General features: G+C 39.2%; 5 protein-coding genes across 5 annotated transcripts; 4 read left to right on the top strand and 1 right to left on the bottom strand.

Moving 5' to 3' along the window:
- Nucleotides 1-12136: 12136 nt before the first annotated feature.
- Nucleotides 12137-18443, top strand: LOC141459911 (uncharacterized). The gene is made up of 2 exons (XM_074139473.1): nt 12137-12212; nt 17929-18443. The coding sequence occupies exons 1-2, from the start codon at nt 12137-12139 to the stop codon at nt 18441-18443; spliced, it is 591 nt and encodes a 196-aa protein (XP_073995574.1).
- A 13-nt stretch (nt 18444-18456) lies between these two features.
- LOC141459910 (uncharacterized) lies at nt 18457-19536 on the top strand. Its single transcript, XM_074139472.1, has one exon. It carries the CDS (start codon nt 18457-18459, stop codon nt 19534-19536), a length of 1080 nt encoding a protein of 359 aa, XP_073995573.1.
- Nucleotides 19537-27569: 8033 nt separating this feature from the next.
- Nucleotides 27570-28004, top strand: LOC141459909 (uncharacterized). The gene has a single exon (XM_074139471.1). It carries the CDS (start codon nt 27570-27572, stop codon nt 28002-28004), a length of 435 nt encoding a protein of 144 aa, XP_073995572.1.
- Nucleotides 28005-28175: 171 nt separating this feature from the next.
- On the top strand, nt 28176-28532 carry LOC141459908 (uncharacterized). The gene has a single exon (XM_074139470.1). It carries the CDS (start codon nt 28176-28178, stop codon nt 28530-28532), a length of 357 nt encoding a protein of 118 aa, XP_073995571.1.
- An 8323-nt stretch (nt 28533-36855) lies between these two features.
- On the bottom strand, nt 36856-38079 carry LOC141459907 (uncharacterized). Its single transcript, XM_074139469.1, has one exon. It carries the CDS (start codon nt 38077-38079, stop codon nt 36856-36858), a length of 1224 nt encoding a protein of 407 aa, XP_073995570.1.
- Nucleotides 38080-51325: the final 13246 nt, after the last annotated feature.

Genomic DNA, 51325 nt, shown 5'->3' with positions numbered 1-51325 from the left:
AAGTGACTGGATGGCCCTGAAAAGGACCGTTCACAAAAAAATGTGTCGGCGCTTGACTCGCCTATGGCGCTCCCCAGCGGGGTAGCCGTACAGTTGGGTGGCCCTGAAAAGGGCCGTTCACACTGTTGGTTGAAGTGACTGCGCCGCTCCGAGAATGGCTTGCTCCCAGCGCGAGGCCACAGCAAAAGTGATGTGAGAGGCCCTGAAAAGGGCCGTTCGCTAATACCAGTCAACCGGCTTTGGGAGCCCCGGCAGTGTGGCCAGCACCCCGATAAACCCCGGTACCAATTGGCCTGGTCCTCGCTCGTATCTCACACTGTGGCAGCGCTGGTGATTTGGCTTGCCTCCGTAGCTGGCGAACTGCAGCGGCTCGTGTGCTGGGCTTGGTCCTCGCTCTTGTCTCGCACTGCGGCAGCGCTGGCGTTCGGCTCGCCTTCGTAGCTGGTAAACCAAGGCGTCTCGTGTGCTGCACTTCCTTCTTTCTTCTTTCTTCACAATACAGGGGTTAAGTGATCGATTTTTTGTTCTGGTCCGGACAGTGAGGTCCTTTGGCCGGTACAGAGATCCAGGTTGAGAGTAAGGCCCAGTCAGCAATCTTCCAGCTAAGGTAGCTATTGTGGATGTTTTCCCGTTGAAAAATTATCTTGGACTGATGCAGACACGGCCGATTCTGCCCTTTTTATAGCGAAGTCGACCGTGCTGCGCCCTGGCGTCGCGACTGCGTCGCTATCTCTGTACCGTCCAAAGAACCACATTGCCATTCCAGAGTCTTGAGAAAGACTTTTTAAAATGGGCTATTTGCCTCTTTCCTTTTTTTATTTTTCTTTGATAAGCAATCATATGTACATATAAAAATTATTTTTTTTCTATTTACAAAAATTATGTAGCTGTTCAATTATGCAGCAAAGTGAAGTTGGGGTTCCAACATGCCTCCGCCCTAATTGAAGAGCTACGTTGCAAATCGCACTGGCCGCCTGATGGTCCTCGATGGTCTAGTTGACCGATGCTCGCTTCCTTCATCGTTGGCGGTGGAAGGCTCCGGAGGTTTTGGTGCATCCTGTTGGCTCTCCTCCAGTAGGTAGGCTGGCTTGAGGCGGTCCAACGAAACTCGGTCTTCCCTGCCGGGTAGTTGCACTGTAGCCGTTTTGTCATCCCGTTTCCGCACTAGGTACGGTCCTGAATAAGGTGGCGTCAGTGACCGCTTGTGAACCTCTTCTCGTACGAATACGTGCGTGCACTTTTCCAGGTCCGGGCTGACAAAACATTTCGTTTGCGTTGGACTGATGGTTCGTGCCCATTCCTGCCGTAACAGTTGTAAACTGGCGTCTGTGGGTTCTTGAGCTCGAGGAGGCATGAATATTTCTCCGGGCAAACGTAGTGGCTGTCCCAACACTGCCTCTGCTGCGCTTAGCCCGGTGGTTCTCCTTAGAGCCGACCTTAGTCCTAGCAGGACCGTAGGCAAGGTCTTTGTCCATTTGCTGGCCTCTTCTAGCCTCGTCCGAAGTGCGCTCTTCAGGGAACGGTGCCATCGTTCTACCATTCCGTTGCTTTGTGGATGGTAAGCCGTTGTTCTGAGATGCGTGATCCCTAGAAGTTGCGCTAGCTGGTTGAACAGCGTCGACTCGAATTGCCTTCCTCTATCAGTTGTTAGGCGGACTGGTACTCCATATCGAGCTATCCAGTGGCGATAGAAGGCCTCTGCCACAGCGGTAGCGGTGATGCTAGTCAGAGGTATCGCTTCCGGCCACCCGGTCGCTCGGTCGACCATTGTCAGGAGATATTCTTTCCCGTCTGATGGTGGGAGTGGTCCAACTAAGTCCAGGTGCACGTGTTCAAATTTCTTGGACGGCATGAAGGACCCAAGCGATGTCGAGGTGTGTCGGTTGACCTTGGCCCGTTGACAGGGTATGCAGTGTTTTGCCCAATATGCTACGTCCTTTTCCATGTTTGGCCAGAAGAATCTAGCGGTCACCAGCTTCCTTGATGCTCTGATCCCTGGATGGCTAAGGTTGTGCAGATGCTCGTAGATTGGCTTCCTTAATTCCCCTGGTACGTATGGCCTGGGTGTTCCCTTTGTGGTCTCGCAGAAAAGACTGTACTCTGCACCAGGTACCGGAACTAGCTGGAGGCGAAGAGTCTCCCTTTTCTCTTGGGTATCGATTTCTTCGTCCCGTTTCTGAGCTTCAGCTAGGTTCTGAAAGTTGTTCAGTACAGTTACCTCCGCAATCCTCGATAAAGCATCAGCCACGGTGTTGTCCTCTCCCCGCTGGTAGCGTATATCCGTGGAGAATTGAGAGATGTAGTTCAAGTGCCGTAATCTCCTGGGACACAAGGTCTTATTGCTCTGTAGCATTGCGTAGGTTAGTGGCTTGTGGTCGGTGTATATTAGGATATGCCTGCCCTCAATCATGGGTCTGAAGTAGCGTATTGCCTCATACACTGCCAGAAGCTCTCGGTCGTAGGTGCTGTAGTTTTGTTGCGCCTTGTTGAACGCTTTAGAGAAGAAACCTAGCGGCTGTAGTGTGCCCTCTTCCTGTTGCTGTAGCACTGCTCCCATGCCGATGTTGCTGGCGTCACAAGCTACTGATAGCTGAGAGTCCGGTGAAGGATGTGCTATGCATGTTGCATTCGCAAGGTCCTCCTTGGTCTTCTCGTAAGCCGCTTCTGCTTCCCTCGACCACACTATAGGCGTCTTATCTCTGCGTTTAGCGTGGTGGAGATATTTGTTGAGCTCTCTCTGGGTGGTGGCTGCGTTGGGAAGGCACTTCCTGTAGAAGTTTACCATCCCAAGAAATCTCCTTAGATCATAGATGGTGGCTGGTTTTGGTAGTTCCCGAATAGCTTTCACCTTCTCCTGGAGTGGGCAGATCCCGTCTGGTGACACGGTGTACCCCAAGAAGCTGACTGTCGGTTGTCCCAGCACACATTTATCAGTCCTTAGCGTCAGCCCTCGCTCACTCAGCCGCTGGAACACTACTTTTAGGTGGGCTTCGTGTTCTCGCTCATCCTTGGACGCAATGAGTATATCGTCTACGTAGACGAACACGAATGGTAGATCCCTAAAAAGGTGGTCCATGTATCGCTGAAAGGTCTGGGCTGCGTTTCTTAGACCGAACGTCATCTTGACGAACTCGAATAGGCCAAACGGTGTGATTATAGCCGTCTTCGGAATGTCTTCTTCCGCCACTGGTATATGATGGTACGCCTTGTTTATATCCAGAGCCGAGTAAATCTTAGTGCCGTATAACTGAATCGTGAAGTCGTGCAAGTTAGGCACATTGTATCGGTCTGGCACGGTCTTGCTATTCAGCAGGCGGTAGTCACCGCAAGGCCGCAATGTTCCATCCTTCTTCTCAACCACATGCAGTGGGCTGGCCCATGGGCTCTTGGATGGCCGACAGATACCGTCGTTCATCATTTGCTGGAACTCCTCCTTGACAGCTTGATACTTGCCTGGCGGCAATCTGCGCGCCCTGCTGCATACGGGAGGCCCTGTAGTTTCAATGTGATGAAATATCCCGTTGTTTTGTCGTACCTTACGTGAGCCAACCTTCGTTAAGGTAGGGAACTGTAGCAGCAACTCCCTAAATGGTACGTGCGGTGGTACAGTAGATAGCTCTAGTAACTCCACGACTTCAATGGACCCTATAGTTGCGAGTCCTGTGGTCCGGTCTATTAGACAGCGCTGGGCCAAATCAACCACCAGATTGCTTCCGGCGAGAAAGTCTGCCCCAAGTATGTGCTGCGTGACGTTGGCCACGATGAAATCCCACACGAACAGTCGGCGTAAGCCAAGATCCAAGCTCTTCCTTTGCTCTCCATAAGTTGGGATTGGAGTGCCGTTAGCCGCATACAGGCTGAATCCTGAGTCTCGTTCCCTGGCCTTGTTACAGTTGGGGATGATGGATATCGCCGCGCCAGTGTCCACCAGGTATCTTGTCCCTGTTTTTATGTCAGTGACGAAGAGACGGCGGAATTTATTAGCGGTAGCGGCTTCCGCCTTCCCGTCTACCGCGTCCCATTTGTTGACGGCTGGCTGGTGGTCTCCCATTTGCAAGGTTTCTTGCACTTTGTGGCCTTCTCCCCGAACTTGTGGTGGTAGTAGCAATACCCATCCTTGGGAGCTCCTTGGTCACGGTTCCGGGACCTACTTCTTCCACGGTTGCTGCGCTCAATGGTAGTGGCCAATGCAGAAAATTGCTCATGCAAATCTTGCAGTTGCTTCTCCAGTCGAGCAAGTCTGTCGCCGTCAGTATCCCTCACAGCGTGAACAGAGGTATTGGAGTCTACCTCCATTACCTTGTCTGCCACAGTGGCCAACTTGTCTAGGTCGTCCTGTTCAATAGCGGCTAGAATCCCTCTCACTCTCTGCGGTAGTGCTCGCAGCCAAACGGTACGTAAGACGCCGTCCGACATCGCTGTACCCGCTTGGTTTTGCATTTGTCGCAACAGCTGTGAAGGAGTCATGTCGCCAAGCTGTGTTTGTTCCAGAAGCCTTAGTATCCTTCTCTCCTGGCTTTGACTGTAGATAGCGATCAGTTTTTCCTTCGTTGACGTGTAAGGCACTGGACCAGGTGACTGCACTGAGCCGGCTATTTGTGTAAGCACCTGATATGGTAGCTGACCAACCAGGGCTTGAAATCGTCCAGCCTCGCTCTTGATCTTGTAGGCCCCAAATAGAGCTTCGATTTGTAGAAACCATAATGCTGGATTTTCCTCCCAGAACTGGGGTAACTTCACGAGGCTTACAGCCTCTGTGTCCGGTGCAGGCTCGAGCGGTGCGTCCCTCGCTTCAGTCATCACGTCGGGGTCACCAATTGTTGTATACTAATGCGGCCGAGGGATGAAGTCCAGTATACAAGCTCTTCTTCTCACCGCTCGCAGGTACAAGTGACTGGATGGCCCTGAAAAGGACCGTTCACAAAAAAATGTGTCGGCGCTTGACTCGCCTATGGCGCTCCCCAGCGGGGTAGCCGTACAGTTGGGTGGCCCTGAAAAGGGCCGTTCACACTGTTGGTTGAAGTGACTGCGCCGCTCCGAGAATGGCTTGCTCCCAGCGCGAGGCCACAGCAAAAGTGATGTGAGAGGCCCTGAAAAGGGCCGTTCGCTAATACCAGTCAACCGGCTTTGGGAGCCCCGGCAGTGTGGCCAGCACCCCGATAAACCCCGGTACCAATTGGCCTGGTCCTCGCTCGTATCTCACACTGTGGCAGCGCTGGTGATTTGGCTTGCCTCCGTAGCTGGCGAACTGCAGCGGCTCGTGTGCTGGGCTTGGTCCTCGCTCTTGTCTCGCACTGCGGCAGCGCTGGCGTTCGGCTCGCCTTCGTAGCTGGTAAACCAAGGCGTCTCGTGTGCTGCACTTCCTTCTTTCTTCTTTCTTCACAATACAGGGGTTAAGTGATCGATTTTTTGTTCTGGTCCGGACAGTGAGGTCCTTTGGCCGGTACAGAGATCCAGGTTGAGAGTAAGGCCCAGTCAGCAATCTTCCAGCTAAGGTAGCTATTGTGGATGTTTTCCCGTTGAAAAATTATCTTGGACTGATGCAGACACGGCCGATTCTGCCCTTTTTATAGCGAAGTCGACCGTGCTGCGCCCTGGCGTCGCGACTGCGTCGCTATCTCTGTACCGTCCAAAGAACCACATTGCCATTCCAGAGTCTTGAGAAAGACTTTTTAAAATGGGCTATTTGCCTCTTTCCTTTTTTTTATTTTTCTTTGATAAGCAATCATATGTACATATAAAAATTATTTTTTTTCTATTTACAAAAATTATGTAGCTGTTCAATTATGCAGCAAAGTGAAGTTGGGGTTCCAACAGAGCAATAAGACCTTGTGTCCCAGGAGATTACGGCACTTGAACTACATCTCTCAATTCTCCACGGATATACGCTACCAGCGGGGAGAGGACAACACCGTGGCTGATGCTTTATCGAGGATTGCGGAGGTAACTGTACTGAACAACTTTCAGAACCTAGCTGAAGCTCAGAAACGGGACGAAGAAATCGATACCCAAGAGAAAAGGGAGACTCTTCGCCTCCAGCTAGTTCCGGTACCTGGTGCAGAGTACAGTCTTTTCTGCGAGACCACAAAGGGAACACCCAGGCCATACGTACCAGGGGAATTAAGGAAGCCAATCTACGAGCATCTGCACAACCTTAGCCATCCAGGGATCAGAGCATCAAGGAAGCTGGTGACCGCTAGATTCTTCTGGCCAAACATGGAAAAGGACGTAGCATATTGGGCAAAACACTGCATACCCTGTCAACGGGCCAAGGTCAACCGACACACCTCGACATCGCTTGGGTCCTTCATGCCGTCCAAGAAATTTGAACACGTTCACCTAGACTTAGTCGGACCACTCCCACCATCAGACGGGAAAGAATATCTCCTGACAATGGTCGACCGAGCGACCGGGTGGCCGGAAGCGATACCTCTGACTAGCATCACCGCTACCGCTGTGGCAGAGGCCTTCTATCGCCACTGGATAGCTCGATATGGAGTACCAGTCCGCCTAACAACTGATAGAGGAAGGCAATTCGAGTCGACGCTGTTCAACCAGCTAGCGCAACTTCTAGGGATCACGCATCTCAGGACAACGGCTTACCATCCACAAAGCAACGGAATGGTAGAACGATGGCACCGTTCCCTGAAGAGCGCACTTCGGACGAGGCTAGAAGAGGCCAGCAAATGGACAAAGACCTTGCCTACGGTCCTGCTAGGACTAAGGTCGGCTTTAAGGAGAACCACCGGGGTAAGCGCAGCAGAGGCAGTGTTGGGACAGCCACTACGTTTGCCCGGAGAAATATTCATGCCTCCTCGAACTCAAGAACCCACAGACGCCAGTTTACAACTGTTACGGCAGGAATGGGCACGAACCATCAGTCCAACGCAAACGAAATGTTTTGTCAGCCCGGACCTGGAAAAGTGCACACACGTATTCTTACGAGAAGAGGTTCACAAGCGGTCACTGACGCCACCTTATTCAGGACCGTACCTAGTGCGGAAACGGGATGACAAAACGGCTACAGTGCAACTACCCGGCAGGGAAGACCGAGTTTCGTTGGACCGCCTCAAGCCAGCCTACCTACTGGAGGAGAGCCAACAGGATGCACCAAAACCTCCGGAGCCTTCCACCGCCAACGATGAAGGAAGCGAGCATCGGTCAACTAGACCATCGAGGACCATCAGGCGGCCAGTGCGATTTGCAACGTAGCTCTTCAATTAGGGCGGAGGCATGTTGGAACCCCAACTTCACTTTGCTGCATAATTGAACAGCTACATAATTTTTGTAAATAGAAAAAAAATAATTTTTATATGTACATATGATTGCTTATCAAAGAAAAATAAAAAAGGAAAAGAGGCAAATAGCCCATTTTAAAAAGTCTTTCTCAAGACTCTGGAATGGCAATGTGGTTCTTTGGACGGTACAGAGATAGCGACGCAGTCGCGACGCCAGGGCGCAGCACGGTCGACTTCGCTATAAAAAGGGCAGAATCGGCCGTGTCTGCATCAGTCCAAGATAATTTTTCAACGGGAAAACATCCACAATAGCTACCTTAGCTGGAAGATTGCTGACTGGGCCTTACTCTCAACCTGGATCTCTGTACCGGCCAAAGGACCTCACTGTCCGGACCAGAACAAAAAATCGATCACTTAACCCCTGTATTGTGAAGAAAGAAGAAAGAAGGAAGTGCAGCACACGAGACGCCTTGGTTTACCAGCTACGAAGGCGAGCCGAACGCCAGCGCTGCCGCAGTGCGAGACAAGAGCGAGGACCAAGCCCAGCACACGAGCCGCTGCAGTTCGCCAGCTACGGAGGCAAGCCAAATCACCAGCGCTGCCACAGTGTGAGATACGAGCGAGGACCAGTCCAATTGGTACCGGGGTTTATCGGGGTGCTGGCCACACTGCCGGGGCTCCCAAAGCCGGTTGACTGGTATTAGCGAACGGCCCTTTTCAGGGCCTCTCACATCACTTTTGCTGTGGCCTCGCGCTGGGAGCAAGCCATTCTCGGAGCGGCGCAGTCACTTCAACCAACAGTGTGAACGGCCCTTTTCAGGGCCACCCAACTGTACGGCTACCCCGCTGGGGAGCGCCATAGGCGAGTCAAGCGCCGACACATTTTTTTGTGAACGGTCCTTTTCAGGGCCATCCAGTCACTTGTACCTGCGAGCGGTGAGAAGAAGAGCTTGTATACTGGACTTCATCCCTCGGCCGCATTAGTATACAACAACGTGTATAAAACATTATTTCTGGGAAGAACACTTACATTAATATTGAAGAAAACTATCTTATTTAATATTAACCCAGATTAATTATTACATATTTTTAATGATGGTCTACTACCTAATAAAATAAAGTAAAAAAAAAAATTTCGTCGGAGAATGAACTTCAACCGATAATTTTTATTTACAAAATAAATAAAATAAATAATACAAAAACAAAGATTTTTTTCTTTCTCCCGAATGTTGACGAATGGAAGACAATTTTTATTAAGTAACATCATTTTATACATATTCTTCCTAATGTTTTACAAACATTTTGAAAACCAAAAACAATAACAATATCAACTTTTTTAAGAATCTGAGGAAAGAAATAATATTTGTGTGATAAGGTCTTTAAAATAGAAGTGCGACATGTTTTCACATAGGGATTACCAGTTTCTTTAATAATTATGACCTTTATTTAATAACAACATCTCACCAATGTTACCCATCTCCTCTATTGGCCTAATTCTCAAAATTATACATAAGATGGAAGGAAGAAATCCACTATTTATCACAAAATAATAACAAAAGAAAACAGTAAGTAAGATGTTAATTTTTTCTTACAATACAAGGTATTAATATTAATAATTTTTAGAAGATAAAATTAAGCTATACATTCTGCATTCAACATAAAACGCTTTATACAACAACAGTTGATTAAACAAAAACGAACAGCTTATGTACAGTTTCATATCAACAAAAAACTGTCATGCTGTCTAAGAAATATTTATTAAAAGTACACCTATTTTCGCCACCTTGTTGTTATCACATACAAAATTATCAATAATTGACGGTTACACATTAGGGTGAAGGGACTAGTAATTGACTACTTAAGAAAAAATTCGAATTTAAGATAGAATATCTTCCGTTATTTTGGCTCCAAGTGTAGGTTGTAAAATTGTACCGCTCCAGTAGGATGTATTCTATTTTATTAATATTTTAAAAGCAGTAAATTCGATCTTTATGTCAACCAAAAATGACTTTATTTGTAAGTATGTCAATAACCTTGTAATTGACATACCGAATTTTCGGTGGTATCAGTGTTTGACATGGGGTGGGACCAGTAATTGACATACAAGTAAATTCATGAAACGATATAAGGTATGTATTCAAAATCACATTTAGATCTAAATAAATCACCTAAATCACTTTTTCAATTGGATTTACAACAAAAATCGGTCTTATTCATAATTAAGTACAATCAGTTTTGAATAGGCATATTATTTATTTATTTATTATTTATTTTTATCCATCTAAAGATACAAAATCTTGTTGGACAGAGCTCACAGTACATAATTAACAAACAAACTTACACAATTATGAACAAACTTAATAAGTTAATAACTAGTAAACAAAAGAGAAGAAAAAAATAAAATAAAATAATTTCCTTCAAGTGAAAACATAAATTTAGCCTTTGTACATTAACAGACTGAATACTATTTCTCATTTACTGAAAATTTTCAGTAGTTGAACTATTTATTACATATTTTGTTAAGCCCTTCAGTGCGCATGTCTCTTAAGAAAATGATAGTTACTAACCACTCACCCACTCTATCCTTCCCCAAAAGAAAAGAAAAAAATGGAAAGAAGGGTCAGTTCTATCTGAACTTTGCTGTCTTGCATAGCTTAATTTCTTGCTAACAAGTTAAAAATTCTTTCATTACAAGTTTAAAATATTATATATTTATTTGTTAGTAAAATTCTCATCTCTAGAAGTGAGTTACAATACGTTTTTACGCAGTAAGTTACATTACTTTTTATTATTTCCATAAAATTTGTAAGTGTAGTATTTAGTGCTGTTTCTCTGTAAGTTTCTGATTTCTATTTCGCACACTGTTCCAGTAACTGTAATACACTTTTATATTTAATCTAGCACCTTACTTTACTAGTCCTTGCTTCTAAGTATTTCTATTTTACTCATAACATTTTTTATTTAATTATTAAATTAGTTTCATTTTACTGTTGTAATTGTTATTGTATTTTAATTCATTGATTAAATTTAATTCTTCCACAAATTTATCTATAATTGTGTCATACATAAGTGTAAATGAGAAATAGTATTCAGTCTGTTAATGTACAAAGGCTAAATTTATGTTTTCACTTGAAGGAAATTATTTTATTTTATTTTTTTCTTCTCTTTTGTTTACTAGTTATTAACTTATTAAGTTTGTTCATAATTGTGTAAGTTTGTTTGTTAATTATGTACTGTGAGCTCTGTCCAACAAGATTTTGTATCTTTAGATGGATAAAAATAAATAATAAATAAATAAATAATATGCCTATTCAAAACTGATTGTACTTAATTATGAATAAGACCGATTTTTGTTGTAAATCCAATTGAAAAAGTGATTTAGGTGATTTATTTAGATCTAAATGTGATTTTGAATACATACCTTATATCGTTTCATGAATTTACTTGTATGTCAATTACTGGTCCCACCCCATGTCAAACACTGATACCACCGAAAATTCGGTATGTCAATTACAAGGTTATTGACATACTTACAAATAAAGTCATTTTTGGTTGACATAAAGATCGAATTTACTGCTTTTAAAATATTAATAAAATAGAATACATCCTACTGGAGCGGTACAATTTTACAACCTACACTTGGAGCCAAAATAACGGAAGATATTCTATCTTAAATTCGAATTTTTTCTTAAGTAGTCAATTACTAGTCCCTTCACCCTAATGTGTAACCGTCAATTATTGATAATTTTGTATGTGATAACAACAAGGTGGCGAAAATAGGTGTACTTTTAATAAATATTTCTTAGACAGCATGACAGTTTTTTGTTGATATGAAACTGTACATAAGCTGTTCGTTTTTGTTTAATCAACTGTTGTTGTATAAAGCGTTTTATGTTGAATGCAGAATGTATAGCTTAATTTTATCTTCTAAAAATTATTAATATTAATACCTTGTATTGTAAGAAAAAATTAACATCTTACTTACTGTTTTCTTTTGTTATTATTTTGTGATAAATAGTGGATTTCTTCCTTCCATCTTATGTATAATTTTGAGAATTAGGCCAATAGAGGAGATGGGTAACATTGGTGAGATGTTGTTATTAAATAAAGGTCATAATTATTAAAGAAACTGGTAATCCCTATGTGAAAACATGTCGCACTTCTATTTTAAAGACCTTATCACACAAATATTATTTCTTTCCTCAGATTCTTAAAAAAGTTGATATTGTTATTGTTTTTGGTTTTCAAAATGTTTGTAAAACATTAGGAAGAATATGTATAAAATGATGTTACTTAATAAAAATTGTCTTCCATTCGTCAACATTCGGGAGAAAGAAAAAAATCTTTGTTTTTGTATTATTTATTTTATTTATTTTGTAAATAAAAATTATCGGTTGAAGTTCATTCTCCGACGAAATTTTTTTTTTTACTTTATTTTATTAGGTAGTAGACCATCATTAAAAATATGTAATAATTAATCTGGGTTAATATTAAATAAGATAGTTTTCTTCAATATTAATGTAAGTGTTCTTCCCAGAAATAATGTTTTATACACGTAATATAAAATAGGTAAAGATACGCATATTTTTAGTAAATTATATTAGTACAAGTAATTAAAGGGAGTGCATTCAATTTTAATTTAAGAATGAATAATAATTGCTTACTAATTTATTTGATAATTTATTGTAATTTGTGCTCTCGAATACTTCTGTAAGACCAACACAATATTCAAATTTGGTTTTAACTTCTTAATTCAAAATTCAACTGTAACCTGCAGTAACTAAGTAAGTATTCCACCATTTTCATTGCATCTGTATGTGATTACTCAGAATAAAGAGCATAAGAAAAACTTTCTCTTACGGAAACCAAGAATGCATTCTAAAGATAAAAAAGTAACAATGAATGAATATAAAGACCACATCATGTTAGGAAAACAGCTACTTTCATCTGGCAATGGAAACATAGAAATTGATGGTAAAAGAAATTATTTTTTAAAGTACATATTTTAAATTAACTTTTCAACAGCAAAGCGTAAATTTGGCAAATAGCCGACAAAAACAAATAATAAAAAGCAAAAAAAATCAAAAAATAAAAAGTCGCAAGACCAACGTGGCACGCGAATATTTCACTTAGTATAGCGGCACAAAACGAAAAAACTTTTGAAAAATAAAAAATAGTTATTTCCAAAGTTGTAGGGAGGAAAAAATAAAAATATTTGCAGTATTGGAGGCTAAATATAAAACAATCGTCTTCTCATATACGATAGCACTTAGTTTACTTGCCGTAGCAGTGCGCGCAAGTCGACGGTTTTAAATTCTTACATGGGCAAAACTTTTATTTAATAGCTTCTTTAATATTGCGGCACAAACGCTGAAACTTGGTGAATCGCCGGCACAAACGAAGCCTAAAAGAATGGTAAATAGAAATTTTGAAAAAACTCAAAAATAAAAAATGGCCATACCAACTTGATATGCGAATATCTCGCGTAATAATGCGGCACAAACGATGAAATTTAGCGAATCGCTAGCAGAAACGAGGACAAAGAGATTGGCAAAAAGAAATTTTGAAAAAGTTCAAAAAATAAAAAGTTATATCAATTTTTGTCATAATTAATTGACATGCGAATATCTCGCCTAAAAATGCGGCACAAACGATGAAACTTGGTGAATCGCCGGCACAAACGAAGCCTAAAAGAATGGTAAATAGAAATTTTGAAAAAACTCAAAAATAAAAAATGGCCATACCAACTTGATATGCGAATATCTCGCGTAATAATGCGGCACAAACGATGAAATTTAGCGAATCGCTAGCAGAAACGAGGACAAAGAGATTGGCAAAAAGAAATTTTGAAAAAGTTCAAAAAATAAAAAGTTATATCAATTTTTGTCATAATTAATTGACATGCGAATATCTCGCCAAAAAATGCGGCACAAACGATGAAACTTGGTGAATCGCCGGCGCAAACGAAGCCTAAAAGAATGGTAAAAAGAAATTTTGAAAAAACTCAAAAATAAAAAGTGGCTATACCAACTTGACATGCGAATATCGCGCGTAATAATGCGGCACAAACGATGAAATTTGGCGAATCGCTAGCAGAAACGAGGCCAAAGAGATTGGCAAAAAGAAATTTTGAAAAAATTCAAAATATGAAAAGTTATATCAATTTTTCTCATATTTACTTGACACGCTAATATCTCGCTTGGTATGGCGGTAAAAACGAAAAAAACTTTTTATATTACTAAAATAGTTATTTGTAAAGTTGTAGGTAAAAGAAAAATACTATTATTTGCTGTAATAGATATGTATTTATAGATAAATTATCAACCCATCAACCGCTGGTGTATACGGCAGTTAGTTACTTTAGTTGACGTAGAGATGCGCTGCTGGCGTCAGTATGTCAGTAACAGTTTTTCTTTAATAACTTCATTAATATTGCGGCACAAACGATGAAACTTGGTGAATCGCCGGCACAAACGAAGCCTAAAAGAATGGTGAAAAGAAATTTTGAAAAAACTCAAAAATAAAAAGTGGCCATACCAACTTCACATGCGAATATCTCGCGTAATAATGCGGCACAAACGATGAAATTTGGCGAATCAGCGGCATAAACGAGGCCAAAGAGATTGGCAAAAAGAAATTTTGAAAAAGTTCAAAAAATAAAAAGTTATATCAATTTTTGTCATATTAAATTGACATGCGAATATCTCGCCTAAAAATGCGGCACAAACGATGAAATTTGGCGAATCGCTAGCAGAAACGAGGCCAAAGAGATTGGCAAAAAGAAATTTTGAAAAAATTCAAAATATGAAAAGTTATATCAATTTTTCTCATATTTACTTGACACGCTAATATCTCGCTTGGTATGGCGGTAAAAACGAAAAAAACTTTTTATATTTCTAAAATAGTTATTTGCAAAGTTGTAGGTAAAAGAAAAATACTATTATTTGCTGTAATAGATATGTATTTATAGATAAATTATCAACCCATCAACCGCTGGTTTATGCTGGCAGTTAGTTACTTTAGTTGACGTAGAGATGCGCTGCTGGCGTCAGTATGTCAGTAACAGTTTTTCTTTAATAACTTTTTTAATATTGCGGCACAAACGATGAAACTTGGTGAATCGCCGGCACAAACGAGGCCAAAGGGAATGGCAAAAAAAAATTTTGAAAAATCTCAAAGACAAGCGAAATCGCATGTCCAACTTCCGTCAAGTTGGTATGGCCACTTTAAATCCTTAATAACTTTTTCAGTTTTTGAGCTAAATGGCTGAAATTTTGGGAAAGGACGGCACAAACGAATGGTAAAAAGAAATTTTGAAAAAACTCAAAAAATAAAAAGTGGCCATTCCAACTTGACATGCGAAAATCTCGCCTAAAAATGCGGCACAAACGATGAAATTTGGCGAATCAGCGGCACAAACGAGGCCAAAGAGATTGGCAAAATGAAATTTTGAAAAAGTTCAAAAAATAAAAAGTTATATCAATTTTTGTCATAATTAATTGACATGCGAATATCTCGCCTAAAAATGCGGCACAAACGATGAAACTTGGTGAATCGCCGGCACAAACGAAGCCTAAAAGAATGGTAAAAAGAAATTTTGAAAAAACTCAAAAATAAAAAGTGGCTATACCAACTTGACATGCGAATATCGCGCGTAATAATGCGTCACAAACGATGAAATTTGGCGAATCGGTATTAGAAACGTGGCCAAAGAGATTGGCAAAAAGAAATTTCGAAAAAATTCAAAATATGAAAAGTTATATCAATTTTTCTCATATTTACTTGACACGCTAATATCTCGCTTGGTATGGCGGTAAAAACGAAAAAAACTTTTTATATTACTAAAATAGTTATTTGTTAAGTTGTAGGTAAAAGAAAAATACTATTATTTGCTGTAATAGATATGTATTTATAGATAAATTATCAACCCATCAACCGCTGGTGTATACGGCAGTTAGTTACTTTAGTTGACGTAGAGATGCGCTGCTGGCGTCAGTATGTCAGTAACAGTTTTTCTTTAATAACTTCTTTAATATTGCGGCACAAACGATGAAACTTGGTGAATCGCCGGCACAAACGAGGCCAAAAGGGATGGCAAAAAAAAATTTTGAAAAATCTCAAAGACAAGCGAAATCGCATGTCCAACTTCCGTCAAGTTGGTATGGCCACTTTAAATCCTTAATAACTTTTTCAATTTTTGAGCTAAATGGCTGAAATTTTGGGAAAGGACGGCACAAATGCGGCACAAACGAATGGTAAAAAGAAATTTTGATAAAACTCAAAAAATAAAAAGTGGCCATTCCAACTTGACATGCGAATATCTCGCCTAAAAATGCGGCACAAACGATGAAACTTGGTGAATCGCCGGCACAAACGAAGCCCTAAAGAATGGTAAAAAGAAATTTTGAAAAAACTCAAAAATAAAAAGTGGCCATACCAACTTGACATGCGAATATCTCGCGTAATAATGCGGCACAAACGATGAAATTTGGCGAATCAGCGGCACAAACGAGGCCAAAGAGATTGGCAAAAAGAAATTTTGAAAAAGTTCAAAAAATAAAAAGTTATATCAATTTTTGTCATATTAAATTGACATGCGAATATCTCGCCTAAAAATGTTGCACAAACGATGAAACTTGGTGAATCGCCGGCACAAACGAAGCCTAAAAGAATGGTAAAAAGAAATTTTGAAAAAACTCAAAAATAAAAAGTGGCCATACCAACTTGACATGCGAATATCGCGCGTAATAATGCGGCACAAACGATGAAATTTGGCGAATCGCTAGCAGAAACGAGGCCAAAGAGATTGGCAAAAAGAAATTTTGAAAAAATTCAAAATATGAAAAGTTATATAAATTTTTCTCATATTTACTTGACACGCTGATATCTCGCTTGGTATGGCGGTAAAAACGAAAAAAACTTTTTATATTACTAAATTAGTTATTTGTAAAGTTGTAGGTAAAAGAAAAATACTATTATTTGCTGTAATAGATATGTATTTATAGATAAATTATCAACCCATCAACCGCTGGTGTATGCTGGCAGTTAGTTACTTTAGTTGACGTAGAGATGCGCTGCTGGCGTCAGTATGTCAGTAACAGTTTTTCTTTAATAACTTCTTTAATATTGCGGCACAAACGATGAAACTTGGTGAATCGCCGGCACAAACGAAGCCTAAAAGAATGGTAAAAAGAAATTTTGAAAAAACTCAAAAATAAAAAGTGGCCATACCAACTTGACATGCGAATATCTCGCGTAATAATGCGGCACAAACGATGAAATTTGGCGAATCAGCGGCACAAACGAGGCCAAAGAGATTGGCAAAAAGAAATTTTGAAAAAGTTCAAAAAATAAAAAGTTATATCAATTTTTGTCATATTAAATTGACATGCGAATATCTCGCCTAAAAATGCGGCACAAACGATGAAACTTGGTGAATCGCCGGCACAAACGAAGCCTAAAAGAATGGTAAAAAGAAATTTTGAAAAAACTCAAAAATAAAAAGTGGCCATACCAACTTGACATGCGAATATCTCTCGTAATAATGCGGCACAAACGATGAAACTCGGCGAATCGCTAGCAGAAACGAGGCCAAAGAGATTGGGAAAAAGAAATTTTGAAAAAAATCAAAAATTAAATAGTTATATCAATTTTTCTCATATTAAGTTGACACGCGAATATCTCGCCTTAATAATGCGGCACAAACGAAAAAATCTTTTGATTTTAATAAATTAGTTATTTCTAATGTTGTAGGTAAAAGAAAAGTACTAATATTTGCTGTGTTTGATATGTTTTTTTTGATGAAATTCGTAAATAAGTGTTAGTAAGGTAAGTTGCCGCTGTGGTGCGCTCAGTGCGAGGAAAATTTTTCTTTAATATCTTTTTTAATTTTTAAGCTATAATGCTGAAATTTGGTAAATCGCCGGCACAAACGCGGCACAAACGCGGCACAAACGAATGGAAAAAAGAAATTTTAAAAAAACTCAAAAAATAAAAAGTGGCCATACCAACTTGACGTCAAGTTGGTACGGCCACTTTGTTTTGCTAATAACTTCCGTAATTTTGCGGCACAAACGACAAAATTTGGTGAATCGCCGGCACAAACGAATGGTAAGAAGAAATTTTCGAAAAACTCAAAAATAAAAAGTGGCCATACCAACTTGACGTCAAGTTGGTACGGCCACTTTGGTTTGCTAATAACTTCCGTAATTTAGCGGCACAAACGACAAAATTTGGTGAATCGCCGGCACAAACGCGGCACAAACGATTGGTGCAGAGAAAATTTTAAAAAGTTGAAAATAAAGCGGTGGCCATACTAACTTGACGTCAAGTTGGTATGGCCACTTTGTTTTGCTAATAACTTCCGTTATTTAGCGGCACAAACGATGAAACTTGGTGAATCGCCGGCACAAACGCGGCACAAACGATGTGCGAAATTTGGTTAAAAAACTCGGTGGTGGCCATACCAACTTGACGGACGTGTTAAGTTTTATAACAAAAAACTTGTGTAATAAATTGAAATTAGTAAAACATAAAACTTGCATCTCAATTAAAGGGCTTAACGGAAATAATTCGCATACAGCGTATTATATAAACACGAACATATATTCCGCAAAATCTAAATTTTCCACAACATTGAATTTACACGTATTACCTAACATTACTAATTTTATTCCAACACAAAATATAGATATTAAACAGTCTAGCAATCCGTATCACATACAAGATGATTTGGCAGATCCTACATTTTCTGAAAGCGCTAACGTAGACATATTGCTGGGAGCGGAAATATTCTTTCAATTATTGAAATCAGAGCAAATCGTTTGCAAGGATACTTCTTACTCATTAATATTTCAAAACACTGTTTTGGGTTGGATTGCTTCTGGAACAGTTGCTTCAAGGAGTTCTGCACCTGTTAATAGTTTCTTTACTACTGTTTCAGATTCAATGGAAATAGATGCAAACGAATTCAAAGTTCATGAATTAACACCAGAAGAAAAATTGTGCAATAGTTTATACGAACAAACTTTTGAAAGAGGTAGTGATGGTAGATTCATAGTAGAATTACCATTCAAAAGGGATCCTGAATGTTTAAGTGACAACTTAAATAATGCAGTTAAAAGATTTCACAATTTAGAGCAAAGGTTCCACTCTCAACCTCAAATACATAAACAATACGTATGTCGACTTCATGAGGGAATATGAGCAATTAGAGCACATGGAAGAAATCAAACCTAACGAATCTATTAATAACTGCAAATATTATGTGCCTCATCATCCTGTTTTTAAGGAAAGTACAACTACACACATAAGAGTAGTGTTTGATGCTACTACTAGCCCTCCTGATGGTATTTCATTGAATTCCATTTTTTTAAAGGGACCAGTCATTCAAAGTGATCTGTTCTCAATTATGCTAAGATTCAGGATGCACAAATATGTCTTGACGGCTGATATAGCCAAAATGTATCGTCAAATTTTAATTAAAAGACATCATGTTGAGTTTCAAAAAATTGTATGGAGAGAATCGCCTAATCAAGAGCTCAAACATTATCGTTTATTGACCTTAACTTATGGCACTACACCAGCCAGTTTCATTGCCACGAGATGTCTGGTACAATTAGCAGAAGAAAATAAAGCTGAATTTCCTACAGCATCAATGGTGATTGAAAGAGATTTTTACATGGATGATTTGATGACAGGTGCAGATGATTTCGAATCTTTAAAAAATATACAATTGCAAGTAACTAGTATTCTTAGTTCTGGTTGCTTTACCTTAAGGAAGTGGTGCTCGAATTCAAAGGATATCTTAAAGAAAATTTCATCCAAAGTAGAAGATCCTTATCACATTGTAGATATTGGAGCAAATGAGAGCATCAAAACTTTGGGATTAGCATGGAAACCCTTTTCAGACACTTTTGAATATAAAATACAACCTTTTCAACACTCCTTTGTAATTTCAAGACGAACCATATTATCAGAGTTGTTCAAGATATTCGATCCATTAGGCTTTTTAACGCCTGTTGTCATAAAAGGAAAAATATTTATTCAGCAGCTTTGGATGAATAATTTAAAATGGGACGATCAGCTTCCGTATCAATTAGCAGTCAAATGGTGTAAGTTTTTTAATCAGCTCAGTGCAATTGAAGAATTTCAAATTCCACGTCGTGCAAAATATTCTGAAAAATGGAATTACACGGATTTTGCGATGCAAGTGAAAATGCTTATGCGGCAAGTGTTTATTTGCGTTCATTTGCAGAGACAAGTATTACTGTTCATCTGTTATGTTGTTACGATGTAACAGCTTTTCCAAACGAAACCATTTTGAGGGTATGATTGTAATTATTCCTAGATTTTGTTCAGGTCAGTTAGTTAGAATTAGGTAAAATCGGGGATTAAGAAAATAAATCTAGGAAATTTAATTAAGAGAAATGAAGAAAGTGGATAAAATTATACTTGAAGAGCACATGGCTGTGTGAAGAGGGCAGCGGGGGGGGGGGGAAACGACGCGAGCAACATATGGGAGATAGAGACTGATGGGATTTTTTGAGAAAGAATTAATTACGAGTGGAAAATTGGTTGTTGTACCGAGCTGGTTGGAGCCAAAACAAATTGGAGTGAAAAGAAATCACCTTGGCGGGATTTGCCTCTGGGAGAGGATTCATTGAGCGGAGGACCTCTACTTCCCAAAGGGCGGCAGGAAGGAATAGTACCTGACTGGTGGCGAGGTTCCCATAAGAAGACCAGGAAAGAAGGGTAGATTGGAGCAAAACCAGGCCTGGGATTGACTGTAAGTGTAGGCAATGTAATAAGAGTGACTAGTTTTCTGATTCTATTGAGGACAATTATTTCATTACCTAGTAATCAAGTTTTGTATTTTTCAGTATTAAGCAGGGTTTATGATACTGTATTTTGCTGTAAAAAGACCTTTTTTTGTTGTGATCAATAATAATATTTTCATAACCCTGAATCTTTATTTAAACCCCTAGCAACATCTCACATGGACAATAAATAAATAAATTTAATTATTTAATGAAGTAGTGATCTGGTTAGAGTAACGGCCAGCAGGGGCGCACTACACAGATTTGCTAACGGTGAAGCTGTTACTAGGTAACTAGTTTCTATTATAAATTTATTTTTATTTTATTTTTTTCCCCTTATTATCCGAGTATTGTTTTAACTTTAATTCTAATCACTAGTATTGTTATTTGTTTATTATTATTCAGCATATTGCCTCTTCCTTGTTTTCTCATTTCTCCTTACCCCCCCGTCTCCACTGAGCTTACCTTCTCCAGCGGTGTTTGTGTTTGTAGAGGGTGGCGTAACTATTTGGCGCCCAACGTGGGGCTCGAGAAAATCAAATAATAAAACAAATTAAGGGATCATTTTGACATTTTTATCTCGGACCGGAAGGAGAATTTTATGATGGATGTGTATAGGCTGTTGAAGGAAGAGTTGCAGTACGAATTGGAAATAAGGAAAATAACCTCCGAAGGTAATTGCCAGGAACTGCGGAGAAGGCTGCATGAAGCCTTATCCATAGATGTCCCTCCTGATTCCAGCTGTGTTGCAAACTTGGACCCCAACTCGGAATTCACAATTTGTGAGAAGAAATATCTTGTGTTGAAGGGAGCGGTGGAAGAATGTGATGAAGATGCCGAATCAAGTGAACTGAAGCGCCTTAAAACGCGACTGCTGCACACTTACCAGCGATGCAACCGTATAGTACCGGAGAAGGGGCTGGAAGATCAAATTGCGGAGTTAGTGGAATCTATACAAGAGTTGAGAATTCAGCTGGAGAAGTCAACTGTGGGTACATCATCAACGGAGCGGTTAGCAGGGTCAGCTTATCCAGAGATAAGGCAAAGGAAGCACGCTAGTATCGTAGCCGATCTGGATCAACTAGCATTAGAAAAGGATTTCCAACCGACTCGAACAGAGGTCAGATGGAGTGTACCACAGAGGGCGTTAACACCAAATACCCTCCCCGAGATGCAAGCTACCGCCTACACCTCTACTAAGAATGACGTACTTCATGTTTCGAGACGGGACCCGAAATTATACAAGTGGGGCCTGACTTTCTCAGGTGAAGAGACAGGATGCACTTTGGCCAACTTCCTGGAAGATGTCGAAGTACGGATGGTCTCAAGAAACGTATCGCAGGAAGAAGTTTTCCGAGGATTCGACGATTTGTTAGCTGGTACGGCAAAAATATGGTTTAGAGCTAAGAGACAAGAATTCTCTTCGTGGCAAGAATTGGTGCGAGGATTGAAAAAAACCTTCCAGGATCCTGACTATGACGACCGGCTCATGGATGAAATACGCAGACGAACTCAGGGGTCTGACGAGATGCCATCATTGTTCATAGCCAAGATGATAAGCCTATTTAACCGGCTGAGCATTCCACTGACAGAAGAGCAAAAGCTAAGAATACTAGAGAAGAATATTAAGAGCGACCATCTACCTCACCTCGCACAGGCTACCTATTCATCAGTGGAGGAATTGGAATCAGTTCTTTGCAACCTTGAGATATGGACCCAAAGAGCGGCAAGATATAGAGAGCCGCCAGCTAGAGGTCTACTTGAACCCGCACTGGGTCATCGAACCAGGAAACTGCTACCACCGGTGTCAGCCATTCGCGAATCCGGAACTCAGCTGGAACCGGAAAGAAGAGCAACGACGTATAGGGGTCCGGTCTGTTGGAACTGCGGGCAGACAGGACACTTGGCCAGAGCGTGCCGCTGTCCGAAGACACAATTTTGTGGGAGGTGTGGGCTTCTAAAAGTTAGCACACAGGCATGTACTCGCTGAGGGCCAAACCGGAAGAAAGCGGGAAACGGACCAGAGGGGTCGGCGCAGACCACCGCACCGGCTCCTCAGAACACCGCCCAAGATTAACCAGAGAAGATCCAGAATGGTTGGAGTGGGTGGAGGTGGTCAAGGATATGTTCTGTTACGGGATGTCACATAGATTAAGCCAGCCAAGCCTTGAAGATCGAAGACCTTTTCTTCAAGTGAGATTGTGGGGTATCTCAGTTAGTGGATTACTTGACTCGGGCTCAACGAGGACAGTAATCAACGACAGGTTGTGGAAAAGGTTATCCTCCTTAGGAATCCACCTTCAGCCATCGATAGCCAACAGATAACCCTGGCAAATGGAAGGACTTGCGCTGTAGAAGGCTTTGCAGTGGTGCCTTTCGAACTGAATGGGGCGGTTAAGATTTTGAATGTTTTAGTTGTACCATCTCTAAGTGTGGAATTGATACTTGGAATTGACTTCTGGAGGGAAATGTCACTTGTGGTGGACATAGCTAAGGCTACCTATAAGTCAGGGGATCCGGCCCTAGCCTGTGTATCTGCAGATACTGGAGTCATCAGCCACGAGAGACTGACGAACAAGCAGAGAGAATAACTGCGAGCAGTCACCAAGAAGTTCCGAGAAGCGTCACCACCTCATCTGGGCTTTACGGATGGAGTGGAACACATCATCGACACGGGAGATCAACCCCCACTGAACAGCGATACTACCCAGTGTCTCCCTTTATACAAGAGGCCATAAATAAGGAACTTGACGCGATGCTGAAGGATGGGATAGTGGAACCATCAAGTAGCGGTTGGTCATCGCCAGTTGTCATGGTAAAGAAGAAGGATGGGAAGTACCGCTTTTGTGTGGATTATCGGGCAGTGAACAAAGTCACCAAACGAGACGCGTACCCTTTACCGTATGTGTCGGCCATATTGGATCGTTTACGAAACGGTAGGTATCTCTCCTCCTTGGACATCAAGAGCGCATATTGGCAGATCCTAGTGGAGAAGAACAGTAGAGAGCGCACGGCCTTCACCGTACCGCATAGAGGGTTGTTCCAATTTCGCCGCATGCCGTTTGGTCTACATAATGCCCCTGCCACATGGCAAAGACTTATAGATAACGTACTGGGACCCACGCTATAACCGTACGTCTTCGCCTACTTGGATGACATCATTATCGTCACACCTACTTTTCAGAAGCATCGAGAAGTATTAGCAGATGTTCTCGAGCGTTTAAGAGCGGCTGGCCTGACATTATCATGGGAAAAGTGTCAGTTTTGTAGGAGCGAACTTCGCTACCTAGGATATATTGTAAACGAGGATGGCCTTGGGGTTGACCCAGAGAAGGTGTCCGCTATTTTGAACTTCCCTAGACCTACAACCGCAAAACAGGTAAGGCGGTTTATAGGGTTAGCAAGTTGGTACAGAAGATTTGTGCCTAACTTTTCAACTTTAGTCTCTCCGTTGACGGATTTGCTGAAGAAAAACAAGAAGTTTGTGCGGGAAGACCGACAGGAAAGAGCTCTACAGGAACTCCAAAATCGACTGGTTTCAGCACCGATACTCACCTGCCCCGACTTCGAACGCCCATTTGTCCTTCACACAGACGCTTCCACTACAGGTCTTGGTGCCATCCTGAGTCAAAATTTCGAAGATAGGGAGAAGGCCATTGCTTATGCCAGCCGAACACTCACAAATGCAGAGAAGAAGTTTTCAGCAACGGAGCTGGAGTGTTTAAGCGTGTTGTGGGCAATTAAGAAATCTAGGCCGTATCTGGAGGGCATGAAGTTCACGGTCATCACCGATCACAGTTCCCTGAAGTGGTTAATGACGCTGAAAGATCCCAGTGGCAGGCTAGGAAGGTGGGCCCTGCAATTACAAGAACACGAATTTGAAATCGTTCATCGTGCCGGGAAGCTAAATAAGGCGGCTGATGCACTCTCTAGAGTGAACGAGGGGTTACTCAGTGCCATTACAGACTCTTCTAGGTGTGATGCTTGGTACGAAAAGATGAAAGCCGAAGTAGAAGCATGCCCCGAAAAGTACCCCTTATGGAATCTAGACAGTGGAGTTCTTCGGAAATATGTCAAGGATGCTAAGGATTTGTTAGAATCAGAGGACCCCTGGAAGTTGGTTATCCCAAAATATCAGCGGATGGAGGTCTTAAAGGAATGCCATGATAATCCGACGGCAGGGCACCTAGGGATTTTTAAGACTAAGGAGAGGATAGCGCTGAGATACTATTGGCCAGGCATGACGAGCGATGTGGCACGGTACGTTAGGCGTTGTTCAACCTGCATTGCGAATAAGCCAGAGCAGCAGAAACCTGCTGGGTATTATGGGGAACAACGCAAAGTGTCGCAGCCATGGGAAGTCGTTACCATGGATATAATGGGTCCACTGCCTAGGAGTTCTCAGCAACATAGGTACATTTTAGTGGTCTGTGACTATTTCACTAAATATGTGCTACTGCACCCACTAAGACAGGCCACCTCTAAGTCTATTACTAAATTTGTGGAGGACCAAGTATTTTTAGTGTTTGGATCGCCTAAGGTCGCTCTAACCGATAATGGTTCCCAGTTCCTGAGTAAGGAATTTACAACCTTATTAGAGAACTACGGGGTAAAGGCAGTTCGGACACCATACTACCATCCGCAAAGCAACCCCACCGAGAGAGTAAACCGTGTCGTTAAGACAGCCATCAGGGCATACGTCAATGATAATCAGAAGCACTGGGATAAGCTGCTGCAGAAAATAGCATTCGCTCTAAGGACTGCGAAACATGAAAGTACGGGGTATACACCCGTGTATTTGAATTTTGGGCGAGAGCTACAGGCATGCAGCGACAACGCCCAGCAGAACATTACCAACCCAGATGAACTGGACGTCGCGGCAAGAGAGGCATTCGCCCAAAAATTTAGCAAGGTAAAATATTTGTGGAGTGAAGTAGTGAAGAATCTGACCAACGCCTATGAGAAGGCCAAGCGAACCTACAACCTGAGGAGAAGAGAAGTGAGTTATGCCCCAGGACAGGTTGTATGGAAGAGGGAGTTTCTCTTGTCTGATGCCTCTAAAGACTTTTCTAGTAAGTTAGCGCCGAAATATAAGAAGTGTACAGTGTTACAGAAGATATCCAACACCGCTTACGAATTAGGAGATGAAAACGGCCGGAATTTGGGAATCTGGCACCCAAAAGATATGAAGCCGCAACCAGAGACCGGATAACTTGTAGAACACCGCACCCAGCAACCTGCTCAGTCCTTCAGCCCCTGAACATACCTTTCATATTGCCTTTTCTTTATCCTTTATTATATTTACATTGTCTTTCTTGTACTCCTTTATTGTTATATTCTTTAACTATTATATTCCCTTGTCATTATATTCCTGTATTATTATATTCCTTTATTAATATATTCCTTTATTATTATATCCCTTTATTGGTTTAGTATTAACTTATTTTGCCTGTCTCTTCTTTCTTCAGGAAGGAGAGGGAATGTTACGATGTAACAGCTTTTCCAAACGAAACCAATTTTGAGGGTATGATTGTAATTATTCCTAGATTTTGTTCAGGTCAGTTAGTTAGAATTAGGTAAAATCGGGGATTAAGAAAATAAATCTAGGAAATTTAATTAAGAGAAATGAAGAAAGTGGATAAAATTATACTTGAAGAGCACATGGCTATGTGAAGAGGGCAGCGGGGGGGGGGGAAACGACGCGAGCAACATATGGGAGATAGAGACTGATGGGATTTTTTGAGAAAGAATTAATTACGAGTGGAAAATTGGTTGTTGTACCGAGCTGGTTGGAGCCAAAACAAATTGGAGTGAAAAGAAATCACCTTGGCGGGATTTGCCTCTGGGAGAGGATTCATTGAGCGGAGGACCTCTACTTCCCAAAGGGCGGCAGGAAGGAATAGTACCTGACTGGTGGCGAGCTTCCCATAAGAAGACCAGGAAAGAAGGGTAGATTGGAGCAAAACCAGGCCTGGGATTGACTGTAAGTGTAGGCAATGTAATAAGAGTGACTAGTTTTCTGATTCTATTGAGGACAATTATTTCATTACCTAGTAATCAAGTTTTGTATTTTTCAGTATTAAGCAGGGTTTATGATACTGTATTTTGCTGTAAAAAGACCTTTTTTTGTTGTGATCAATAATAATATTATCATAACCCTGAATCTTTATTTAAACCCCTAGCAACATCTCACATGGACAATAAATTTAATTATTTAATGAAGTAGTGATCTGGTTAGAGTAACGGCCAGCAGGGGCGCACTACACAGATTTGCTAACGGAGAAGCTGTTACTAGGTAACTAGTTTCTATTATAAATTTATTTTTATTTTATTTTTTTTTCCCTTATTATCCGAGTATTGTTTTAACTTTAATTCTAATCACTAGTATTGTTATTTGTTTATTATTATTCAGCATATTGCCTCTTCCTTGTTTTCTCATTTCTCCTTACCCCCCCGTCTCCACTGAGCTTACCTTCTCCAGCGGTGTTTGTGTTTGTAGAGGGTGGCGTAACAATGTGCCAAGGCCAGAGTCGCTCCATTAAAGAAAAGAACTTTGCCTGAACTAGAACTAAATGGTGCTCAACTGTTAACACGGCTAATGTTGAAGGTCGCAAACGCACTTAATGTCAACTGCAGAGAATGTAGATTTTGGACTGATTCATCCATAGTCTTAGCTTGGTTAAAAGGAAATCCATATCAGTGGAAAACATATGTAAGCAACAGGGTAGCATTCATTCAAGAAAATACTTTAATTCGGAATTGGAAACATGTGCGAAGCGAAGACAATCCTAGTGATGTTGCTTCTAGAGGAGTAGATGTTAGACACTTTATGAACCTTTCTATGTGGTTTAATGGGCCCTATTGTTTAGCATTAAATGAAAAAGATTGGCCACCAAGTTAAATCAATGAGAATATAGAGGAAATTCCGGAAGCAAAACCAATTAAATATTCGTTGATGAACGCTTGCAGTGAGAAGCAGACCTTTGAACTACTTTCTCGTTATTCTTCATGGGTTAAATTAGTCTGAATCGTAGCTTATATTTTGAGGTTCATAAATTCTCTTCAAGTGGAAAAGGAAAATCGAAGTTGCGATTTTTTAACTACAAGTGATTTTAACAATGCAAAATTTAAAATATATCAATTAGTACAAGCAGAAGTGTTTTACATTGAAATCAAGACATTAGAAAAGGGAAATCAATTAAATAAAAAAAGTAAAATTCATAATTTAAATCCTTTTCTGGATAAAAACGGCATCTTAAGAGGAGGAGGGCGTTTAAGAAATGCATCACTCCCTGCAGATCAAGTTAATGCTATTATACTTCCATACGCACATCATGTTACAAAATTAATATTTAGATATTTTCATATTATTTATTTACATGCAGGACCTCAAAGTTTATTAACAGCCATCAGACAAATGTATTGGCCAATTAAAGGCAAAATAATTGCAAAACAAATCTGTAGAGAATGTGTTATCTGTTTTAAGGCTGAACCGAAAAATAAACCGGCTATCATGGGTCTTTTACCTAAAGATAGAGTTAGTGTATCCAGACCATTCTCAATTACCGGACTAGATTTTGCTGGACCTATTATTATCAAATCAGGTGTTCGAAAATCCACTAAAACAACTAAGGCTTATATTTGTGTTTTCGTAGGTTTTGCGACTCGTGCGATACATTTAGAGGTCGTTAGTGATCTCACAACGAATGCTTTCCTTGCTGCCTTAAGGAGATTTATGTCTAGGAGAGGCGTATGTACTAGAATATATTCGGACAATGCCACCAACTTCGTGGGTGCTGCTAAAGAACTAATCAAGTTATTTAAAAATAAAGAAATAAATCAATCAGTTCCTGAATTATTGGCTTCAGAAGGTATAGAATGGAAATTTATACCCGCCCGTTCGCCACATTTTGGAGGAATTTGGGAAGCAGGAGTTTTAAAGTGTTAAGTATCATCTTAAAAGAGTTATAGGCAATTCAATATTAAATTTCGAAGAGTTATACACAGTATTAACTCAAATAGAAGCTATTTTAAATTCTCGCCCATTAACTTATCTTTCTTCCTGTCCTGAAGACCTTTCCCCACTAACCCCTTCACACTAGTTGGTGACTCGCTTGCAATGCCGTCAGAAACGGATCACACAAGTACACCAGTCAACAGGCTCAAACGTTGGCAAATGGTTCAATCTGTCGTCCAGCATTTCTGGAGAAGATGGAAAACGGAATTTCTAATGCAGCTGCAGCAAAGATACAAATGGAAAGACCGATACAAGAACGTGCAAGTAGGAGACGTTGTTCTCTTAGACAATCCTGCTTTACAACCACAACAATGGATTTTAGCAAGAGTAGTTCAGATACACACTGGCTCGGATGGCGTCCTACGTGTAGCTACAGTTGAGACAAGCTCCAGTAAACAGTTTACAAGGACTGTGAATAAACTGTACCCGCTTCCACTTCCTGATCAAGAAGAGGAATGATGTCATTGAATGAAGAGCAATGAAAATTTGAAATTTTTTTTTTTTTTGAAAGACTTTCGCCTTTCAAGGGGGGGTGGATGTTAAGTCATAAATTGTATGCATCAGGCTCTATTGAATTATGTATTTTGAATTGTGTATATATTTTGATTTGTATATTTTGTTACATAATAAAGTGATGGTCGACACATCGACACCAGCGCTACCAACAGAACGGTAGTGGCTGAAGCACAGTGTGTCATGGTTTATTGCAGAGTAAAGAACTCATTTCATTTTTCTAGTGAACCAGTGATTTATTCATACAACTTCTTTATTATTGCGGCACAAACGATGAAACTTGGTACATCGCCGGCACAAACGATGTGCAAAATTTGGTTAAAAAACTCGTTGGTTGCCATACCACCTTGACGGACGCATACGCCACTGCCTCATAAGTCCTTTCTGTTTTCTCCTTCATTACAACCGACACACTCCCAAACACGCACCTACACCCGCTTCCGCTCCACAATTTCTTTTCCCTTTCATCGCTTCTCTGGCGACTTGACAGCACTTCATCAGCAATATCTGGCACCAAAGGGTAAGTACCCTCCACCTTTTCTCTTCCTTTTCTCGTTATTACATTTATTCTCGCCTAATAGCATTTCTTGTAACCTGCTTCTGGGTGTAGACGTTTGGGGCGTCTACATTTTGGTCCTCCGGGCCGGATATAACGCATTCATACAGTCCACTTTTTACTCAGGACTCTGAGCTGACTTCATGCTTCATCGCATCACGGCGTGTTCTTATCGATGATGTCTTCGCCACCTTCCGGAGGCGGGTTGAAATCTATCTCGATGCGGATTCACCCCCTGATGGCCTCACTGACGAGATGTTGGTGGGTGAAGTTTCTGATGGAGCGGAAGTTTTACCACCACTTGGTTGAAACATTAACAAAAGCCTTCCGCGCCTCCTCTTCCCCCGCTACACATTTACCGACCGCTCGCTATCGGTTCCACATCGCCGCGAGTACGTTGATCGTAATGCATTAGGCCGAAATTGCTTATTCGCGGCGCATCAAACTTCTGCGTGCCGCTCTCTTCATCGATGCAAGTTTGCGGGTAAGCACCACACGCTGGGCCACTTGGACCGCCGAACCGAGATTACTGACACTAAACCGGCGTCTTCGCCTCCTGCGGATAAGCGGGCTCCATCTTCTCTATTCCAACCTCAACCTCTTCTTATTCACGACGGACACTCTCACCTCAGGCCTTGACGACGGCGCGCCCTCTCTCCTCTCCGAACCCTCTCACTTTATCACACTCCGATTCGCCCAGGCGTTGGGATCACCGCTGTTTTGCGCTGATACTGATTTGCTGACCCTGGGGTTTTATACACCTTTAAGGTCGCGCTTTCGCACCACTTTCACGCTCATGCATAACGCTGATTTTCCTCTCTTGGTGGTACATCCCACAGTCTTGTACAGTATCGTTCCTCCCTCTCTGCAAATGTCTTTCCTCGGTAAATGGCCACATCTCCGCCGTTTGCCTTTTGCCGACCTGGCCTTCAATCAACTCTAGAGATCAACCCCCACTGAAACAGCGATATTACCCAGTGTCCCCCTTTATACAAGAGGCCATAAATAAGGAACTTGATGCGATGCTGGAGGATGGGATAGTGGAACCATCAAGTAGCGGGTGGTCATCTAGTTGTCATGCTAAAGAAGAAGGATGGGAAGTATCGCTTTTGTGTGGATTATCGGGCAGTGAACAAAGTCACCAAACGAGACGTGTACCCTTTACTGTATGTGTCGGCCATATTGGATCGTTTACGAAACGGTAGGTATCTCTCCTCCTTGGACATCAAGAGCGCATATTGGCAGATCCCTGTGGAGAAGAACAGCAGAGAGCGCACGGCCTTCACCGTACCGCATAGAGGGTAGTTTCAATTTCGCCGCATGCCGTTTGGTCTACATAATGCCCCTGCCACATGGCAAAGGCTTATTAGATAATATCATGGGACCCACGCTAGAACCATACGTCTTCGCATACTTGGATGACATCATTATCGTCACACTTACTTTCCAGAAGCATCGAGAAGTATTAGAAGATGTTCTCGAGCGTTTAGGAGCGGCTGGACTGAAATTATCATGGGAAAAGTGTCAGTTTTGTAGGAGCGAACTTCGCTACTTAGGATATATAGGATATATATTCCTTCAGAATGCTAAATTGACGGAAGCGGGATATCTCTATGCCTGGGAGATATTGGACGCCCGGTACGAAGGAGTGCTTCGAAGTGCTAGCTCCATGATAGAAGCCTTCCTTCAGTTTCCGGCCGCGGATTCCGGCATAGAGGAATGTATAGCCTGGCTGTTTGGCAGACAGATTCTGCTGGACCACTTTGACATCCCGCATCCTTTGGACTTCCTCTTATGCCATATCACCCTGTCTGTCCTGTCTTCTGGCCTTCAGAAGGAGTTCAGAAAGAAGTGTCTGAGGTCATTTGATGAACTACTGGACTTCCTGAAGGATCAGGAGGACAGGTTCTCCCCTAAACTGGCTCTTAAAAAATCGTCGCCCCTCCCTGTACAGTCTAGCCCCGGTCATATTCCAACGCCTTCTTCCCATCAACCTGGTCCTATCTCTCCTGTCCGAGAATCTAAGGCGGTAGGAGTTCCCTCGCCGAGCCAGTTCAAACCTTATCGGTCCGGTTTGTTCCTCGTACACCGAGGATGTCTTCACCCTCGTCATCACCGCCACCAGTCCAATGGCCGACACCCTCGTGTCCGCCCTTTTCCAAACTCAAAGTTCCATTTCGTGTAGTCACCAAGACTGTTCCGGGTGCCCCATCCTCGTATTTTCCCGTCATTGATTGGGAACAAATAGCAGACAAATACTTAGCCGACCCGACCTTCAACCAATTCCAGTAGATGTGGTATTTTCAGCCTCGGTTTTTGATGCTATCGATCTTAGCCAGATGATTCGCTCAAAGAATGGTTCCCCCAATGCTCGATTGACAACCGATCTGCTAAAAGGGTTCGTTTTGATCCTTCTGTCCAGAACCAAACGTCTAACTCCAAATTTTACCGGATTTACTACAAAATCTTATTCAAACATAAGTACGGTCATTTAACCGTCCCTAAGATACTTGTTGACCAGTCTATTCCAGAAAGCAAGACTTCGACCGGTACCCCTCCTGATAAGTTTGAGTTTGAGCCATCTGCTGATTGTAATAATTCTGAACTCGTCGTGGAGTCAGAACAGTCAGTTCCCCCTAGCCTGTCTTCGTCCTCTGCTCAAATTTTGTCAACTTCCCAAGAGGAAATCATCCCTCAGCAATCTGCTCATCCAACTTTGGCTATTCAGCTTCCTAACCCTAAACCACAACGTTTAACTAGAACGCGGCGTCCGCTGCAAATTCTTACCACCCCTGATTCTGTACCTCTTCCTCCTACCATAATTTCGGCGGAAGTCGCTCCCTCTGAAAATTCTACTCTGCCGGTTGATTCCCCTTGGTCAATCCTGTGTCGGTAATTTCTGTTCAACCCACAGTACTTCGCCTCAGTTCTGGAAAAGTCTCCCAACCAACTCAGCACCCTCCTGACCAAGTCTTGTCCCGTCTGATGGAGAAAATGTTTGCCCTGGAGGAAGTGTCTGAGGTCTCCCCCCTTACACCAGATGAATTGAAAGCCGAAGATTGCTTCGCTAAGTCACATTCCCGACTCCCTGATGGTCGTTTTTCAGTGGCCCTGCCGCTGAAAACTAGTCCTTGTTGCCTAGGCGAATCTAGAAAAATCGCTCTAAGGCGCCTTCTCCAAACTGAGTCTCGTCATGCAAAGTCCCCATATCTCCGTATTCCCTACGTCGAGTTTATGCAAGACTAGAGTCCAAACATAATAATAATAATAATAATATTTATTGCTTTTTAAGTTTACACTTTACAAGCAAGGAGTTGTATGTATTTGTGATACAATAATGCTGAACTGAAAGTATTGAAAATAAATAATGGAATGCAAACAGCGCATGTACAATATAATAATAAAACATACAAAATTAAAGTAACTGTTAAAAAATACAGAAAATTCAAACAAAAGTAGGACACTTGATATCTAATAAAATCGAAATTAAGTAGATTTGATTAATTTGGAAATAAATAAACAAAATAATAATAATAATAATAATAAAAAAGAAATTGCACAAAAATTAAAACATAATAATATTCATGAACTTAGAAAATAGATATGAAACGGGGAGGATAAGATGAAAACTCAAAGCCACAAAAAAAATACATAAGCCGCCTAGAAAAGGAAAAAGTAAATTTATACATATACACAGGTATATGTTAAATGACATTATATACACGCACAAAAAACATATTAACACTTAAGTTTGAGACCATTCACTGTAAACAAGAATAGGTTATTCATTTTACTTAAGGTCAAAGTGTTAATAAATTTTCAATTTTTTCAGTTACAGTCATAGAATCATTTATGAAACAGGAAATGTATTTAGTTCTAAGGTGATTAAGTTCTGAGCAATCTAAAAAGAAATGAGACAATGTATCGAACTGTTGTGAATCACAAAGCAGACAGTAACTCTCTGGAGAAAATTTATAGCGCATAAATTTGATACCTTAGAGCACTTTTTACAAGCCAGTCTTATCTGAGCCATCAACCTTAATTTGTTGATATGGCACTTCAAATTGAGATAACTTTCTCCAGATCCAAAGGAGCTAATATTTCTATAATATAAATTATATCGACTATTTAAAACAAGGTCAACATCAATTGAAGATAAGTGGTTTTTCAGCTTGGCAAGTACATCACATCTGCTTTTTCGCAGAAAAGAAACATCTTGCTTAAGCCACACATCCTCCTCCAATGAGATAAAAAAACGATTTAAATTCAGATACCCAATTGAAAGGTATTGAAGAGAAATTAGCTAGTTGGTGCAATCTCATATAGCAAATTCTAGGAATGCAGCTATCCGGCATGAGTAGCAATTTTTCCCACCATTTCAACATTCTCTTGAAAACATTGTATTTTACATGCACCCTTCCTGTTTCAAGTCTTATGTACGAGTTTGGAGTACTGGGGGAAAGCTGTAGAAGGGATTTAAAGAACAAGATTTGGCTCCTTTCGAGGATATCCAAACACTGAGAGCCCCAAATTTCGGCACTATATAGCAAAACACTTTCAGAGAGAGATTTATACAGATAGCATTTGGTGCTCCAAACATCTGATTTACTGGTACTTAATAATCTGTAGACCACAGAGTTGGCTGCAATACTTTTCTGTAAAAACCACTTACCAGCCTGAGAGAATCTGCCAGAAGCATAGAGTGGGACACCAAAGTATACAAAAGAGCTCTCTACAGATATACTCTCCCGACCATAATAAAACTTGGGAAATTTCGGAAGTCTTCCACCTTTATGAAAGGGAACCAGCACAGTTTTCTTGGTATTTACAGAAAGAGAATTCTCATTACAGTAACTTTCTAAGATTCTGAGATTAGTCTGCATTTCTAGCCAAGAAGAAGAAAATATACACAGGTCATCTGCATAAAGGACCATTATAAGATCTCTGTGTGAGCTGATATTTACACCTCGAACACCATGATCAACGAAATAATCTACAATGTCGGCTGAAAAGAGCGAAAACAGTAGTGGACTCAATATCTCGCCCTGTAGCACCCCCTGAGTAACACCCATCTCATTAGAGAGAGAGGCACCATCCGAAATTACAAAAGGGGCTTTCTTGTTAAGCCGGTAGTAAAAAACCAGATCTTCTTCGGTAATATTTACGCCAATAAAGTCACATATAGATTTAATTATATTAAAAATATTCTCATTCTCAGCACAAGGGATATTTGTCAATCTAACTTTATTATAATTTAAATTCTGTTCATTTTCAATCAGTAGACGATGTAAATTGTTTAATTTTTTTGCAAATGAAGTTTGTTGTTTGTTCAACTTAACACTCTTGGCATTCAAAATATTAATATCCTTTTTGAGACTATTAATATCAGACTTAATTTCTGTTTTAAGTGAATTAATACTAGAGACCAAAAGTAGTATAGTTATGGGCATACGAGGACGTTCTTTTGCGTCGACCCCTTATGGGTGACAGGACGAGGGAATGCAGGGGGGTTTCCCCCCTTCCTCACCCCTGTCCACACCAAAATCGAGCGTGCGTACGTATGAGAGGTAGCGCGCGTACGCGCGTCTTCTCCCATCTTTTCTACTTACCAATCATCGTACTGGATGAGGTCTTATGCCAAGCCCCATCCCACCCCCTCACCCTCACTCACTTTAGGAGTGGGAGTAGGAGGGGATGAGGATGGCTCAGGACCTGCCCTATGTGACGTAGGAGATGCGTTCCTTTGACGTCACACATGCGCATCTCCTACGACACAAGGAACGCAAGTCCTACGTCACAAGGCATACCTCTCATGCCGGTCAAATGGGTGAGAGGGGTTAGTGGCAGAGAGTACGTCACATGGTCGTCCAGTCCCACGACCATATTAATCTCCTACGTCACAAGGAACGCAAGTCCTACGTCACAAGACATAACCCTCAAGCCGTCCAAATGGATGAAAGGTTTACAGGGGTGGGGGCATATGCCGGGTACATTGCACATCTCTTATGACACACACACACATCCTATTAGCGCATTTTAATAATTAATTAAGAATATTAGTATTATTTATGTGGTTATTATGATGGCCATGTAGCGTTTTCCTATGACTCACACACACCTCTCTTAACATGTTCTTATCACATCCTGTTTCTAATAGTGCATTTTAATGTTATTAGGAATATTATTTAATTGGGAATATTTTTTAAGAGTAATAATACTTGGAATATTTTCAATAAAGGGAATAATATTAACACTTTTTTTTTTTAGCATGCACCCATATCATATTACGTTACTAATTAAGTAACTATATATATATATATATACATATATATATATATATACATATATATATATATACTATTACGTTAATTATGAAAGTATGAGGGGGTGAGGAAAATAAAATAAAAATTGAATTTTTTATTTATTTATTTTAGTTACAAAAATCATATAAGTTTATCTAAAAGTGGTAAGAACAAAAGGGGCTTTCCTTTTTGTGTTTACTACATGGACAATCTGTTAGCGTATTTAAATCTAAAACAAGATTACAATATACGCATTTTATACAATTTTTCCTTACATAAATGAATCCATTAAAAGCTAGCACCTCTTTTTTACTCATACAATCATCAACATTACAATGAAGGAAAGTAATCAATCTAGCGTTATAATTGAAAAAATCTATTTTAAATTTGTTAATGTTTACCCAAGAGGCTAATCTATTCACATATTGTAAGGAACAAATGAAAGTAGTATTACAATGAAACGAACATTTATAATTATTAATATTAGGTAATGATTTAATGGGTGGACAACCAAAATCGTGTAAATCATATACAGGTATGTTCAATATCTTTTCTAAAAATCTACATTTTTCCTTACCTTTTGTGAACAAATAACTACACCCTAGTGTTGACCTCTTTAAAATGGCGCCAAATTCCTCATAATTTAGGTCGCCATTTTGTTGTGAAATCCCATGATGGTTGTTCATTAACCACCTGTTTGGAGCACTACACAAGCTGTTGTCGTCATTGTCGGGTAATTTAAACATCCAACATCCAATAATGTTGAGGTTTGTGTTAGCCATGGCCATTTCACGAACAATAAACGTATCGTCATTATTATAATTTTTCCTTTTTTGATAACCTTGTAAATCAATAATTAGCGGATACATGATTGAGGAGTTACACGCACAATGTGTGGATGTGAACTAAAAATATTATCTAGTATCTGTTACTAAATATATTAAATCCCCCCCCCCACCACCACCACTGTGGATTAGTATGCGCATGTGATGAAGATGCAGCAGAGTTTTTACCAGTTAATGATTGAAAAATTAGAGAAAAAAGAACTGTATCTAAGGATAGAAAAAAAAAAATACCATTCATTTTTATAAGAAAAAAACCATTTATTTAATACCATAAGCAATATACAATTTTGATCATGATTGCTATGTAATTTACATGGACAATTACATCTTTTAAAATCTCTCTCTTGTCCCTAATAAATACACAATCCTCTCTTATCTTCTTGATGAAGACTTGTTAAAGGCAAGTCATTCCGGACTTACAGCTGATCTGAAAGATTTCTCTCCCCAAACATTAGAATCAATACGATGAAAGTAGGCTTGCCGTATTGTTAACATTGATAACATTGAAGGCATGCATATTGGTGAACTGTATAGCACTATGTGATTCTTTCCCCCACTCCCACCAATTAAATTCTTCTAACTAAACCAGTCAATGGATTATATTCAACTAGAGCATCATGTAGAATTAAAGCGTAGGCTGTTGTATCAGCTTTAAACGTTTCTGATGCTTCCAATTCTATTCTAATGTCAACTGAAGATGATCTAATTGCCTCAGACTGATGAGAACAGTCTATTATAATAATAGGAGCTTCATCCCTGAATTGTTCTTTGCTTAAAATAGGTTGATTTTCCTTCGCATAATAACTCTTTTGAAAATTTTGATACATACAGTAAAGAATTGAAAAGTGATTCTTTGAAAAGTCTATGTTAAGATCATCATAAGGATAAACCTCAGAATTTAGATGCAATTTAACATTTGATATATTACAATGATTGAACTGAGACATATCACTTTGTACATTATTCTTTTTGTTTGTTTGATATGCAATTATGACATATCGGGTTTTTTCCAAATTTGTTGTAGTTTTCACTACACAAGTGTGCTTCTTTGTTACAGGTAGAGAAGGATATTCTACTAAATCCCATGAACGGAATGCCATGTGAACCGTTTTTCCTTTGTCGACCAAATTTAAAAATGTTAACCTTTGTTCGTCAGAAACTTTAACGTAAGGCATTTTCCACTGTATAGACTTCAATTTAATGGATGCCTTAACATTGGTATGATCCCCTAAAACTCTTATACAATCATTATCTGATCTGCTGCGATGTAGAATTAATTCGTGTTTTCCTTGTAGAATTATTTGATTGTAATCTTCGAAGAAACCCATTACAATGTCTAAGGGGATGCAAGCATCAAAATTGCCTTTTTCATCTACTAATTTCACATATTCACCAGGCATCATCCAACCACTCATTTCCAATCCTAATGCCTGGTCTGGGCTAAGAGATGCATAACTTTTTAATGTACTAACAGTTCCAGGATTCCGAACATGGTCAATTAATACACCATTCAACTGATACTTGATTTCGTCAAACAAAAACAAAAATCCATTTCTTACTAAACTCAATACACTTGGATCTATAGATGCTACTCCTTCTTGAACCAGTTGTCCTTGAATGTAGAGAAAACTCTTGGATGGAGCAGTGTAGATGTCTTGCTGTTGTACGGCAATTATAATTTCGTCAGAATTGTCCAATGATTGATTGTAAGGCTGATGAGAGTGAAACTCAAAGTCCGTTATTCTCTCTTCAAAACTCACTTTTTTATCCACATTTAGTATTTCTTCCATTTTGGTTTAATCAAAAGTCCTATACTTTGTAGGAAGTAACTATTTGATGGCGTTAACACTCGGTAAGGTGACCGTTGAATACTAGTTGATTTCACTGCAGCGTAATCCATTTTATACTTTCGAAAATCAATACCCATTTTTCTTTAGATGTAATCTGATGGTAATTGTCTCTCCGCTAAAATCCACTAAGTTCTGGTTTTGATCCGTTATAACAAGTGTTATATTGTTGATTACTTCGCCGATAACTGGAAAGTAAATGACTGGAGAAGGTTCTTGTACGATCTTAAATCCTGGAGGAACTATTGGTGAAAATTCATATATAGTATGTCCTGGTTTCCCGTTTCTATATGAACCGGATGCTATATTACAGTTAATTGCAACTGTATTGACACTATGAATCTGTACAATTTCGTCTGATTTATGTGTGTTCATTTTTTCCAACACCTCATGTTTAGTGAAGCCCAGTAAAGGGCCGATCGAATGTTCTTTATTGAAGTAAACAGGTTGTGTACATGTTAATTCCACCTTCAATGTGTTGGTATTACCTTTCAATTTCAACGAATCTGCAGAATTTATATGCGATTTTAGATAACGTGCTATAGCTTCCACTTCATAAGTTCCTGTAGGTAAACTAATAACATTGTCTCCATAATGAAAAAGATTGTTAACTCCTTCAATGATATTCGGTATGGAATTGTATGACTGAAAACTTAATAAACCAATGCTATAATCATCACCAACGTCTAATAAATTAATTGGCGGAAAAAACTCGGCACTAAGAATGCTCGAAGTTCCTGTTAAGGTAAAGGTGTACGACATGACTGAATTCCGTAAATGCTTATTTGGCGTTATTATATAGAAATTTCAAACATAAATGTCCACAATATGGAGTATTCAAATCTTGATATCTTCTACGATTGTATGTAATATCACAGTTTCTGAAATAATGTAGGAGTTCCAATGGTGGTCTTAGATTTCCATAAGGATCGAAATAAATTACTTTATTATTTTTCTTAATATAGGCGACCTAATGAGTACCGATGTTTTTCACTGAATCTAGATTTACAATACCACATTCATGAGTTTTAGGAGTGCTTGGCAAAGAATCACGCATATAAACACCTCTAAAATGGGGTATGTTTTTGGCAAATTTCATCAACTCTATATTTGTGAGAGCTCTGTTAGGTAGTAGTAGTCAATCTTGCTTAATATAAAGACCATATCCTTTTTTATAAGGTTAAAGGTAGAAACCTTGGCCAATTTTCTGTTCTTCCATCTTCTGATTGTGACGCCTCATTTCCTCTAGACGGTCTCTAGCATCTCTCGTATCTTTAACTGCCTTAGCAACCGCTACTGCTCCACCCGCTAGACTTCCTAGAGCAGATAAACCTGCAAATAATGGCACCAGAAAAGGGAGAATACCTCCAGTTCTTGGAACTGGTAATATTCTTGGTAATCTGTCTAGTTTTGATTTGGATGAAAACTGTTTAGCTTTTTTCAGAGCTGTTTTGGAGGCTCCACTAATTGATGTAGGCGATGTGACGCGAGCAGCACTTATTACATCTTTGTAAGTTCTTTTCTTCTTGATACCATCACCTCCTCCCAATTTTACTTTCATTTTCATAGCGTTAGTAACAGCCCAAGCAGCCGATTTTTCACCAAAAGATGAGTCACTTGACTTTGTTCTTTGCCAAGCTTTTTCTGCTAAGATGCGATCAGCGTTAGGCCTTGATTTTAAATCTTTGTTTTTAAAATATGCAATGTCGTGCTCCCTGCAGGCCTCGTCTAAAGGATTAATACCTTTATCACCACGCGCTAATCTTTCCTGTAATTTAGTTCCGGGACCACAAAATCTATAACCTGGAATATGCGCTTCAAATGGAAGCTTGTTAATCACTGAATTTATCAGACCTCTACCCGTTGTTTTCCTTTTCATTATTTTGACTATTCTTAGATCTGAATCTGCTTATATAGGTTGAGAATTAGAGCCATCAACATCAGTATGCGTTTGGAGAAACAAAGTGAACGTCTACCTGTTTATAACGTGATTCCTTCAGGTGAAGAACAGGAAGCAAATGAAGGTCATGGCCAATTGTTGCCTGATAATATACGTGCACTTATTTGTGGTAGTTCGGGGTCTGGTAAAACCAATCTCTTAGCTTGTTTGCTTTTACAACCGAATGGGTTAAAATTTGGAAATGTGTACTTATGTAGCCGATCTCTCCAACAAGAAAAATATCTATATTTAGAAACCGTATTCAAATTAGTTCCAGAAATAGGTTTTCACGAAATCAATGAAACGCAGCAGGTAATCACACCAGACAATGCTGAAAAGAATTCTATCATAGTATTTGATGATATTGCAATGGATCAACAGGACATAATCAGACAGTATTACAGTATGGGAAGGCGTAGAGGAATCGATTGTTTCTATTTGACACAAAGCTATGCAAGGATTCCTAAACATCTTATACGTTATAATGCCAATTTTATTGTTATTTTTACGCAAGATGATTTAAATTTAAGGCATATTTATAACGATCATGTAAGTTCACCAAGTGTGTCATTTAATAATTTTAAAGAAATGTGTAAGGTCTGCTGGGATGCACCATACAGTTTTCTAACAATAGATAAAACAAGAGACTTACACAATGGGAGATTTCGAAAAGGTTGAGATACATACATCTATATATAGAGCAATGTTTTCGATCGGTCTATCATTATTCATAATGGATCCTAAAGTTACACAACATCTTATCAAAACTTCTAAAACTCTGCGAGAAAAGTTCAAAAGTTTAAAGAGAGGCCTTCAATTATCGCAGCAAGATCTGGAAAGAAGTTTAAAGCCCATTTCAGAACCGCTACAAGAGTTAGTTGAACAGAGTAAAAAGCGTTCTAAAAGATCCGACGCTTCGACTTCTGCGACATCGCTTGAAAAAGAAGATGCTAAAGTGCCGCTCAGAGAAGAAGAAGATGTTAAATTACCGCTCAAAGAAGAAGATGTCAAATTACCGCTTAAAGCTTCAACTCCTATACCACGAAAGGATATTTTAGATATTAAAATGGAAGAAGAGACGTTTGAAGACGCTGATTCTCCTCTAGAGCAAATTAAACAAATACATAGTAAAGAGGAATTGGAGAAAAGCTTAGAAGAAGTAGATGAGATAGGATCTTTAATAAAACCATATTTATTGAAACATATGACTTCAGATACTAGCGATCTTGATGACAGATACGGCATCAGAGTGTTACCTACTGGAGGCATGACAATAGGAAATGCACAGGTAGACATTGAGGATAATGATATCAATGTAAATGGAAACTGGTATAAAGGTACTCCTGGGTTATTACAATTATTATTTTTAAAAAAGCCGAACAAATACACTGTAGAAGATTTGGAAAATTATAAGGATATTTTAGAAGTTAGTAACGCACATAAACAACAATTTAGCGATGAAAAACCTCTTAGCGCCAGCAAAGGATTCAAATACAAAAATATAATAGCTCCTTTATTTTATCCTTCTACGGGTGAACAGATGGCTCAACCCTATTTCACGCCGCCATCAACTGCGGATCAAGTTACTAGGACACCTCGGACTACAATTGCAACAAAGCCTATTCAAAGAAGATACGGTCTAAGACATACGGGAACTACTACTACTGGTAAAGGTATGGATGTGGGGCAAAATATTTATGAATACTGGGATGATCCAAATGAATTAGTGGATCGACTTCGGCTCTTATATGCATCAACAAGTGCTGGTCACACTGGACATGGAAATGAAATTCATTCTATAATCGAAGAGTTGAGAGAGGCGGATATTATTTATTACGAATTACTTGTGGAATAAATCATCAGTTGTTTTTTGGTTTTCGATATGTCTGTAGATAAGTTTGGCAGAGATTTGCATCACTTAAAAACACTATTTCATGTTAGCGATGACGAAGATGGAGAATATATCGACTTTGAAAATAAACGATTACTTGGAATCAATAGTCCTGTTGATAGTACAGATGCTGTTAATAAGATTTACCTTGAACACTTTATAACTGAAGAATTGGAAAAGTATATAAAAGAGTTAGATTTAGTAACAAATACATATTTACAAGAACACTTTGTTAGTAAACGTTATCTTTTAGAACGTATGACGAAGCCCGAAAAAAAGTTACAGATAATTTTGTGCGCGGTTTATTCACTGTTTTTAGGAATCGATTAAGTTTATTGAACCCAAATGTTCCTATAACTGCAGCTACGCTTAAAACGATTTTTGAACCATAAAGACATGTCTAGCAAAGAGGCTGTAGTTGTTGAACTTCATAGACCAGCACGTTCACGCTACCCTCGAAGGCGTAAAGTGCTCAAAGGTATTGATGATTTATGGCAAGCTGATTTAATGGAAATGATACCATATGCTCGTCAAAATAGCGGTTTCAAATATATATTAGCAGTGATTGATTGTTTTTCAAAGTACGCCTGGGTGGAGCCTGTTAAATCCAAAAGCGCTAAAGATGTCACTCAAGCTATGAATGATATTTTTATTTCAAGTGGAAGAGTACCGAAAAATATTCAGACTGATAATGGGAAGGAATTCTACAATGTTTCCTTCACGAAACTCATGAAGAAGCACAACATTAATCACTATAGTACTTACAGCCAAGTTAAAAGTTCAATTGTAGAAAGATTTAATAGAACCTTTAAATCTATGTTGTATCGCTTATTTAGTCTCAGAGGAAACTACAATTATACAAAGCATTTACCTGATCTCATAAATACCTACAACAACAAAGTACACCGTACTGTTGGTATGGCACCAACGGAAGTAAATTCTAACAATGAAGCATTCTTACTAGCTAATGTCTACTTTTCTAAAGCAAAAAGGAAAGATAAACAACGCTTTGAAGAAGGAAACTATGTACGTGTTTCGAAAAAGAGAACTATATTTAGCAGAGGTTACACACCCAATTGGAGCACTGAATTATTTAAAATTATTAAAGTCCGCAACACTATTCCATATACTTACTTGTTGGAAGATTTGACAGGACAGCCTATTCAAGGAGCGTTTTATACACAAGAACTGCAGAAGACTAAATTGAAAGATGTTTATCTTGTAGAAAAAATACTAAGACGTAAAAATGATAAGCTGTATGTAAAGTGGTTAGGTATTAAGAAACCTTCTTGGATAAATAAAAATGATTTAGTAGAATAATAAAGTTTTTATAATTAAATTGTGTATTATTAACCTTCCACATCGTTAAGGAAAATAATAAGAAATGGTTATATAAAAAAAAAAATTATTCAATAGTTTTTACATCATCATCATCGGTGTTAAAACAGTTCATAATTTTCCTCAAATAAGTGACTTCTTTATTAACATCATCTGTTAAACTCATTAATTTAAAATATCCATTTCTTAATAAATTGATCTTCGGACGTTGATATTTGAGGAGATCTTCTAGCCATGATGGTTTTCCTCGTATAACCATGGTTTTATGGGTAAACATCTCAAAGAAAACTGTTGCATGCTGTAGTTGTACTTCCACCGGTACGGATCCGTTTTTGTTTTTACCAAAGAAATCATCACATATTTGCTTGTTATCCTGTAGAGTTGTCCAATCTTCCTCATTTAAGTAGATAACTGCTTTTTTTGTTTTTAATGCGATAAGCGGTGTCCCGTCGTCAGACAGACCTGTTAGCACTTGTTTTGAGCGTTTGGTGTTCAACGGAAAGCTGGTGGTAAGCTGCATTCCTGTACCACATGCTATCTTAAGATGTAACTACAAACTGACTATGTCACATAAAAATTTATATTATATATGACAAACTATTTTAATAGTATTACAACCCCAACTATTTAGTGAACCACCGCCCACCTATAGATAGCCTTGAATAATCACACCATGAGTTCAGTTGTATACCTTGACTAGTATCATAACATAAATCACTTTTTCCATAATAAACTCTCGTTATATCACACTCTTTCTTAATAATAAATATAGTTATTAAGTGTTAATAATATTCCCAATTAAAAATATTCTAAATAACATTAAAATGATGTAAACAATACAGAAAGGGTGTGATAACACATGATAAGGTGCACGTACGCGCGTGGCGACACATGACGTGTATAGTAATTAAAAAAACCAGATAAACATTCCTATGTATGCAAGTTTGTATGATTCACCCATACATGTGCAGTTTGTGATTCCGCTCATTACCTCAAGGTCAGTACACAACGAGATCTTGTGTGGTTAACATAGAGATAGAGTAGTGTAGATAATGAGTGCTTTACCATCTTTTTCTTTTTAAATTATTTAATAATCTTTCTACGATTAAAAAAAAAAAAGGTGTTAAAATGATGTACAAACACTGGATAGGATGTGCTAAAAAATAGAAACAGGATGTGATAAGAACATGTTAAGAGAGGTGTGTGTGAGTCATAGGAAAACGCTACATGGCCATCATAATAACCACATAAATAATACTAATATTCTAAATTAATTATTAAAATGCGCTAATAGGATGTGTGTGTGTGTGTGTCATAAGGGATGTGCAATGTACCCGGCATATGCCCCCCACCCCAGTAACCCTTTCATCCATTTGGACGGCTTGAGGGTTATGCCTTGTGACGTAGGACTTGCGTTCCTTGTGACGTAGGAGATTAGTATGGTCGTGGGACTGGACGACCATGTGACGTACTCTCTGCCACTAACCCCTCTCACCCATTTGACCGGCATGAGAGGTATGCCTTGTGACGTAGGACTTGCGTTCCTTGTGTCGTAGGAGATGCGCATGTGTGACGTCAAAGGAACGCATCTCCTACGTCACATGGGGCAGGTCCTAAGCCATCCTCATCCCCTCCTACTCCCACTCCTAAAGTGAGTGAGGGTGAGGGGGTGGGAAGGGGCTTGGCATAAGACCTCATCCTGTACGATGATTGGTAAGTAGAAAAGATGGGAGAAGACGCGCGTACGCGCGCTACCTCTCATACGTACGCACGCTCGATTTTGGTGTGGACAGGGGTGAGGAAGGGGGGAAACCCCCCTGCATTCCCTCGCCCTGTCACCCATAAGGGGTCGACGCAAAAAAACGTCCTCGTATGCCCAAAACTATACTACTACCAAATTAACGTTAGAATTTTTAATTTCGACAAACTGCTGTTGAAAAGTTAATAACTTTTGATTCATATCATTCATTTGTGATAGTAACAAATCTAATTTTGGATTTTCTCCCATTTTTTATGTTAAATGTTTTAATATAATTGAAAAATCAGAGAATTAAATATTGTACACTTATAATCTTGGTTGCTAGCAAAGTATACTTGTAAATTAAAACTGTCCGGTAGGACAGTTGTATAAGGGTTGATCATCAAAAACTGCACGAAAAAGCGTAACGTTGAAAAACACCTAACTTTGACAATTTTTTTCTCTTTTTCTATAAAAGATAAAATTCCCAAATTTTCTTTAAATCTTACTCCAAACCCTCCTTTATAACTGTAATTTTTTTGCAACAGCCTAGATTTGATAGATATTGAGAAAAAAGATGCTGAAAATGAGCAAAAACGGCATTTTCAAAAATTGTTCTTGTTCTTGTTCTTCTTCTTCTTCTTCTTCTTCTTCTTCTTCTTCTTGTTGTTGTTGTTACCTTTTTTGTAAACAACGTAGCGCCTAAACGCGTGAACCGATTTTCATGAATGAGGTGTCATTCGAGTCGGAATGTTATGTAGATGTGCCTTTTGGGGGTCTCGATGCTGCACATCGAATGGGAGAGGAGTTAGCCCCCTTTATGTAAGGCCCCCTCCAAAATTATTATCATTAATTACTCTGTAAATCTTAGCCCGATTTTGATAAAATTTGGTAGGATGACAGGGTTAGGGCTCCCCTACGTAACATTAAAGCGACGATCTGTTCTTACACTTGTTAAGGGGAAGTATAGCAATCGTTTCAAATTATCGAAACGTGAACCGATTTTCATGAATAAAGTGTCATTCGAATCGAAATTTTGTACAGATTTGCACTTTAAAAGTCTCGACGCTGTGCCTCATAAGGAGGGGAGTTTGCCCCACCCAAGTAAGGCCCTTTCTAAAACTATTATTACCAATATTTCTATAACGGTTAGTCCGATTTTGATAAAATTTAGTAAGAAGAAGTGGTTAAAGCTCCTCTACGTGGCTGTGAAGTGCCATCATGCTTTTACTCCTACTAAGAGGAAGTATTGCAATCGTTAAAATTTTCAATGAGTGAACTGATTTTCATCAATGAATTGTAGTTCGATTCAAAATCTTTGCCTCTTTGCCTTTTAGGGAGAAATACTGTAATCGCAGTTTATTTTTCTTACTCCTCTTAAAGGGAAGTACTGAAATCGCAGTTTAATTTTGCTATTTACGTACAAATTACCTTCCTATTTTATTCAAAACGCTTTCTCAAAAAAAATTGTCATTGAGGATGGCTTGGGGACCGCAACTATAATCATTCTTTAAAAAGATCTGTCCAGTGGTAGTAACTCCGACTTAACACCTTTTCAGGTTATAATGATAAAATTAAATTTATTATTCCCAATTTTAATAAAATCTGAAAAGCAGATATGTAACTTTGCAAAACATACAAAAAAGAAAATCTGTCCAAAAGGTACAAAAATCTCTTTAACAAAAACTTACAGTTTAAAATGTTAAGTATAAGGGTTGATTAAACGCCAAAAGGTACACAAATCAGCTAGTACCCAACATTTCATTAATACTTCATTGATATTATTTTAAGTAATTTTACTACATTAATTTTCATTAATATTTTTTTGAATTTATTAGATGTTTCACAGACCCTTATGCTGGCCAGTTCATTCATTTTCTTTTTCTTTTTTTTTATGATTTAAGTCGCTTCAACAACTTCAACAATCTGCGGTTATTGGCGCTCGCAGCTTTTTTCAGTGCACTGCCGGCCTCCGGACAGTGTTCTCTCGTTACAGACAACTCTGTCCATCACCCGGACAGTGAGCTGTAAGAAGCTCTTAGAAAGAGAAAATCTAAGGGTCAGCAGCTGGATTCGAACCCGGAACCTCCACGTGGGAATCCAATATGCTAACCGCATAGCTAATCCCTTCCCTTTGTTCATTCATAATATTTTATTTTTTTGTTATAATTATGATAAAATGTATATTATATTTTCGTAATTAAATAGGTACTTTATTTTAGCTTTATTCCAAATTATTCTTCTGATTTATCTTTATTATGCTCTTTATTCTGAATAGTCACATATATCGTATGTATGTACATGCACGTTAAAGTAAAAAAAGACAAAGGCAGAGTCGGCTACTATTTAAATTTGAATCACGGATTTAAAACAATATTTCAGTCTAGAATTCGTCTTTCCGAAGTATTCGTGAGCACAAATAACGCGTAGGTAATATCAAGTAAATTATTCAGCAATAATTATTCATTTCTCAATTGTAATTTAATTTAGTCCCTCTAATTTTACTTATAGTAAAATACTGGAATAATTATGTTAGCTGTCATAAAAATATGCATATCTTATTTATCTTATTACAGTCAATCTAAGTTAAATGGTGTTCTACTTGAACAAATATTGTGTAGATTAAAATGGCCAGCATAAGGGTCTGTGAAACATCTAATAAATTCAAAAAAATATTAATGAAAATTAATGTAGTAAAATTACTTAAAATAATATCAATGAAGTATTAATGAAATGTTGGGTACTAGCTGATTTGTGTACCTTTTGGCGTTTAATCAACCCTTATACTTAACATTTTAAACTGTAAGTTTTTGTTAAAGATATTGATGTATGAATGTTGATGGCCTAACCATCAAAGTTCAAGATCAAGCAATCACAACACGCCCCTCCACTAAAGCAATACTGCAACTTAAATTAATCTTAAATCATAACTTTTTTATTTTATTTTTAAAAAAAAACGGCTCGATAGAAAATTCTCAAATTTTAGGAGATTACACAATTTGCAGTAATTTATATTCATGCGAAAATTCACGTAAATGTGAGCACTTAAAACCAGTCAAATCACAGTTTATAACAGACGCGATGTGTACACTATGAGAGACTACATACAACTCTCCAAACCAATGGAGCTGGCCCCTCCCCTTAAGTCAGGCCAAATTGCATATTACATTCCCCATCACGCAGTTCACCGTCCAGATGATCCCCCGGAAAAAATCAGAGTCGTCTTCAACGCATCCCAAAAGTCCTCTTCAGGCATCTCCCTCAATGAGCTCTTGCTCCCTGGACCCCGACTACAGCTCGACATCTGGAAGGTGGTTACCAGATAGATAGATAAACTTCTGTATTTGATGTTATTAACTTATTACAGGGGCTCTGAAATGTACAATAATTTTAAATAACCACTGGTATAAAGTAATAAAATAAATTAAACAAAATTAAACATTTCTTTGTAAACAAAAAATAAAAAATAATAATAATCATTAAAACATTGTCCCATTTATGTAGCTCAGGCGTAATTTTAACTAGACCTGGCGTAATATCGCGATTAAATCTCTCTATTTGCCCATTGGCTCTAGGGGTACCAGTAACTATTAGGATATGTTGAATCCCCCTCTTCTCTAAGAATTCCTCAAACAAATTGGAGGTAAAGCCAGTTCCTCGATCAGAAATTAATTTAATTGGTTGACTATAATGTCTAAAGTAGTTCGTTAAATGTTTAATCGCTTCCTTGCTATTGGTAGTTTTGCAAGGGTATAGTTTGATAAATTTCGTAAACCCGCAAACTACTTCGAATATGTATTTGAATCCCGCGGATGTTTTTTGCAAGGGCCCGTAATGATCTACATGTAGATGACTAAATGGAACATTCCCTTTATGAATACTATGAAGTTCCCCTTCACGTTTACCAGAGTTGGGTGAATAGACAATACATTTAAGGCAATTCCTAACGTAATTTTTGATTTTGTCTTTCATGTGTGGGAACCAGTAAGATCTTGTTACTAACTCAATTACTTTGTCAACACCGAAATGACCCATTTCATCATGATAAATCTTAATAACACTATTCTCCATACTTTCAGGCACAAAAAATAAAATCTTTTTATCTTTCTTTCTATAGACTAAGCCGTTATTTAATTCAAACTTATTATGTTCGTTGTGTTCTAAATAATCTCTTATCTTGATAATAGCTTTATCTTGAGACAACTGGAAAGCTAAATTTTGCTCCAACGTGTTCTCATGCAGTACTAAAACATTCTGGCATCTGCTTAAGGCATCAACGTGACCCATACCCTTCCCAGACCTATGAACTATTTGATAATTATAGTTTTGCAGCATTAATGCCCATCTAGCTATTCTTGGACAGATGTCCTTTTTATCTAAGGTCAATTTCAAACTTTGACAGTCTGTAAAAATTTTAAAGGGTATTCCAAAAAGATAAATGTGAAATCGTTTTATAGAATATATCAAACACAGACATTCTAGCTCAAAGCTATGATACCTTTTTTCCGCATCTCTAGTACGCTTACTGAAATAAGCAACGGGATGAAATTTCCCATCGTCACCTTGTCGCTGCATAAGTACCGACCCAAATCCTAGAGAGCTGGCATCACAATGTAGCTGGGTCTCAGCGGTGGGTGAATAAATAGACAAAACAGGTGGTGTCACTAGAAGTTTTTTAAGATTATTAAAACATTTTATATGTTCTGCATTAAATTTGAATTCGACCCCTTTCTTACTAAGATCATATAAAGGCGAGGCTAAAATTGAAAAATTGGGTACGAACCTTCTAAAATAACTAATCAACCCCAAGTAACTATGTAGCTCCTTTGAGTTCCGTGGAACTGGATAGTTAGATATCGCATCAATATGTTCACTGCAAGGAGAGATCCCATTTGCATCTACAGAATACCCAAGGTAATTTATACTGGTCATCAGGAACACACACTTGTCCAGACGTAATTCCAGCTTATTATCCGCCAGTAAACCTAAAACATCTTTAAGAATTGTCAAATGGTTATCAATTGTTTCCGTCGCAATCAAAATATCATCGAGAAAAACGCACACTTTTGAATCGAGAATGAGATATTTGAATATTTGATTAATAAACCTAGCGAAAATTGCTGGGCTATTGCATCACCCAAACGGCATTCGCAAATACTCGTACTGTCCTAGCGGGGTGATAAACGAAGTGTATTTAACGGACTTTTCAACTACCCTAATCTGATGAAACGCACTCTTAAGATCGAGTTTAGAAAAATATTTCTTTCCTTGGAGCCTATCCAATTGGTCATCGATTAATGGGAGCGGAAATCTATCTTTAATCGTGACTTTATTTAGTTCTCTGTAGTCAACGCATAACCTTAACTCCCCCGTTTTTTTCCGAACAAGTACAATAGGCGAAGCGTAAGAGGATCTTCTCTCACGAATAATTCCCCTCGACAACAGATCATCAATAAGTTTTTGAAGTTCAATTTTCTCCGTATATGCTAACCTTCTCGGACTGAAATTAAACGGTTTGTGACCAGGCACTAATTCGATTTCTACCTCTGGATGAATGACTGACTTGTTATTCGCGGTATTATCGGCACCTAAATAATTTTTAATAAGTTTTTCTACAGAAAGCTTATTCTCTATGCTTAGATTCTGATTCAAAGTAATTTCTTTTTCACTCGTTACTTCGTTATTATTTATTAGCATTAAAGCTTGCACGTTCGAGTCATAACTTTCATCTTTAATAATCAAATACTCCCACAGACTGACTCTGCCACGTACCTTGGTATTAAGATGGATGGCAGGCTAGGCTGGAAAAAACATATTGACAAGTTGGTCCAGCAGGGAGAAGGAAGGCTGGGGCTGCAAAGAGATTGGCGGGAATAAAATGGGGCGCGAACAAGGATTTAATGACTCTGACCTATAAGACTTATATCAGGCCTACTATAGAATACGGGAATGAAGTTCTTCTGACTGCGTCAGATAACTCTTTAAAAGCGTTGGATCTACTACAAAATAAGGCGTTAAGGTTGATCACAGGAGCCGCAAAGTCAACACCCATTGCGGCTATGGAGATTCAGAACCCCTTCAAATCAGAAGAGAAATTTCAGCAATAAACCTCTTTGAAAGAGTAAAAAGGCTGAAGATAAAGCACTGGGATTTGCAAGAATCGTCCGCCCAACGCTTGAAAACACAGAAACCACTCGCTGTTAAGGTTAGCGAAGTCGTAGCAACAAGAGGCCTGGTTCTAGGCAGAAAACAACCTTTTGAGCGCAGCTGCGTGCAGTACGGA

This window comes from Rhodnius prolixus, unplaced genomic scaffold (genome assembly GCF_049639745.1).
Source record: "Rhodnius prolixus isolate KJV_2025 unplaced genomic scaffold, Rpr scaffold_29, whole genome shotgun sequence".
Classification (NCBI taxonomy): domain Eukaryota; kingdom Metazoa; phylum Arthropoda; class Insecta; order Hemiptera; family Reduviidae; genus Rhodnius; species Rhodnius prolixus.
This window is presented reverse-complemented; position numbering and strand designations above follow the sequence as displayed.

Bases quoted from the DNA above. Each gene is read 5' to 3' on its own strand.
- LOC141459910 (XM_074139472.1), top strand. From the start codon at position 18,457: ATGGAAGAAATCAAACCTAACGAATCTATTAATAACTGCAAATATTAT.
- LOC141459907 (XM_074139469.1), bottom strand. From the start codon at position 38,079: ATGGAAGAAATACTAAATGTGGATAAAAAAGTGAGTTTTGAAGAGAGA.
- LOC141459908 (XM_074139470.1), top strand. From the start codon at position 28,176: ATGCCGTCAGAAACGGATCACACAAGTACACCAGTCAACAGGCTCAAA.
- LOC141459909 (XM_074139471.1), top strand. From the start codon at position 27,570: ATGGGTCTTTTACCTAAAGATAGAGTTAGTGTATCCAGACCATTCTCA.
- LOC141459911 (XM_074139473.1), top strand. From the start codon at position 12,137: ATGAATGAATATAAAGACCACATCATGTTAGGAAAACAGCTACTTTCA. The intron at 12,213-17,928 runs GTAAAAGAAATT...CACAAAATATAG, and splicing joins TGGAAACATAGAAATTGATG to ATATTAAACAGTCTAGCAAT.